General features: G+C 40.3%; 1 long non-coding RNA gene across 1 annotated transcript; it reads right to left on the bottom strand.

Annotated features, from left to right (window-relative positions):
* Positions 1 to 46,380: 46,380 nt before the first annotated feature.
* On the bottom strand, positions 46,381 to 47,606 carry LOC143268355 (uncharacterized). The gene is made up of 2 exons (XR_013044209.1): positions 47,421 to 47,606; positions 46,381 to 46,603 (listed from the first exon to the last, which is right to left on the bottom strand). It is a non-coding gene; the product is annotated as an uncharacterized LOC143268355 (long non-coding RNA).
* Positions 47,607 to 72,089: the final 24,483 nt, after the last annotated feature.

Raw genomic sequence — 72,089 nt, 5'->3', positions numbered from 1 at the left:
AAAATGTCTCAGAATCATACATCTGTATATAATACAATAGTTTACAGTGGATCGGCATTCCTAAAAGGAGCAGCTAAGACAACTACATGCAGAACAGAACAGAACAAAAAACCAGCAAATGACTTTTGCTTGGGAACACTGGAGAAATTTCAAGGCAAATAGGACTCAAAGGCCAGTATCCTGCAGAGACAGACAGCTCACAAAGAAGAGCTAGCATTTTGCAGCTTTTCTTTTCTTGGGGGCATTTAGCAATTCTTAGTATGAATTCAAGCAGAGGTTCCAGTGAGGGGGCAGAGAAGTCAGCAAAAACTTTGGCAAACACAGTTGGCTGGAGAAATAGAAATTAGGGATGCAGCCAAAGCAGCTGTGTAGGGTACCGAACTCTAGTAGAAGGGATGCATAGGGCAGAAATGAGGCAGGATAGAAAGATGGGGAAATTATGACGTGGGAAGAAAAGCCTGGGCAAACAAAATGGCTTCAGGTTAACCATGGAAATGATATATGCTTCCCAAAGGGCAGGACCAGCATCACATGTGTTTTCTCAAAGACACCAATGATGTCAAAGACATCTGTGCTTACTTAGTGGCCAAATGATGTGTATATAGCCTTAAAATTTTAGCATTCTCTTCTCATTCCTAAGGCTGAGCAATATCATCCCTCATTAAGCCACCTTACAACTTTGCTTACCAAAAAAACTATTTAAATTTTAAACTTCGTCATAACTACATTCTTAAAGAGATGGGAGGGGTAATGTTTAGATATGGGAGCTTGAGAGCCAACTATGTGTGTGTGTGTGTGTGTGTGTGTGTGTGTATGTATATATGTGTATGTATAAATGTGTATATGTATGTATGTCTGTATGTGTGTATATATGTGTATGTCTGTATGTGTGTGTATATGTGTATGTCTGTATGTGTGTATATATATATATGTATGTATGTATGTATGTGCGTGTATGTGTGTATATATGTATGTGTGTGTGTATGTGTAGGTATGTATATGTGTGTATATATGTGTATGCATGTATAGGTATGTGTATGTGTGTATGTGTGTTTATTTATATATGTCTGTGTGTGTATGTGTGTATGTATATATGTGTATGTGTATTTGTTTTTACTTTTCCTTGGGAGACATAAACAAGCATCTATACATACTAGATAAGGCAAAAATGATAGGATGAGTCAAACAACATTGTCTCTCCCAAGTCGTTTTGATGAATCAATGAGCTCATGGGGTTCTTTATAGAAGTGTGAGACAGGATTCACTTTCAGGAGCAGCAACAGGAACAGCAACAGCAGCAGCAACATCACGTCTTCATCACACCTACCATGATGGTTAATTCTCATGTATCAACTTATCTGGGGATATCATAACCAGTTGCTTGGTCAAAGACCTGTCTAGACGTTGCTGTGAAGGTGTTCTTAGATGTGATTAATATTTGAACTGGTAAGGGTTGAATTAAACAAATTACCCTCCATTATGTGTGTGAGCCTCTCCATTCAGCTGAAAATTTTAATGTGCAAACACTGAAGATTCTTGCAAAGGGGGAGACTGTGGAAACAGAGATGGATCAGCATCTAAGAGTACCAGCTGCTCTTGCAGGAGTTCAGTCCCCAGTGCCTTCATGGCTGCTCACAATCTTCTATAACTTCAGTTCCAGGGGATCCAATGCCCTTCGCTGACCTCTGTAGGCACTGGCACACATGTGATACACATACGTCAACATAGACAAAACATACATATTCATAGAACAAAATAAATAAATCTAAAAATAACTTTAAAAGGAGAAACTACAACAGAGACTTCTCACCTGGGTTTCCAGGCTATGGTTTTCACACTTAACCCTGAAACCCCAGTTCTTGCCTGAGAGCTTGCTAGGCTGTACTGCTCTGGGGAGTCCAGACCTACTTTGGCCCTTGGGCTGTTCTCTTTGTCAACTTTTTTGGATTAACAGATAACCAAGACCGGTGGCAGCCGCTGTCTTTAGGAGAAGACGTGTGGGGTGCCTGTGGAAGATGCCGACCTTAAAAGTGGGTGACACTGTTACAACAGGCTGATGGCCTGGGTAACTGGGATTTGGGGAAAGGAGGTGTCCCCCTGCATCAGCTTCTTCCCCCCAAGTGCTCCTGGGAGTATGACACCAGCAGCAGACCTTTCACTGTAGACCCATGAAACTGTCCAAGGAGCTTCCAGGCTTTCCAATCTATCCTGGAGCTGCTGAGGCATCCAGTATCTCAAACAGACCAGCTCCCCACTGTTTTCCCTCTCCAGTATGTGGAGGGCCATTGTTGGATAGTCAAGCCCCTACCCTGTAATCCAATCCAGCAATAAATCACTATATCACACACTCACACACACACACACACACACACACACACACACACACACATACACACACAACACACTCACAACATACACACTCACACACACACACACACACACACACATCATACCATTCTATTGCTTCTGTTACTGTAGAGAAGCCTACCTATTACATTCCCCAAACATGTAAATATATTCAGTTCCATGCTCCATGTCTCTGGAGGATCTTGACATAGTTCCATCCACTGACTCACAAGGAGGAGAAGAAATTTTAAATTTAAAGCTGAACTTGATTAAATAGCTCTGAATCAGATTCTAATTCATATGATTAAATATAAATTACTGTGGATACTTGGTAATTCTCCTAAATCGACACCACAGGATACTTTAGGAAACTGATTCTCCAATTTATAAACCCTAATATGGTCTCCTTTTTGTGAAAAGTCAGTACCAAGGAAAAGCCATTCTGGGTATCCATCACATTTTCAAAATTACATTTGCATCTTTCTTAATATCTCGTATTAAATATGATTTCTCCAGGAATAATGTACAGAAGGTTTCCTGCGGCTCATGTGATTAGCATGTGATTACAGTAACGGTAGGATGATCCTAGTGTCTCTCAGATTAGTAATGGAATTCAAATAAGCATAAATGTGCTCCCCTACTTTAATAAAATCACCACCAATCTACAAAACAATGGCATCTGACGTCTGTCAAGATAACATAAAGTCTAATTTTTTTTTGGAATATACATACAGGTGAGATTCATTTTTCAGAGTGTTTACTAGATGAACAAACCAATAAGTCACAAAACTTCACACACAAAAAGAAGCATTTGTAGTCATCAAATGCACAACCTGCACACAGATCAACAGGGACATACCTGTGAGCTCTGCCCCTCCCCAGTTTAAAGAAATGAGCACACAATTAACTTTCTACGATTGTAAATACTAGGAAAGTAGTTTTAAAGGTGTTAAATTATAATCCTCTTCTGAATAATGAAATCCCCGGAGATACCAACTTTCATATGTTACCAATTATTTTTATGCCGCCCTAGTGTTAAAGTTCATTACATCTAACTAAAGATGTCCCTGGCTAGAGTTGGGCTTCTGTTAAACTTACAAATTAGCCATGTTAATGGTCTGTAGAATGGTTGGAAGAGACATAATTAAACCCTTATTGCTATGTTCTAAATTAAAAACTTTGTCAGTTTTAAGGAACTCAAGTGACAGCAGCCTTTACCCTGCCACAGCAACCATGTTACAGTCTGTCACTTTGTCTCGCTGCACTGTAATGTCACATGTAAAGTCCCTGCACCTGAGCTGAACGATTGGAGTAAGTCCCACCAAGTCACTCAGCACCCAGTTATGCCTTGCCAATCCAGCCTTCCCTCCTAGTGAGGTGATTTGCTTCCACCAAATTCAGAGAGCCACGTGACATTTGTTTCCTGATCCACGCCCGTGAGGTAAACTCTTTAGGACAGAATAAGAAGCCCCTGAAAGCTGCTCCTGAGCTTGAGGCCAGACAGAACTATGGTGAGAATTATGGGGCATGGAAAGAGAAGGGAGCCTTTTACTCCAAAGTCTGGTTAAAACTTCTCAACAGCTGGAAATCAGGAATTCCAGGGCAATCAGCAACTCTTGCTGTGAAGATTGCCTTTCACATAGAAATACCTTCAAAAACAAGATCAAAATAGCAAAAACTGGGCATAAGTTTGAACACGTATGACCCAGTGACCTCCAGTGTGGCCTTGCTGCTTTCCCAGATGTTTTCTGGAATTTCACAAAGTCTACTAACTTTTGTGCCAGAGAATGAGTGATGAGTTCCTCCACCGCTATGATTGAAGGTGTCCTTGATCCATTGCAATCCTAACTGTTGCCCCGCGAGGACCACCTCATGTGGCTGAAGTGATGGCTCCTCTCAGAGAGGACTCATGTTCAGTTAGCTACCAGCGCCCACATGGCAGCTCATAAACTCCTGTAATTCCAGCTCCAGAGCATCTGATGCCCTTTTCTTCCCTCTTGCCTGCCTCTGTAGGCATGAGGCCCCAATATGGTATACATACATACATGCAAGAAAACACTCATACACATAAAATGATTTTTTTAAAGTAACTATCCTGTGACTTCACTGAAGCTGATAACCAGAACATACCCAAAGCATGTATATGACTGTTACAAAGAAACTGAAATGTGACTCTCTCATATCCATATATGTGTCTTATCTTTTCCAAGTATCTCAATCTCAAACCTCATGCTTAAATTTATGTGGAATCTCTTCTAATAAACTAAAATTCTAATTCATTCTGCAACAACCTGAAACTCTTTTCTGTATTTGTCAAGAATTCAGATTTACTTGCATGGTCTTCTCTGTAAGAACTCCTCAAGCTGCATTAAGGAACATCCTAAAGCCTTATGGAGACATCCTAGAGCCTAAGGAACATCCTAGATCCAGATGGAGACATCCTAGAGCCTGAGGGATGTCCTAGAGCCTGAGGAACATCCTAGATCCTGATGGAGACATCCTAGAGCCCGAGGGACATCTTAGAGCCTGGTGGAGACATCCTAGAGCCTGAGGGACATCCTAGGGCCTGATGGAAACATCCTAAATCCTGATGGAGACATCCTGACTCCATCCCTCTCACTGCTGACAGGGCTTGCTTTGCATACATTTGCCATTCCCCAACACTTTCTTATCCAGAACTACGGAGGCCTTTCTCCAAACATGCCAAGCTTCTCTATCCTTTGCATATGGTATTCCCTTGCTCCTCAAACTCTTCATCATCCTCCCTGGTGGGAGGCATTATCCATACTTACAAAGAAAAACATTGTTCACACTCAGTCCCCCAGCATCTTGTCACCTTGTCTTTTTCATGCCCACATTGCCTATATTTCCATCACTCTGACAGTATTTCTAGCACTTACCAGGCTGCACCATAATTAAGCATACAGTACCTGTTTCCATCATATGACACTGAGTTGCTGATGAGGGGTGGCACTATTTCTCTTTGCTCTAACCACCAGTGGTAACCACAGTAGTAGCTAACATCCACCATCTAGGAATTGTCGAAAAATACTTTTGTGAAGTAAGTCAGTGGTTTCCTCATTCAAAGAATTGTTTTAGGGGAATGGCTTAATGGATCATTTCAGGCTAATCACTATTTGAAGACTTCAAATTGTTCCTGATTAGCTTCAGTCATACAAAAAACAAAAAGCAACCTATCACTGCATTAAAGATATGATAGAGGAGGGACTATTATCTCTGATGAACTTTGAAAAAATTAAAATTAAACAAAGGAAAGTCCTCAGTTGTCATGAATAACTATGCTTCCTGAACTAGCTCATTTCCTACTTGATGATGTCTATTTGTAGGAAGTAAACCTAATCTACAGAATTGAATTTTCCATTGTAACTCTATATGATTACTATAAAAAAAAGCTGCAGGGAACCTAAAATGTAATTCACAGTAAACATAAAGACCTCTATAGAAATAGGGAGCTCTCAAATACTTTCCTATGAACCAGAAGTTGTCTTCACTGATAGCACATGCTATATTTCTATAAAATCATTATTTGTTTCTCATTTCCATTATAGACAGGATACTGCCACAAGAGGCATATTCAGAAAACTACGCCTACACTGGTGCATTCATATGTGATTACTATTATGATTTTGATTATGATTGCTATTGTTGCTAAAGGCAGTCCTCGAGTTGGTAGGAAGGTAAAAATTATGCACAATGCCTCCACCTTTTTCCTGTTAATGTAGATATTTTCTTACAGTATCTTCTGTTTGCCTAATGTATATCCCTGTGGCTCCTGAATTTGTTGTGTGTGTAAACAAAATTCAATCTGTGGTTAATTATCTCTGCTCAGCCACATACCTTATTCCTTGACCATGGACAAAGCTTTTGAGAACCTCATTTCTTAGTTTCCTTTTTAGGGAATGAATAAATGACCTCTACTACAATATTTACAAAATTAGTAACAAGAATATAGTATTATGAAATAGATGATGTGTAAAGATATGATAAAATGTTAAACTAATAAGGATAAGTGAGAGTAGGTTACTATTACACTTGCTTCCCAGCATCCTTGCTTAATTTATGCAATTATTACAAGTATTAAAGAAATTACTTTTGATGACTGTTTTTTGAAGATGAGTGTTTCAAACTTGATTAATGTGCCACGGGCTCATTTACATTTTAAAAAAGCCTTTTAGGGGGTCAAAAATGACAACTCAATTAAAGCTAATTTGGCTTCCTCCCACCTGAATTGCCCGACCTACAAAGCCAAGACTACCATAACCCCCAAAGGAGCATTCCTTCCATCATAGTGAAAGAACTCTGATGAGGCTACACTGGGAGAGCAACAGCTGGTGGCCTTAGAGTGGCTCATTAATCTGTGACGCAGTTGGCAGAAGTAAGTGGGCGCTCCTGAGGATGTCTTCATTCGGAAAACCAAAACACCCAACAGGTCTGTGAACGTCAGGTGTCAAATACATGTTTATGATAATCACATGCTGCCTTCCATGAGTCATGCTCCAGAATGTTCCTCCTTTTCATTTGGTTTGTTTTTATTTATTTATTCACTTATTTAGGGTTTTTCTGAAACAGGGTCTTGCCACGTAGCCCAACTTGTGTAGAACATGTCTGTCTCCTGGGTCCTAGGGTTGCAGGCAATCCTGTTCAAAGTGCTGGGAATCAGTGGCTCTAAGTGCTCAGCCACAGGGCATCTATATCATGGCCCTCAGACGCACATGGGGAAGAAAGAATGTAAGAGCCATGAGGTAAAGGGGAGTTCTGTGAAACGCTGTCCTCTGGAGATTGCACAGCTACTGCACTCACCTACACAAGACCTGCATAAGATCAAGCCAGTTAAAATTTCCACCATGGAAGGGAGAGGGTTCACAAAGTCACACCCAGAGCTGAGGGACTATTGGCAGCTGGTGGCTGATGAAGGAGACTCACTTTTCTTCAGGAGTGTGTCCACTGGTAGGTTCTCCATGCTCTAGTACATGACCTCATACCCATGTGTTTATGGATTGGACTAACCTGACTCACTGGGTTAAGATCAATCAAAATGGAAGACATGAAATTGGGAAGGGGATGAGATGGGGAGATCTGGGGAGGGTTTAGGAGAGGAGCAGATATGATCAAGATACACTCGGATACATGTATGAAATTTTCAAAAACTAAATGTTAGGTTATTTAGAATCCCCTTTCCTCTTAAACCATCTACTTTCCATGGAGGTTCTTTTCCTAATCTCCAGGGTACTTTTTAAGACACTCAGTGAGACATAATGCTTCATAATATGCAAATAAATGTTTTACAACTTCTAGTCATTGCCCGTGCCTCTAGATATTTATTTATTTATTTATTTATTTATTTATTTATTTATTTATTTATTTATTTGGTTTTTTGAGACAGGGTTTCTCTATGTAGCTTTGTGCCTTTCCTGGAACTCACTTGGTAGCCCAGGCTGGCCTCGAACTCACAGAGATCTGCCTGCCTCTGTCTCCCGAGTGCTGGGATTAAAGGCATGTGTCACCACCACCCGGTGATCTTCGTTTATTATCATGGCTTAAAAGACAAAGCCAAGTGCTGCCTACATTGTTGTCTTTACACCAATGTCTGGATACCAGGTGGACATTGCTTTAGAAACAGCAAGTGTAAGAGGGTTTGTTTCAACTTCGCTGTCCAGACTGAACCACTTGATTCATACTTCCTACTCTGATGAAACTAATGATGATAGATTAATTTGGTCTTGAGGCTTTAAGAGCAAAAAATACATTTTAAATGTCACACCAATAGTTATTTGTAAATCAAAGCTCATGCCTGTTTCAGTGTGGTGACTGTCTTGGCAGTCATTAGTAATAGCTGCTATTTTGTATATGGATATCGGAGTACAGCCATTTGTCTTTATGAAATCTGAAAGCATTTTCATGAATATTTATGAGAAAGTAGTCTTGAGAGGCCATGATGTTAGAGCTGGGGTACTTCATTTGGTCTATATTATAAAACCTTATGATTTCATTCTTTTTGCAAGAATATGAACAGTGATTTGCAGCATTTTTAATTCTGAATTCAGGATGCTCTTCCAATGGAGGCATTGGGTTCAGGACCTGCAGCTGGCATATGCCTCAGGGGTCCTGACATCATGACCTGTATAATGTCTTTCTAAGTGCTGTGTATCGAGGATTAGATGATAACATTTCACCAAGAAACTCACACAAGTGATTAAATGGTAAAAATATTCTGGAAGTCAATGAACAAATACCCAAGGAGAACACTGCTGACCACAATTGGAGTAAGCAACATGCACTCCTCACAGTCAAGGGCAAAGACTGGAAATCAGTACAGATTCCCTGTGCTATCTTTGATTACCTAAATGCAAATGTGTGAAAGTTTACTTTACTTGTTCATTATGCAAGAGGTGTGTGTGTGTGTGTGTGTGTGTGTGTGTGTGTGTGTGTGTGTATGTTAAATCCTCTAGACAAAAACATCTTTTTAATTATAAGTAATTGTAGATCACTTTTCTCACCTTATCTCTTCTGATAAGACTTTTAATGTGTGTAAAGAACTGTTAGAAATGTTCAACATCTTTAGCCATCAGGGAAATGCAAATCAAAACAATTCTGAGATTCCATCTTACACCTGTCAGAATGGCTAAGATCAAAAGCAACTGGAATCTGGGGGCATCTCTGGGATGAGCTAGAAACCTAGTGCAATGGAAACTCCCAGGAATCTATGAGGATGATCCCAGATAAGACTCCTAGAAATGGGGGATAGGGAACCTGAACTGGCCATCTCCTATAAATAGGCAAAACCTCCATTGGGGGGTTTGGAATCCCAACCCAGCCACAAAACCTTTGACTTACAATTTGCCCTGCCTACAAGATGTGCTGATATAAAGGTGGTGCAGAAATTATGGGGGTAACCATCCAATGACTGATCTAGCTTGGGACACATAGCATGAGAAGGAACTCAGCCCTGACACTTCCTGGATTCACAGGACCCAGAGGCTGGACAGCCCAGAGACCTAGGATAGAACCAAACATGACTGCTATTTTTAAAAAAAAAAAAAAAAGTAAATGAAATGATCCCTGATGATATTCTACTATACTCATAGATTGTTACCTAGCCCAGTTGTCATCAGAGAGGCTTCACCCAGCAACTGATGGAAACAGATACAGAGACCCACAGCCAAACAGCCAGGCAGAGCTGGATGAATCTTTCAGAAGAGGGGGAGGAAAGATTGTGGGAGCTAGAGGGGTCAAGGAAACCACAAGAAAAGCCACAGAACCAACAAACCTGGGCTCATAGGGGTTCGCTAAGACTGAACCACCAACCAGAGAGCTTGCATGGGACATGCCTAGGCTCTCTGCACATATGTTACAGTTGTGTAGCTTAGTCTTCTTGTGGGGCTCCTAACAGTGGGTGCAGGGGACTGTCTCTGACTCTGTTACCTGCTCTTGGGACCCTTTCCTCCTACTGGGTTGCCTCAGCTAGACTTGATAGGAGAGGAGGTGCCTAGTCTCACTGCAACTTGATAGACCATGGCTGGCTGATATCCATGGGAGGCCTGCCCTTTTCTGAAGAGACTGGAAGGGGAGTGGATGAGGGGGGAAAGGGGAGTTTGGGGGAGGGGCTGGGAAAAGAGGAGGGAGGGAGGTGAAAATGTGACTGGGCTTGGAAATAATTAATTAATTTTTAAAAAGAGCTGTTAATTGCTATGGTGATGGGAAAAACAGGAGAAAATGTTTAAAATGTTTTAATAGATTGCTGGTGTATAACCTCCTTATCCAGATCATTCTATTGGCCCCTCAAAACCTCCCATGGTCTATGTGATTTTTCCATCTTTTCTTACTGTTGTGTTTCAAATATAGACAATTGTAAAAAAAAAAAAAAAAAGATACTGCCTTAACAGAAAGAAGAAAGTCACCAAGATGGAAATGCTTAATGTTATTTCATTACCCATTTGTTATTACATACATATATAATGTCATTACATTATTTACAAGGAGTTCAAAATATAAGTGATATATTTACCTAGTGGGAACTATAAATAGTTGACATAGTATTATGGTGGGGTTAATCACCTGAGCTCAGCGATCACCCCTCAAGAAGCCAGAAATAAGCCCACAAAGATAGAATAAATTGATTCAGCAAGGCAGTTAAGAGCACACATTATGGAAAGAATGGCATTCTTCAACAAATGGTACTGGGGGAGAAATGAAATCTGACTTTATCTTACAGAATATCCAAAAAATCAACACAGTAGGTACGTGCATAAACATAAGATCCAGAATTATAAAACTGTTAGAAGAAAACAGAAAAGAAAAGCAAGCTGCATGCCCTCAGTCTTAGCAATGATTTTCTGAGTATGATTCCCCAAAACACAGGCAATAAAGCAAAACCAGCAAATGAAAGCAAGGCAAATGAAAAGGCATCCATACCAGAAAGGAAATAGTGAAAAAGGCAATTCACAGAGCAGCAGAGAAATATTTCCAAATCATATGCAAGGGATGCTAATGGTTTAATGTCCAAATATGTAAGAAATTCCTACAGTATAAATGGCAAATAATCCATATAATTTGGCTTTTTTTCAGGTCAAAGAACTTGAATAATGATTCTCTGAAAAAGATGTACAAGTGATAACAAATAGATGAGAAGATACTCAACATCACTAATCTCTAGGAAAACATGATGCTCAGAAAATTTTAGAGTATTTGCTGCAGGGAAAGATTAATGAAGGCAGAAAGTGAATGTGTCCTTTTTACTTTTAACTTTGGCTAGTTTTCTTTTGCACTTGCCCATCAACTTGGTGGCTAAAAACAACACTGTCTGATCAGTTTACAGTTTTGTGGGTCAAAAGTCTGGACATGGTGTGAACAAGTTCTCCGCAATTCACACTGGGTGAAAGTCAGAGGGTTTTGACCAAGCTGTGGCTCACATACAAATGGGTTCCTCTTCCAAGTACACCATTGGCTTTAATAATAGATCTTTTCATATGGGAGAGACAAAGATCCTTGCTAGCTGTCAATTAAGTCTACTCTGATCTTCTAGACAGCACTTGCTCTCCTGGTCACATACCCTTCATCTTCAAACCAGAACATTAACTCCTTCTTGTACTTTTGAAATCCCAGGAATTTTTCTTTTTCAAATGGCTTGTTTGGTTTTCTTAGGCCCATCAGGCATGTGTAATTTTGTCATCTAAATTAAGGCAATCATGGGAATAATATCTTAGGCTAGAGATGATGAGAATCCACCAAATTTCTGTCCCTCAGAAAGTCTTTTGGTATTATTTATGATGCTTGGTATATATTTATGGCATATTGTATATATTCATGACACTGATAACAAAAATTAATCAAAAAAAGAAATCAAAAGAAAATTAATTAGACATATCAAAAATTCATATTATAAAAATGCTATGAGAGCCAATTATCCCTGGATACCAGATGCCACAGAGTAGATGGTTTTACTCCAGAACAATATCCCTCTCAGTGACTAACAAATCATTTGTTTAATTTCTTTTAATAGAATCCACCTTTGTTGGCTTGGTCAGAATCTCTGCCTCTTAGGTAAGGAGGTTGGAGAAAGGACTAGTTCCTCATTAATTGGCACGAAAAGTCAAAAAGTTTTAAATGATCTTGCTAGAAAAAATTAATGCTCAGTTTTACCTGGCCGTGGACCCTGTGAGCTATAGTAATAACCTTCCTGGCAAGACATAACCACTGATACAATAGTGGTGGGACTGGCCTGCGGTAACCAACCACTTTTGATTAGATTTAAGGTCCCTCTGCTAGATGAAACCCAAACCTGACACCATTATCAGGCCCAAGAACCTGTGGCTAGACAGGTCACAAGCCTCAAGAGAGAAACTGCTATCATTATTCTGCTAAATGTACATAGTGTTAAAATGACTCCTAATGACCTGTGGCTATACCCATTGATGAGTGCATCTCTCAGTTCTCATCAGATAAGAGTTTTTGTTGTTTTGTTTTTGATTGCAGTAGATAGAAATTAATATGAAGACCCACAGCTGGTTAAAGTGAAGAGAATAAAGGACTACAGAATGTTCAGCTCTAAATGGAATGTCTGTATCACACATCCTCCTCCCAAATGAAGGCTGAGGAATTGTTATGGAAGAAGGGCCAGAAAGATTGTAAGAGCAAGAAGCAATGAATGACTTCAAGGGAGCACCGTTTTTAGACCATAACAGAGCAAGTTTACACACGAACTCAATGGTTGTAGCCACATGCACAAGACCTGCACAGGCTCAAGTCAGACTAAATCTCAGAATGGAAAGGGGAGCTAGGCTCAACATCCCACACCTAGCTTAGAAGCTATGGGCAACTGATAACTACTGAGAGATATAGAATCAGTTTTCTTAAAGGGTGTGGCCCCTGGTAGGTCAACCATACTCCAGTGAATGACCACACAGTCAAAAGTGTGTGGGTAACACAAACTAGACTTGGTGGATTTAAAACACAAATAGAGGATACAAAGATGGGTGGATAGGAAAGGAGGTAGATCTGGGAAGAGTTGGAAAATGGGGTGAATAAGATCAAAATAGATTATATGAAATTCTTATAGAATTAATAATCATTATTGACTAAAATTTTTAATTATCTAATTAATAAATGAAGTTGTAGAATCTTAAAATGGGAAGTTATGGCTGAAATGATGATGACAAGGGTTCTCACTGGAGACAGTCACGGTGATAAGATCAAGTGTGATCATGACCATGAAATGCAGTCATAGATGCAGCTCACTGAGGTCAAGGAAGTCAAGAGTAGGTCATTGATTCAACCATCAAAGCTAGGAAAGAACATATAGAGGAAAGGAGGGTACAATAGGAGACAGGGAAGAGAGGTGTGTGTGTGTGTGTGTGTGTGTGTGTGTGTGTGTGTGTGTAAAAGGAAGATGAGCATCATCGGTGCTTTCGTTCACATTCTTTCAACTCTGAGGTAGGAAATGCACCAAGGTATCCTTTATAATCTTACAAATGAAAACACAATGGTAGAGACCTTAAATAATCTCACTAAGTATTTATTACTGATGGGCTGATGGGCACTTTTGCTTGAAAAACTCCATTTTTATGTGGGATGGCTTTTTGTCCCAAATAAGAACACAAGCAAAGGAGGAAAAGGGAAGATTCCTTTCCAAAAACACAAGAAAAACAAACCATTCTCACAAAAAATATTGAGACCCAGGAGTTTGTCTTCTAATTGGAAGTCATCTCCATTCACGCTTTTCTAATGAGGTGCAATAGTGGCGGGCCTGAAATAACTGTGGTAATGAGACAACTCCCATTAATCTACTTATGAAAGAGTCTGTTCATTAATTAGGCTGGACAGCACAAAAGCAGAAACAGTGACACTCCTGTCTCAGAGTGTCAGCCAGAGTCTAATTAGAAAATGAGGGGCCTGAAAGGACTCAAATATTTCCGCTGACATTGACACTGGCCCAAAGCACTGAGATATGATCGTAAATCATTTCACCGGGAGACAGTTTCACAGGGTGCTGGATAGGTGGCGGACTATACATCAAGGTCACTGTCAACTTTCCAACAGCCTCCCTCAAAGAGTGGGAAATAAAGAAGGCTGTGTCACTTGTCTCTGTTCCCCCACACACACACCTCTCATCTGTCTTTCCTAGAGATGTGTATAATCCATATAGGTTGTGGGTTATAGTCTGGTTGCTTACATTTGTTGGTTTGTTTTTGTTTGCTTGTTTGTTTGTTTGTTTTTTGAGACAGGGTTTCTCTGTGTAGTTTTGGTGCCTGCCCTGGAACTCACTCTGTAGACCAGGCTGGCCTCGAACTCACAGAGATCTACCTGGCTCTGCCTCTCAAGAGCTGGGATTAAAGGCGTGCACCACCGCCGCCCCGAGCTTGCTTACATTTTTTTTTTTTTTTTTTGGTTTTTCGAGACAGGGTTTCTCTGTGTAGCTTTGCACCTTTCCTGGAACTCACTTGGTAGCCCAGGCTGGCCTTGAACTCACAAAGATCCGCCTGCCTCTGCCTCCCAAGTGCTGGGATTAAAGGCGTGCGCCACCACCGCCCGGCTCTTGCTTACATTTTTAACTTACATATGAGTCATTCCTTCTAATAGAGTTGGTTAGATAATTGCTATATGCTTTTTCCTTGCCCACTACACAAGAAAAGCTCATCAATGACATTTCATTCTCTTAGAACTTTGAGAGAGAGAGAGAGAGAAAGCCTCCTCAGAGGCAGGGAGTAACTGTAGGGGTTACTATACTGAGACCCACTGAGTCCAGTCATATTTCATACTAAAACTCAGAGGAAATATCATTTCAGTATAACCACTTCTCTAAATGTTTCCTTTAATTTCTTTTCTTGTAAATGGTCTCCTTAATATGACATTGCTTTTCTGTTCTCTGTTTTTGTAACATATTGCTTCACACTCCCTTCTCAACACTGTTTATTACAGCACTTTTCTTTGGTCAGTCTCTCAGTCTCAGATTTTTACTGGAAACCCCATGGTGATAAGCCAGCATTCTAACTCAGATCCCACTAAGAGTTTGTAATTGGCTTAGGTAGATGCTCTGGAAAGGAAAGGAGTTATGCCACAAAAATCTTGCTATTCCCAAAGAAATACTGCACCTGAAGTAGCTAATATACAAGATGAATATTTACTGAGTGTCTAAAATAATTAAATTGAGGTTCCCATTCCTTGACATATAACTGAAATTCAACTACCTAGAAGAATAAAATATCTACTGACAGTCATTCTCTTTCCTTCTTTCCTTCCTTCCTTTCTTCCTGCCTGCCTATCTGCTTGCTTGCTTGCTTTTTCTTTCTTTTTGGATTTTGAGACAGGGTCTTTCCCCAAAACTCTCCATCTAGCCTTGAACTTCTCACCTTGAACTTCTTAACTCCATCTCCTGAACACTGGGACTTCAGACTTGTACTTCCATGTCCAATCTATTTTGTGCTAATGATTAAACTTTCTTTTATTTAAATAACATTTTTTCATTTATTTTACATACCTACCACAGTTTCCGCTCCTTCCTCTCCTGCTAGTTTCCCACCCCAGTAACCCTCACCCCACCCCATCCCACCTCACGTCCCAACTACCCCCTCCCCTTCCATTCTTCCTCCATCTCCATCCAGAAAGGGGGAGACCCCTCATGGGCTTGAACAAAGCATGGCACATCAAGTTGACATTGGATCGAGCTCCTTTTGCATCAAGGCTGGAGAGATAAACTAGCATGGAGAACAGGTTCCCAAAAGCCAGGTAAGCACCAGGGACAGGTCCTGATCTCACTGCTGAGAGCCTTACAAAGAGACCAACCTACACACCAGTCACACACATGCAGAGGACCTAGGTGAGGCCCACAGAGGCACTCTAACTGTTGGGCTAGTGTTCATAAGCTCCCACAAACTCAGGCCAGGTGTGTCTGTGGTGATTAAATTTAGGGTCTTGTGTGACCAAGGCAAGCACATTATCAGATCTCTAGTTATCATTTTCTACCATTACCCTGGGCTCAGCTTCTTCTTCTTCACCTAAAAAGCTGGATGCTGTCTGTTGTGGGCAGTGGCCAGAGAAGAGAAGGAACAGGGTAGGGAAGGAAGAAGACTGTGACTGTCAAGATGCGACAATCAATGCTGAGGAATTGTTCAGAAAAGAAGTAAAAGAGAGCAAGCAGCAGGTGGGGCTCATAGACGAGTGGTAGGGTACTTGCTCAGCATGTGTGCAGACGTAGGTCTGATCCCAAGAACAGAGAGAAAAAAAGACAGAGACCTAGACCACGTGAAGCAAAAACTGCTAACAGCAATATTTTAGATTAAAAAAAAATGTAGTTAGGGTAGGTGACACAATCCTTTAAACACAGCATTGGGGAATCTGAGACAGGTGGATCTCTGTGAGTATGATACCAGTTTAGTAAACATGTTGAATTCCAGGCAATCCAGACGTGTCTCAAAAACACAAAAATAAATCTTGGTAAAGGTTAAAATGTTAGATATTATTTTGAAGTTTTAAAAGTTGTAATTGATAATTTACCTTTCCTGTCCTTAAATTCATAGAAAAAAAATGTAGCTTGATGATGATTATTTATTGATTTATATTCTTGGACTTGCCATATATTTGTAGGTGGGCAGTGTTAGAGCCACAGGAAGCCATATAATGACATCTGTCTACCATTGAGTTAAAATGATATTTAGAGGATCATAACACTAGACAACAATGTGTTGATTGCAACTCTAACGCATTACCAATGGGGAATTGAAATTATTAAGTAAATAATTACTCATTAATGTTGTGGATATCATTATGTATAAATAAAACACTGATTGGCCAGTGGCCAGGAAGGAAATATAGGCGGGACAAGGAGAGAGGAGAATTCTGGGAAGTGAAAGGCTGAATCAGGAAGACACTGCCAGCCACCACCATGACAAACAACATGTAAAGATGCTAGTAAGCCATGAGCCACATGGCAAGATATAGATTTATAGAAATGGGTTAATTTAAGATATAAGAACAGTTAACAAGAAGCCTGCCAAGGCCATACAGTTTGTAAATAATATAAGCGTCTGTGTGTTTATTTTATAAGTGGGCTGTTGAAAAAAAAAAAGAAAAAAATAGAGAGACAAAATCAAATACAAAAACACAGCAAATAGCAGACAAAAATCAAATCGCACTAGTAATTACTTGAATGATAATGGATTAAATAATAAAATCAAAATGAAAATAGATAAACCTTTCAAAATATTGCCTATAAAAGACATGCTGTGGTGGTATTCTAATTGTACTAAAATGTGATTTTAATTGTATGTTAATAAACAAAGTTGCCCAGGGGTCAGAGCTATTAGAGCCATACACAGAGTGTGGCGGTGGTGGCCCACACCTTTAATCCTATAGATCTCTGTGTGTTCAGGGATACAGCCAGCATTGGAGACATATGCCTTTAAGACCTGGGGGACTGTACATACAGACAGTGACGAGGCAGTCATGTGTTTGGGTTTACAACCAATGAGAAGGCAGAACAAAAGACTATGAAAAGACAGACAGACAGGAAATAGGTCTCTTTCGGGAAGCTAGGAGCTCGCAGGAGGAAGGGTAAGATTTTAGCTCTGACCTCTGACCTCTCAGCTTTCTCTTTTACATTGGTTCTGTGTTTCTTAATAAGACGGTTGGATACATCTACAACATGCTTTAAATCCAAAGGTACAAATGGTTTGTAAATAATATTTTTAAAAAGTATACACCATAAAAGGATGGCAGTAGCAACTTTAAAGCAAAACTTGTCAATTTAGGAATAGATTTTATAATGATAAAAATTTAACCCATTGAATGTAATAATTATTGAGGAATATATTCATTTAACAGTATGAGTGAAAAATATACAAAGCAAATCTCATAGAATTAAAGAGAAAAATAAACAATTCAAAAGGAGGAGGAGAGGTCCCGGGAATCTTTTAGAGTAGAAAGCATTAAAAAAAAATCTATTTCTTCTTCCAAATAACAATTACAATTAAAAAAATCTAACTGACCCAGCTATCTTAGGACTCTGGTAAAGTGTGAACTATAGCACAAATTCTAATTGGTCTTAATAATTAAAACCTGGAGTCAGATATCGGGGTTAATGCTGAAAGATCAGAGAAGTAAAGAACAACCAAAGTCACCTCTGACCTCCAGGACTTCTCAGGCTGAAGAGGGCTGAGCTCCTGTCTCTGCCCCATCTTATCACTTCCTCTCTCTGCCTCCCAAGTGCTGAGATGAAAGATGTGAGCCTCCCAAGGGCTGAGATTAAAGGTGTGAACCACCACAGCCTGGCCCCCATGGTTTAACTTGTGGCTAGCTCCACCCTCTGATCTCCAGGCAAGTTTTATTTCTTAGAACACAAAGTGTCACACAACACTCTGGGGTCCACTGAAAGCTGAAAACTTCTACAGGAAGGCTTAGTAAATCATGGAGGGAGAGAGAGGCAAAGGCATGGAGGCAGGAGAAGTGGGAGAGAATGATTGGTTGGAAAGGACGTGAGAAAGTGGAACATGTATGTATTATTAGTTAAAATTGCAAAATATAGAAGCTTCTATTAAAAGCAGAACTACTGCATGACCAGTGATTGCTCTTTTTGATATTCAAAAGAATTGAAATCGGGGTTTATTGTTCTAGTGTTTGTTTATAGTAGCCAATAAGTAGACATGGATACCCATTAACAGATGAGTCGAGTTAAAAAAAAAATGTGGATAAACAGAGGTAGTGGGATTTCCATAATTTTGACGTCATTTCCACGTCTGCCAGGGCTGCATAGCAAGACTCTTTCTGAAAGGGCTAAAAAGCAAATAAAGAATATACATATGGTCCATATAAAGGAGAGAAATCCTGTCATAAGCACCATTATGGATAGAAGCTGCAGACAGTACACCAAACAAAAGAAGCTGAGCAGTAGAACAAACTGTAATTCAATTTACTTACATGAAGCTATTCTGTATCCTAAATCGAGTACAATTGTGGTTTACAAGGACTAAAATTATTGAGCATACGTAGCTGTTGATTAGTGTAAACAGGGTTTCAGTTTTGCAAGATAAAAATGTTTTATAGGTAGATGGCATTGAAGGTTCTATGACAGTTTGAAAGTATTTAATAGTACTGACTTGAAAAATGGTAATGCAACATCAACTCAGGTCTGTTGCCTTTTTTAATTTGGGGAATTTGTTTTGTCATTTAGTTGTATGAGTGGTTTATAAATTTTTGGTGTTAACCATTATTAGACATACAATTTGCAAGTATTTCTTTACCAACCTCATTCTGTTTATTATTCCTTTTGCTTTGCATAAGTTCTTACATTTGATGATGAGAAGTTATTTTTCTTTGTTACCTGAGATTTTGGTGAGGTTCCAAAATATAATTACCAACTCCAACATCAACGAATTCCCCTTACGCTGTTTTCTAGTTTATGCTTCTAATGCTACTGTGTTAGTTAGTTAGTTAGTTAGTTAGTTAGTTAGTTAGTTAGTTAGTTTTTTCCAGACAGGGTTTCTCTGTGTAGTTTGGTGCCTGTCCTGGATCTCACTCTGCAGACCAGGCTGGCCTCGAACTCACAGAGATCCACCTGGCTCTACCTCTTGAGTGCTGGGATTAAAGGTGTGCGGCTTAATGCTGCTGTTTTAAATCAAGTCATTTTAGGTTTGTTTTTAATGTATATTTTTAAGATGAAATTTCATTTTTCTTATATGCAAATCTCATCTTGCTCAGTACCATTACTGAAGAAGCTCTTCTCTCTCCTTTCTGTCTCCACTGTGTGCTTGTCAAGTTAGCTGACCATGTAAGTTCAGACTCACTTCTGGGCATGTATCCCACCTTACCATTCCATGTCTACTGTGTGCCAGTACTATACCAAACTATAGTTTTGTAATACAATTTTCTGTCAGGAAGCGTGAAGGCTACCATTTCTATTCTCTTTCTCAGAATTTCTTCATCTACAGACATTTTTAACACTATTATTTTTTCTGATGCTTGAGCACAGGCTATTTTTCCATCCACATGTATCTGTTGCAACTTCCTGAACCAATATTTTATAATTTCCAGTGCACCACAGCCTTTCAATGGATAGGTCTTTCTTTTGTGTGCTACACAGCCAAAAAAATGATTTGATGAGTCTATGTGATATGATTGCTCTTTTTTCTCTTGGCTTGTCCCATAATGTCATATAGTATATCCTAAATATTAAAAAAAAATTGCTCTTTGAATAAAAAGTTGTTGGGGTTGGAGAGATTACTTGGAAATCAAGAACACTTGTTGATCTTGCAGAGGACTAGAATTTGATTCCCAGCCCCCACATGGCAGCTCATGTATAACTGTAACCCAGGCTCCAGGGGACTTGATGATCCCTCGCGGCTTCTGAAGGCTCTAGGCTTACATGTGGTACACAGACATGCAAGGAGAGCATCCAAACACATAAAATGAAAATAATAATAGTTTTTGCTGTAAGTGGGCTGGAGAGATAATTATTCAGTTTGTAAAGGGCTTGTTATGAAAGTGTGAAATCATGATTCAAGTTGGATATGAAGATGCATGTCTGTAATCCCACACTCCTCAGGGGAAGTGGAGTCAGGAAGATTCCCAGAACTCATGGGCTAGCCTTCCTGTCTGAATCACAGGTCCCAGTGAAAGAGGAATGAAGGTCAGGTTGGTCTCTGACCTTCACATTCACACAGACACACATGCAAATCAATGGTTATGTAGGGCTGGTTGGGGAATGGGCAGGATAGAGAATGGCTACTTAATGGATATGAACATATTTTATAGTGATAAAGTGTTCTGAAAACCATTTAATCATAAACTCTGGAATTATAAATTTCACCATATGTGGATTGTACCTCAACTTTAAAGTAATCATGTCTTTATAAACAAACATCACTAATTAAATTTTGGATGTTTAAAATTGCTGCACAGAGCCATGCATGGCTATACTGAAATGCTAGTATGTTCCTCACATTCCATGACCATTCTCTCCTACATTCCCAACATTAGCACTCTTGAATAAGCAAGCTGGCATTCCAAGAGGTGTAGTGGGTAGCCATTCCAGCTTTGATCTGGAGGTTCCAACCCCCATTGAGGCTTTGGTAACTGTCACGCCTACAAGGTGGGGCCAAGAGAGGGCCCTGAAGACCCGAGATCTGGATGAGCCACCCACTCTTGTTTCCTGGACCCTGGATACTAGAGGTAGACCAAGCAGAGTTCTCTAGAGAACACTGCCGGACTGCACTACGTCTTCCCCAGACCCTGTAACCTACCTATCCCTTCATTTGTAAGTTATGCCACTAATAAGCCTCCCTTTTAACTATGTGGAGTGGCCTTAATAATTTCACCAATAAAGAGGTAAGCTGCCCCACATCACATCATTAACACACGAAAATACACATTTACTCAGCTTTCTGATAAGAGTTTCCTATTGTATGCTACTCCAAAACGTGTGAGGCTACCAAAAAGCAAAGATACTGAGTCCTCTTTAAGATGGTGACCAAAGGTCTGTGATGTGATTTGAGACTTGTGAAGACTGAAGTCGAGAAACTTCAGACAGCAAATAAGTAGCAACTCCAGAGGGGAAAACCATCACCTGCCTGGATTTGCATCTTTTATTCAGGCTGATGGTAGATTAGGAAGAAAGGTGAGATTTGCAGCTCATTCCACAGGAGAAAATAAATGCCTGCTCTGTAAACTCAGTCAAAAGCCCCAGGCAAAGGCCCAAGCCAAAGCCCCAGGCAAAGGCCTATGAAGGAAATGATGACATGGGACCAACCTGCATTCTAAATTTATCTTTATACTTATAGACAAATGGGCTTCCTACTCATCAGAGTATGCAGTAAATATTTACATTAAGTAGCAGTGACTGAAGAGACTCGTGGCTTCTCAAGATGTTTCAAATAAGGTGTGGTCAAATGCTTGTCCCTAAACAGGATGTTTTTGCTGCCCCCTCTAAGGCTCAGGGAGCATTGCAGAGAATGGAATTATTCAGAGTGTAAAAACAAGAAGACAGGGAGAGGGCTATGGAGTGCTATCCTTGGAGCATTACAGACATGCTCTCACAGACACTGCAATGACCTGTACCGGGCCTGCCTAAGACCAAGCCTATTGACAGCCAATCATGAATTGGGGAAGAGACTGAAGGACTCTAACCCTCCATGATAAATTATTGATTTCTAGTGGATTCTGGGGGAAGGCACAGTCATGGTTGTGAAGTTGACTGTGATTCTGCTAGACTCTGAAAAAGAAATAGTTCTAAACCAGTGAGTCAAATGGAGGAGCTAGAGGAAAGAGATGGGAGTACATAGTCATATTTCATTGTATACATAAATAAAATTCTCAAGAATAGAAATAATTTAAACATCACATAAACCCAGTTTTAAATCATTATCACATTTTAAATTTTTAATTAATTTACTTATTTTTATTACTTAAAAGTTTTCATTTATTTTACATCCTGATTGCGGTTTCCCCTCCCTCCTTTTCTCCAACGCCCCCCCCAACCTCCCCTCTACACCCCCATTCACTCCTCCTCAGTCTCTTTTCAGAAAGGGGCAGGCCTCCCACGGGAGTCAACAAAGCAAGCTCCTCCCACTGCATCAAAGCTAGGTGAGGCAACCCAGCATGGGGAATAGGTTCAGAAAAGCCAGTGTAAGTGCCAGAGACAGCTCCTGATCCCACTGCTAGGAGCCCCACAAGCAGACCAAGCTACACAAACACATTTTTTAATGAATTATTAGTAATAGCTGTGTGTTCCTATTTACCAGATGCTATCCATGAAACTGAAGCCTAGCTTACCCCATCACATGATGCTATATGCCAGGCAGAGTCTCCCACAGCCTTGACCATTGAAAAGACCTCATCACCACTGACAACAGTGTTCATCAGAGTGTCCCCCACCTCTTCTCCTCTGTCCTCCCCTCTCTTCTCTCTTTGACCTTGTTGCCTCTTCTGTTACTGCCGGCATTAAAGCAGTAAATTAGTGGAGTTAAATAAATTATTTCCTTAGCAAATAAAAAAAAATTGCTTCCAGTGAAAAGATTCTATGTTTGACATTTCTCAAGGAAACTATGTGGAGATTGTTTTTGTGCGTAATTATCCTAAAGATTTCTTTGGATGTACAAAAGCAGGCAAATCCTAGAAATATTCAATATGTTGACCTCTAGAAACCAGTGCAAATGTTCTGAAAGTTAAAATATTCAATGCTTTGGATTTTTTTTGAAAAACAAATGCCATTTACATGACTTATTAAATAAGACATGCATTCAACAACAAAATTATGAGCATTTAAGTGTGATTCAATATCTCTAAATCCTGCCCCTTTAGAAAATCTTGAGGTAAAATTACATCTGGTGTTGGATAATGCTAGTCCTTAAGAGATGGAATGAACATCTACTAACCCCATGCAGGAAACCAACAATAGACCTAAGTGACAATATTGTCAACGCCCAGTCTGGTGAAGTAATGAATTTGGAGGATCTCTGACAGTAGCATGAACCGCTCAGAAGCAGCTGCATCACCAAAGCCCAGCCCAGCATAGCTTTTTGGAGCCCAGTGCCTATGGTGGGACACCTTGTGCAGCCTTGGCACAGGGGGGAGGGGCTAGGACTCGCCTCAACTGAATGTGCCAGGCTCTGCTGACTCCCTATGGAAGACCTTGCCTTGGAGGAGGTGGGCAGGGGGGTTGGGTTGGGAGGGGGGGAGGCTGGGGGGCAGGAGGAGGGAGGAGAGGGGGATCTGTGGTTGGTATGTAAAATGAATAGGAAATGTCATAATAATAATAATAAAAGAAAACGCATAAAAGCTGGAACCCTGGATCTCTCTGTACAATTTGTAGGCAGTTCAACAGGTTGGAGAATATCCTCTCCTCAACAACCTTTACTGCTATATCCTCAGGGAAGGAATGTGGTAGGTTTTAGGAACTTCCTCAGACATCTGAGTTGTTTAACTTCCTGAGCCTTAATAAACCTTGCTTAGAACTCCTAAGCCTTAAGGAGCCTCTGTGAAGGCTTGCAATGTTTCAATTCAGAGGAAATTGCAACACAGCATCTAGTGAATGGGGAAATGCTTGAAGACTGATGTCTTAGTTAGGGTTTCTATTGCTGCAATGAAACATTGTGACCAATGAGCAACTTGGGGAGGGAAGGGAAGCACTGTCCATCATTGAAGGAAGTCAGGAAAAAAACTCAAACAGGGCAGGATCTTGGAGGCAGGAGCTGACGCAAAAGGCTTGGAGGGTTGTTGTTACTTGCTTGCTCAGCCTGCTTTGATGTAAAACCCAGGACCACCAGCCTAGGGATGGCACCACCCACAGTGGGCTGGGCCCTCCCCCATTAATCACTAATTAAGAAAATGTCTCACAGGCTTGCCTACAGCCCAATCCTACGGAGAAATCTTCTTAACTGAGATTCCCTTCTCTCATATGATGTTAGCTTGTGTCAAGTTGACATAAATCTAGCCAGCACAAGTGAATTTCCCTATGCTCAGCTTTTTTCCAAAATAACATTTGAATATACAGATGCTCTGTGACTTATAATGCTGTTAAGTTCCACTAAATCTATTGTAAGTTGAAAATATCTTAACTTGGAAATGTGTTTACTATAGCTAGTCTGCTAAACATCACAGCCTGTTATTATGCACTTTAAGTATGCTCAGAGGACTTAAATTAGCTTGTGGCTAGACAAAATCATTCATGAAAGTCTGTTTTATACACACACACACACACACACACACACACACACACACAGAGTCCAAATATGCATGCTCTTTGGGAAATAAAAGGGAATCAGTTCAAACTATCTGAATTTTTTTGGTCATATTTTTTAGTCTTTTAGTTGTGTATTGTTATCAGATATACATTAAGTTATTTCCATGTCTCATATGTCAGTATATTTGTTGAGTTAAAATAAAGTTGTCAGCTGGAGAACATTTAACACAAACAGTATCAGAAGTAGAATGACCAAGGACTTCGTAAAACAATCTCTGGGTGAATCAGTGGGGAGAAGAGCTCGCTGGCAGCTGCTGCCTTTGACCTTGACATTCATAGGCAGAAGTCCCAAAGGTGTTCCACTCTTCAAAGTGCTGTGTAGCCAAAGTAAACCATGGCTTTCATTATTAATAAAGTTATTAGTCACACTACAGATATATCTTGGAGAAATGAATTTTTAAGTGGTAAGCCCTGATTCCTACAAACTTTGTGTGTTTATATGATTTAAGAACATAATAGGTCTGTCCCATGGTTATTTCCTTCTAGGCTGAGATGCCAAAAAACAAGGGACACTTTGTCATGTCAACAAAGGAAGCTTTTCTATTTTACCTGCTCACTCTCACTCTCACTGGCAAACTCATCCATCCTGCTCCTGAGGCACCCCGTCACTGTGGTTAGAACCTATTTCTTTGGGATTCCAGTATAGTCTAAAGACCAGCTGAGACATCCTGCCTCCTGTACTAAAAATGACTGAATTCTTGGCCTTTCTGTTGGGAGGTAGACATTGTTGGACTTGCTAGATCACAACCTGTCAGTCACTCTAATATATGTATATTATATATATATTATATATGCATTCCATCAGTTCTGTATCTTTTGAGAGCCCTAAGTCAGAACATATAAGAAATAAGTTTATACAGGGTGAAATAGAAGAGTAAATATAACTTCTCCCCAGGTAGTAATGTCTCTAAATAGTTCATGATTACTAGTTCAGTAAATTAACTGTAAGATTTGTAGAAGACACAAATGTATATACATATGCATCAGAACTAGCTGGAGGAGCAGATTTTTTTGACTTAGTTTTGGAAACTGGATAGTGGTGAATGATAATTGATTTGCGGACGTCATCAGCCTCCAAAAGCTAGGACACAATATAGGAACAGAATGCTTCTGTATACACATAACTCCAAACAAGCCTCACCACCCCCACTTCCAGCCAAACTGTCTCTAAATAGCTTCTAAGTAGCTATTCCAGAGCTACTATTGTCATCTTAGTAACCCCAGAATATAATTTGTCATGTTCTAACATCATGTTCACTGTGAAGGGCTTGCAAAGTACCAATTATACCAGAGAATAGGGGAGAGTCAAGTCTTGTCTCTGATTAACGAATTTTGAAATCCCATCAGAATATTCAGGGACCAAACACAGCTGGAGCTTCAATCTGACCAACATAGAGTTCAAAAATATTTCCTAAATTGGAACCTTTTTTCAGTTTGATGATGTCATACATTGTTCCCCCAGAATTCTCCTCTGTTGTTCTTTTTTCATAGTCTCTTTCCACCTAAATTGTAGAAAATTATCTCTTGGCATTTCTCCACACTTCAAATAATCCTTTTGGAAAATTCTTAACTATTATCATCAGCAGCCTCCATTGCAGCTGCTTGATTTAAGAGAGAGAGAGAGAGAGAGAGAGAGAGAGAGAGAGAGAGAGAGAGAGAGCGCGAGCGAGCTTGAATTTTACCAGTGGAAAACAACAGAGAGGAAATATCAAATTTATAAAAAATATTTGAAATAGTGACATGTAACATTTGTGGGATGTTTCTTATGTGCCAGGTAATAAGCTTAGTATTTTATCCTAGCAGGGGTAAGTTTTTCTAGGAAGAGAGAGATGGGAAAGCATGGGGTGGATCATCCCAACAAGCAACAATGTAACTGCAAGGTTTTAGTGGCTTCAACTCTTACATCACACCTGACCGCACGAGTGATTTCATATTTCTACAGTGCACTGATTTCTATATAGTATTGCAGGCATATGGATGACATATACATGGTCTTGCATATGCATAAAATATATTTGAGAAGATTAAAAGAAAGTGAGCCCTGGTTTACCTGGGGGAAACACGCTGTTATTTTGAGATAGGAGACTAGGTTTGTGTCATTCAATATTTGATCATACATTTTTTTTTCAGAAAAGTAATAATAAAAGAATCTAATGAGATATTTCTAGGAAAGGGAAGGGATTATGCACTGAATAAAATGGGAACAAGCTAAGTATGGGAAGATGTCTAAGGGTGACAGGAAGGGAGTGACTAGGAAGATGACCTATAACTTCTGTCCATACTGAGTTCTCTCTAGGCTTATTTGTGCAAAGAGGGTTGGCTTATGTTTTGTTTTGTTTTTGTTGTTGTTGCTTGTTGGGTTGTTTTTTTTTTCTTTCTGTATAAGTGACTGGAAACCTCATGAACAACCTGGTAAGCAAGTGGTTTCTAAGCAAACTCACTGGATATAGGTCCAGAACGAAGACACAGCTTACAGAGCCAGGAAAAGAGACACAGCAACCAAGTGAGGAGATTCTATCGATTAAGGAAGGGAAGGCAAGGGAAGAATTCTGAACAGGATGAGTAAAAACTAGATTCTAAAGATGACAAAGTATAAAGATGCTGTGCAATTAAAGAGGGGAAGAGCTAGCAACAGAGACATGGTCAACAAGAAATGAAGTTCAATATTTAAGCAAAGGACCAGGATATGGCTTCAGAAAATCAAACAGCATGAAGGCAAAATGCAGTAGAATTAACTGGTAGAAGGGACTTTGGTTCTAAAGGGCCAATTGAGTGTGATTGGGTATATGACTAACCTAGACGGATGGAAAACTTAGGACTCTAAAGAGGTATGCTTCGCATTGACCTGAAACGCATTCCCCTGTGACTGGGAAGACCCAGAGAAAGTTTGAATGTGTGGTTTGATGGAGGCACCAAAGCAGAATGTCAGGTTCTTTCATGCAGCACAAATGAATATAGGATGCTAGGAGGGCTTTTCAAAGAGATGGTGTGTGATGCAGATCGCTTTGAGGAGACATTCAACTGCAAAGAATGTGGCTGACAGAAGAAGCATTTCAACCTGAGCTAATTGTAGATGTGGATACTGGGCTTCTGTTCCAGAGCCTTGAGTCAATTTGCTCAAAATCTGTCTTCTGAAAGATGCTATTTCCATTCAATCCATGAGCTATTTTTCCATACGTATTTTTATCCAAGCCAATCCCCTTCCCCTTCCTCTATGTATGGCATATTAATGTAAATAATTGGGCACTTGTGATATGTGTTTGTTTCATGTTATGATTACTTATATTTGTTTTCTCTCATGAGAGAGACAATAGCCCAGACTAACAATTCTTAGGAGAAATGCCATACAGTGGCTTCAAATTATATAATGAGTATATTATAAATACAACAAAGGGTTAGAATTTGAGTTAATATTCCTCTTTGAAATGCCATATTAAAGAAGTTCCTATAGAACTTGGGTGATCAAGTTGTTCAAATGTCCCTGGGGTGAGATTTTATACTATATAATTCAAAAGAAACTGCTGGGTAGACTTGGGGTCCTGCTGCTAAGTTGGCAGGCCAAAATAATTAGTAATCGCCACTTCTAGAAAGTATATAAATCAAAGAAATCACAGGGAGCTTAGCACTCCTGTTCCAGTATGAGGGAATATGAAATATCTGCTGAGAACAATGTTTAAATGCCAGCTGGGCATAGAATTGTTAGTCATTCCATTTCACAGCTAAAGCCGTTGGCACCATGTACTCATAAGCAAATACACTCCTACACCTCATAATGTTTTAGTCAATGTGGTAGCTCGTATGTGACAGCAGACCCATAGATTAGAGTGGAGCTGATTAATTCCTGCCATCCTGTACATATCATAATATGGTGCAATGCATTTTGTGTTCATAATGATGCATGGTGATGCACTGCTAGGTATATAAAAGATGACACATGCAATTATTTACAGTAACAAATGCTTGCAAATCATAATAAATGGCCATGCTACCATATTGCACTTTTTGCCATTATTTTAAGAGTATACGCCTACTTCTAAAAAATTAAGTACAAAACCGCAGCAGGTAGATTCTTTGAGATTATTATAGAAGGAGGCCTTGTCTGGCTTGTAAATGATAACCCCAAATGTATGATGTCCCTGAAGACCTTCTAGAGCAGTGGTTCTCAACCTTCCTAAATCTGTGGCTCTTTAACACAGTTCCTCATGCTGTGGTGACCCCCAACCATAAAATGATGTTTGTTGCTCAGAACTCTAAATTAGCTGCTGTCATGAAGTGTAATATGAATGTTTTTGAAGATAGAGGCTTACCAAAGGGGTTGCTACTGTTCTAGAGGGACAGATGTGGTGGAGGAAGGTGATGTTGATGGTCTTGACCTGGCCCAGTGTGGGCAGAGGCTGATTTTTTTTTTCTATCTTAGCTTTTTTAGGTAAAGAGTTCAAAAAGTAAAACAAAAACAAAACAAAACTTAAACATTTAAATGAGCTGAACAGTGTAACCAAGATGTGCCCCAGACTAAATGACTTAGGTTTATTATGTAAGAACATTCTATGTCATTTACACAATAATAAAATCATATGACATTGTTAAATGACCCTTGACTACACATCAGTTAAACATCTAGCTTGCTCTGTCTTTGTCTTTCAACCCTTAAGCAATAACTTAATGAGAAGACAAATGCATCAAACATTCTTTGTCACTTCAAACAACATAAATTGTCTCTTATTAGCTGTTCCAGTTTCGTTCCACTGCAGGGATAAACATCATGACCAAGTGCAACTTAGGGATGAAAGGATTCATTTCATTTTATACTTCGAGGCCACAGACTTTCCCTGAGATGAGTCAGGGTAAGACTCAGGCCAGATCCTGAAGGGAAGAACTAGGGAAAATTCTACTTGCCAGCTCCTTCTCTGGCTTGCTCAGCTGACTTTCTTACACAGCCTTGATCCACTGCTTAGAGATGGTGCAGCCCACTGTGTGCTCAGCCCTCCCACATGAATCAAACAAAATAGTCTCCTCACACATAGGCCACAGCCCAATGTGATCTGGGCAGGTTCCTCAGTTCAAGTTCCCTCATCTCAGGTGATTCCAGGTTGTGTCAAGCTGACAACAAACACTAGTTGGCAGAGTAGCCAATTAGAGCCCACTTTGAAATACTATCAGTGCTCCGGACCATTTGTGAACATCAATTTCCTACAGCTAAAGCTATGTTACTTCATCAGCCTGTCCTTTGTTTCTCATCCCCTGATATCCTCCAAGGCAACAAGAGAAAAGAAAGCACACAAATCAGGTCCCTGACTCAGTGAACTAGAGACAGAACCAGGAGAAGATAAGTATGAACTAGATAGACAGAGAGTAAGACAGGCGTGCAAGCAAGGAGGAAGGATTTCAGGTCCAATGACGAAGATTAGAAAAGGCTTGTGGGAGGAAAGGTCCACAGGGTTAAATGGAAGAAAGGTGTTTTCAGCAGAAGAAAGGGGGGAGGAGCTATCTCAGCATTAAAACAAAGGACAGCTTTGTTTTAAGGATTGAGGCTTAAAACTGTAGGCGATATTTTCAAAATAACGGATTTACAAACTCAGTCTGAGACTGTGTGTAAGAAAAGAATAATAGCGGGCTGGATATTGTCAAGCACATGGCATGCTTTTTGAAAATGCCATAGTGAAACCTATCAACTTGTACAATGAAAATACACAGAAAGTTTTTTAAAAACAACAACAACAAAAGATTATTGAACTTTAGTTTGACCACCTATCAGGAAAGCACTTTTGAGTGGCTATCTAAGGAATGTTGTAGACTTTAGGTGTGACTGCCCTAAATTAACTACAAAAACCCAGAGTGCAAAGTGAAGGCTCATTCAGCAGCCAGTTTCTTATTGTCTGTGTGAATGCTTGTGTTTATGATTTAGAAGGTGATTTGGGTCAAGAAGAACCAGACCTACAAACAAATTGAATGTCCCAATAACTGTCTGTACCAAGCAGCTTCCTGGGTGTCTTACAGGGTTTTAAAGGTGGTTGTAAAGCAGGGCATGCTTAAGATAATTCACTGAGACAAGCTCCATATTGACATTTTATATGTGAGTTTTTAAATTTTTTTTCTTCTAGGAAGAATTATGACTTAATAAAATCTGTGGCTTCTCTCTATAATGAATGGGGGGAGGGGACTACCCTTCCTAAGTATTTACTGGAAATCAATCACTACCAGGAAGGAGGGACAGTCATTTTCTTCTGTGGTGTAGCTACTGGTTAGTTGCTCATGCTCCGAACAATAATCCACACTATGGTCATGCAAGCATTCCATACTAAACTCTGCAGAGTGGGTCACACACAGAAATAACTTGAAAGTAGGAAACAAGCTGGACAGGAAGAAGAGGGGGTCAGTGGGCACGAGAGGGGGGTCAAAGAAGGTAACAGGGGTTTATGATCAAAATTTACTATATATGTGTGGAATTGTCAAGCACAAATAATAACGTGCATATCTGTATTAATCCTCAATTTTTTTTGCTTTTTAGAACTTTATTTCAATGTAACTATATGTATAAGAAATACATTCATATTGGTTAATAGAATGCAATTATGTTTAACTTATCCTACACAATCTTGACCAGAAACTTGGTACATGGTTTAAATTTTCAGAAAAAGAAAAAGAAAAACTGCAATCTGGTTTATTTCTATCTATTACAAATGTATAAAAGATCCTCCATCAATGCTGCTGATAGAAGCAGAACCTTGAGAAATATACCTTTGGTTCGCCTCAGAAAAGGAACACATATTGCACTGTAAAGTTTATAAAATTGGCGCAAAACATTGTGATAATGTTACAATACCAGTTTTAAGAGTTCAGTAACTAATGGGGAGCTCAATTTTTAAAGCATACATTATTTATCGTTTCTATATAGCCTATTTTTATGCTGTGAAAACTAAAACTGAGGGGTGGGTTACGTTAGCATGCAAACTCCTGATGCCACAACAAAGCAGGAGAGCAAGAGAAAAGCACAAGAATTTTTAGCATCCAGTCAGCTAAACAAAAGAACTGGTTTTCTGAAGAGCTGAGCTGTTTGAGAGGCTTGCTATTCCCAGACCTCTGAGAAGCATGTCACTTTCTTGCTTGCTGAAGGATGTTTATTTTCTCTAATTCCAGAACTGCTTAAGAGTCTGTTTGTTCTGTTCTATTTTGTCTTTTTTCAATTCTTCAAGAAACTTGGAAATTTGAGGATCTTATAATGTACATCGGTAATGACAAGTCACTTCCCACTTCCTGGGTTTGTATGGCTGTCCTCATTCTGACTGATGAGGACGGCTGCTTAGCTCAACCATTCTTTCCAGATACAAGAGTTCAGACTTCCTATTTTTGCCTGCATTCTGTATTTCAAAAATTATACTGTATATAAATTGCATACCATTGTACTAGTGTTTCCAACTGTAATTGTGATTGTCTAGACCCACACATTTTTAACAAGCCCATTCACTTTTTTTAAGTTATTGATTCTTGATTTGATGGCATAGTGGTAAGATAATGTGCACTATGTGATATTAGTCCTTTGAGATAATCTCTACCTGCAAGGTTACAGTATTTGGAGGTAAAGTTGTTGAGAGGTAATTAAATCATAAGGCAGATCACTTGTGCCATATAAAAGGAAGTATAAATTCTTTCCACAATTAGGATGCAACATCTTTAAAAAAGAGAATCAGCCTTCATCAGAAGCCTAAGCCTAGATCTTGACTCTCCAAGTTCTAGGACCATTGTGAGAAATTCAAATCTGTATTTATAAATGTACTTATAAAAGACATAACTCAAGATGTAGACTTAGAACAACCAGAGTGAGTTTAACTGGTAAGTCTACTGATTTGGCACAGAATTTGAGTCTAAGAGCCATGGGAAGAAGCATTGTGTAAAATATTGGGCAAGAGAATATCACAATTTCTAAAAATTATCCCCATTCTTTACCTTTTGCCACATTGAACTGGACCCAGAGGAGCAGTAGACTTCCCTGTAAAATACAACTGTACAAGTTCTGGTTAAGACATCACCTAAGACATTGCAACACACACACACACACACACACACACACACACACACACACACACACACACACACACACACACAAACAGCTACACTGAAGCCACCCAAGGACTTTTCAGAGCTTCTAAAAGGTCCAGAATTCCAGGCTTCTCTTCTTCAGGTTTCTGACTCAGAGATCTGAGGTTGACCTCCTGATTCTATAACTTAAAATTCTCCCCCTTTTTTTCCTGACATATCCAGCTTTAAAAACAAAACAACAACAACAACAAAAAAAACACTTCACCTAAACCATGTTATTGGAAAACAAAATTGAGAAATTTCTTTCTTTACTCATTTATTTATTTAAATGCACTATCTCTTTTACCCAAAGGCTAACCTCACACTCACTTTGTAGCCAAGGAGGATTGCTGTAGGATATCTTTTTGTACACTGTGAATATGTGTTGTTCTGATTGGTTGATACATAAAGCTGTTTGGCCAATGGTGAGGCAGAATAAGGTTAGGCAGTACATGAGAGAGACAGAGAGAGACAGAGACAGAGACAGAGAGAGAGAAAAGAAGAAGAAGAAGGAGGAGGAGGAGGAGGAGGAAGAGGAGGAGGAGAAGGAGAAGGAGAAGGAGAAGGAGAAGGAGAAAAAGGAGAAGGAGAAGGAGAAGAAAGGAAAGTGGGACAGATGCTGTGAGCCCCGGCCAGGAGAAGCAAGATGTGAAAGTAATGAAGCCATGAAGCCACGTGGCAATGCATAGATTAATAGAAATGAGCTGAGTTAAGTTGTAAGAGCTAGCTAGGGAGAAGCCTGACCCATAGGCCATACAGTTTGTAAATAATATAAGCTTCTGTTTGTTTACTCGGGACCAAGCTGCTGCGGGACATGGGTGGGAGAGATTTGCCCTGACTGCAGGGCCGGGCAGGACCAGGCAGAAACTTCTGGCTACAGAGGATCTTAATTTCTGATCCTCTTGCCTCCACTTCCTAAGTGCTGAGATTACAGGCATGCACTTCCATAACTTGCCACAGACCGAGTTGAGACTAGTGCTACGTGCATGCTAAGTAAACACTCTACTGCTGAACCATATTTCCAGCCCCCTAAAAATATTTAAATGCAAAATAAATTTTCAACATGTAAGAAAACTGTACAGTGGAGGGAGACACTTTAAACAGGAGCTTCTCATGGTCATTTTTCCACAATGCTCAGAGGCAAGGCATCAGCACTATTTTCAGATGAGTACACAAACACTAATATTCCCTGTACTATCCCTTCAACTAAATGATCTGCTCAGTGCTCTCTATTACCAAATGTAGTTTTTCTTAATCTTAACACCAGCCAACAGATTTCCTGGCTGGCACTCACAATCCATACAGGGCCATTCCAGACAGTTCAAGTTCATATTCGTCTCTGACCTGATGTGCAATCTCAATGTTCCTTCAATTCCTGACAAATTTTGTGTCCCCTTGCTTTATGGGGTCCTTTAGGACATCCACTCTGGCCTTGGTTACTATAGCAGCTAATAACTTTGCTGCTCCTCTAATTAATTCTGAAGCACAGCCCTGGGATTTGCGCAGTGTGGCTGAGCTGGTAAGTTGTGCTTAACGTGTTCTCCTCTGTGATAGACTCGGTAATGAAGCTGTGAACTCACAGCCACCTAACCTACATTTACTATCCACATGGATCAGTGTGTTAGGGAAACTGAAAGGATTTAGGGCAAAGACTATAGCCACATGGGCATCTTCTCAATTTGTCATTTCCGCTGAGCCCAAGTAGCAACTCTGTTTATCCCTTCAAAAGTCATAAGGCAAAATTATTTTTCAGTGTCACAAAGGCAGAAAACCGATGTGACAGCACACTTCTCATTCGTGTCCTCACTCCAGTTCCCCTGGCACATTCCCTTTCCTAAAATTTCAGAGCTTTGTGCTGTTTTTTCAACAAGCAGGGTCTCCCACTTTTTCATATTGGCACGGTTTATAAGATCTTTCCAGCCAGTAGATCAGCTGTGTGAGCAGTGGGTGCCTCACCAACTCAGTGGCACACTGATGACCACCTCTCCATTCATACTGTAGCTGAGCAAGTCAGCAGAAAGAGATTAATTTGCTTCATTGTTTCATGGCAATAACCCTGATCCCATCACCCCAGTTCTGAAATAATAATCTTTGTATCCATAGGAAATGTCTTGGTCTTCAGTTTACTACAAACAGTTGGGTATTCACAGTTCCCAGCATGCTCAAAAGTATGGACAAATGTTGCCTGCTTCTGTCTAGCATCCCTAAAAGCAAGAGAGAGTGGCAGAGTGCTGTGCTTCTCCTGGAGTGGTGCCACCCCCTAATGGAGATTTGTAAGATGTACAGAGTGTTATTTGATAACCACTGGAGTATTATCAGTATTTAATAATGAATATGAGGTGGGAGTATGGCTGCATCCAAGCATGCTCTGTGGACTACACTGTTAATAACACATTTACTCTCCTGGGCCAGACTAAACAATTAGTACACATGAAATATGTAAGTATCTCAACCCAGATCTAGAGTCAGAGTACAGTTTACATTTCAAAGTAATGTGCCTTTTTGCACAGTTTAAAAACTGGAAACCAAATCCCAAGATCAAGCAACAAGGTTGTTTTTGTTTTTTAAGTTATTTTGATTTGCTGGAAACCTTACCAGGAATTCTCACTATTTTAGAAAACGTCACTTAGGATGACTGAAGCAGCTCTATCAGTCTTGCTTTTAGGGGGTGCCGTGTTTGGGGACTGTGTATATGGGTCTTATCATCAAGTCCCTTCACTAAACTGTATAAAGAAAGATGCCTATGCATTTTCATATAAAATACTATAATGTATAGCTTCTATGCATTGTGGTGATTTAAATGAGGTGTTTCCCATAGTCTCAGGCATTTGGATACTTAGAGCCTTCAGTATGTCATAGGGGGTGGGCTTTGAGGATTCAAACACTAGAGTCATTGCCGGTATGTTCTCTGCTTCCTGCTTATGTTAAAATGTGAGCTCTCAGCTTGCTGTTCCAAATATTCTGCCTGTTGCCACCCTTCCCTACCATTACATTGATACATTTTTTTATCCTTCTGTAACCATAAGACCAAATCAACCATTTCCTCTATCAATTGTCTTGGGCATGGTGTTTTTATCACAATAGAAAAGTAACTAATATAGGTATTTTCATCTTACATTGTATTGCAATATTATATTAATTAATATTAATTTCCACATATATTTTAGATATGGATAAACTATATTCTCTATGAATTTTATTTCAGGAAGATAAAAGGTTAAGCTACAAAATATTTGCATTGAGGAGGCCTTGTCTAACGGGGTTGGGAACCACTTCCTAAGTGTAATCTTCTCTTCTAGTAGAGATGATGCATCCCCAAGAAAGGTCATATGACAAAGTCAGACACAGAAAGAAAAACACTGGACAGTCTACTTCACATGTGGAAGCTTAAAATCTGAGTAATATATTGTGATACTTGTATTGTCAATTTGACAAGATCCTGGATGACTAACGAGACAAGTAACTAAGCACATCTGTGAGGGATTATCTTAAATTAAGTGAGGTGGGAACAAATCCACCCAAACACAGGCAGCATCGCTCTATGGACTGTGGTTCAGGACCACAGAATAAGAAGAAAGTGAGCCAAGTGCTAGCCTCATCTACCTCTGGCCTGACTGTGGACACAAGGTGGCCAGCCAGCTCACACTACTGCTATGCCTTCCTCTCTGTGGTGGACTGTGCGTTAGGACTGTAAGCCAAAATAAACCTTTCCTCTGGGATGTTCTCATTAGGCATTCGGTCACAGTGAAGTGAAAATTGACTAATACCGAAAGCTGGTGCTAAGAGGCGGGGTCATTGTTGTCATAAATGTGATCATGTTGTTCTTAGGCCTTTGAAACTTTGGTTTGGAAGAATATGTTAACTTGGGCCACAAGGGCCCTAAAATGCTGTAAGCAGAGTACAATAGACCATGCCAGTAGGGGGTTTGAAGATCAGAATGCCAAAAGAAGTGCAAACAATAGAAGCCTAGCTCAGGAGGTTTCTGAAGGAAGCAAAGATGCTATAAGATTTGTGCTAGAGGTCATTATGGTTATATCTTGGCAAAGGATCTGGCTGCATTCTTTCCATTCCCTGAGAACTTGTATGAGGCTGAAATAAAAAGTATAGTGGTATTGCTCTGCCATGACCATGGGTTATAGGGCCTGAAGGAAGCAGTGCTTCCTGTGATTGTACCTGATCTCTTAAAAGCAGAGAGAAAAGGGTCACATGCCCCTGCTCCCTGTCCCTGCCTGTGAGGTGGATTTGCTCCCAGTCAGATCATAGGACGACTTCAGCTGTCTACTCTGTTCTGTATTCATGAGTGTATTTCCTCAATTTATATCTTGATAAATCCCTACTACCCATTACATAGCCTCAAGTGGATTGACCTTAATAAAAATGTAGTGGACTAATTTGCTTGGTAGAGGAAATTTTAAGATACCATAGAATTCAGCAGTGGTGTGATTATGATGCACTTTGTATTCAGAGCTACAGGGTGGGAGCAGAAAGATGAAAAGAATGAATGTGAATGAAATTGGCAATGAAAGGAATGTGAGCAAATTTAAAGCTGTAGACAACAGGAGGGGGGGACAAGTCCCCACCCACAGGAAGTCCTGCCTATCAAAATCCAAATTCATTTGACAAGAGAGAGTCTAAACTGAGAATGCCACTGAAGGAATTTGCAGCTCAAAAACAATAGCCCAGGGAAGTGTGCCCAGGGTTTCCCAGCCTAGAAGTCATGTGAAAGCCAGTTCAACTCTGATGAAAGAGGCGGAGCTGCATGTCAAGTGGTTAGCAGAGCTTGGCAGTACTGACTTTGCAGGCATAATATATGCAAGATTGAATGGGTTGTGGAGCTCTCCCCCATGCTTTCAAAGAGTAACTGAAGCCAGGCAATGTTTAGAAGGGTAAGAATCTGGGGTGGAGTAAGACTCCACTGTTTGAAGCTGTGAAGATAAAACCCATGTTGCAATGGAGACTCCAGGATATTGAGTTGCTAGGACCACAGGAAGTCCATCAAGGAAAGAAGCAGGCATGCCTTAGAGTTGGCTCAAGAGAGAGGGGCTGTCTATACTGCTCATAGAAAAGCTGAATGGATGGAGCTACAAGTCCTTTGGAGCCCACATGATTCTATCATGAGACCCTGACACTGGTCACAGAGCTGCAGGATTTGAGGCTTGCTTGCTGGGTTCGGGTCTTGCTTTCATCCGATGATTCCTTGTGCCCCTATTATTTCCTTTTCAAGTGGGAATGCTTTCCCTGTGCCACAGTTTTTTTAGAAGCATATCACTTGCTTTTTAAAATTTTTATTTTAGAAAAACTCAGTTAAGAGACTCCACTGTAGCCCAGCAGTGGTGGCTCACACCTTTAATCCCAACACCTGGGAGGCAGAGGCAGGTGGATCTCTGTGAGTTCAAGGCCAGCCTGGTCTACAGAGCAAGTTCCAGGACAGGCTCCAAGGCTAGCCAGAGAAATCCTATCTCAGACAGAGAGAGAGAGAGAGAGAGAGAGAGAGAGAGAGAGAGAGAGAGAGAGAGACTCCATTGAGGAGCTGGAGAGATGGTTCAGTTGTTAAGAGTACTTGTTCTTGCAGAGGACACAGGTTTAGTTCCCAGCACCAAGATGGTGGCTCATAACTACCTGTTACTCCAGTTCCAAGGAATCCATCACCGTCTTTTGAACTCCATGGGCACCAGGCACCCATGTTATGCACATACATACATTCAGACAGGACATTCATACACATAAAAGAAAAGGAGTAAATCCTAGAGAGAGATTACTTTGACTCTCGGATAAAAATTGGACTCTTGACTCCCCTCCACCTTTTACTGAAAGTAGATTCTTTTCTCCTACACTATGAGAATAAGCCATGCCTGCATGTTTCCTGGATGGACTTCCTGTGGTCCTAGCAACTACAATATCCTGATTAGTTTCCCCTCCCACTACTCCTCCCAGTTCCTCTCCACCTCCCATGCAATCTGGATCCACTCCCTTTCTGTCTCTCATTAGAAAAGAACAGGCTTCCAAGAGAGAGCAAAACATAACAGAATGAAATATAATGAGATAAATCAAAGATTGAAGTTGGACAAGGCAAATCAACAGAAGGAGAACACCTCCAAGAGAAGGCATGAGAATCAGAGATCCACTCATTCACATATTCAGGAGTCCCATAAAAGTTTTAAACTGAAAGCTATAATATGTATGCAGAAGACCTGATGTAGATCTGTGCAGGCCCTGTGCTTGCTGCTTCAGTCTCTGTGAGTTCATATGAGCTTTGCTTAGTTGATTCAGAGGACCTTGTTCTCTTGGTATCCTCCATTCCCTTTGGCTCTTATATTCTTTCTGCCTACTCTTCTTCAGGGTTCTCTGAGCTCAGAGGGAAGGGATTTAATGGAGGCATCCCATTTAGAGCTGTGTTTCATGGTCTCTGTCCATCTTCATAGTATCTGGCTATGCATCTCTGTATCTGTTCCCATCTACTACAGAATGAAGCTTCTCTGATGATTGCTGAATAAGGCACTGATCTGTGAGTATAGCAGAATATCATTAGAAGCTATTTTATCATTACTTTTATTTTAAGACCAGTTTTACCCTGGGTCTCTGGGCTATCTAGTCTCTGATTCTTCATCCCCCAGTGTTGGGTATGAATTATAGCTCATGGACTAGGCCTTAAGTCAAATCAGATGTTGGTTGGTTACTCCCATAAGTTTTGTGCCACTATTGCCTTAGCATATTTTACAGGCAGGAAAGCATTGTAGATCAAAGTTTCTGAGGCTCTGTTTGCATTTACATTTCTCTTTTGGTAGGTTTCCCATGCCAAAGACCCGAGAAGATAGGTGTGAAGGTTTTATGTAGGCACCAGCTCAACCTCTCCATGTTCAATGAATTATATGGGTTTTATCTTCAGCAATGGGGCTTTGCTGTCAGTCTGTGGAGAGCAACCTAATGTCATGGCAATATCCTGGGTTATTTGATGATTTCCATGGGACCCCTTTGGCCAACAACTCAATTGGCTATAACTCAATCTGGATACTAGAAGCTTTGTTTGGTGACAAGAAATGGCCAGTTGGGACTCTGTCTCCCTCATTATTTTAAGACTTCACTAGGATTTCTTCACATATTTTAGAAAGTTTCCACTGCACTAGGTTTCCATATCATCCCTCCAATGTCCCTCAATTCTAGCTTTCTCTCCCTACATTCCATCCCTCAAACCCTTTGCCCCTCCCCCTCCCCACTGATCCTTCCCCCACACACACCAATTCCTCTCCCTGAGCACTCTCCAGTCCATGCATAAAATCTATTCTATTCCCCCCTCCTGGGGAGATCCATGTGTCTCCCCAAGTCCCTTCTTCTGTACCTAACCTTTCTGTGTCTACAGTTTGTAGCTTGGTTATCATTTATTTAACAGTTAATATCCACAGAGAAATGGGACTTAGGACTTTTAAATAATGTTGGAAACATAAAAGACTATGGAAGGGTTTGACATTTAACAGAATGCATGGTGTAGAGATAAAGGGTGAAAGTCATGGCTTCAAAGGGAGACGTTTGAGGTGTCAAGTTGACAAGAGTTAGATTTGGGATGACTGCTAGTATTACCAACTTGAGAGGCTCTAGATGACCAACGGGATGAGTTTCTGAGAATGTCTATGAGAGATTATGTATAAATTAATTGAGGTATGAAGACTCACACTAAGTGTAGACAGCACAATCCCATGAGCAGAGGCCCTGGGCAGAAGAGAGACATCGTGAGGCAAATGCTGTGATACACCTCTCTCTGCTTCTAATTGTAGGTGCGCTGTGTCCATCAGCTCATGTTCCTATTGCTCTGCCTTCTCTTCCCTGACATGGTAGAATCTACCTCCACATTGTCAGCCAGAATAAACTCTTATTACTTGCACTATTCTGTCAGGCATTTGTCAGAGGAGGGGGTAGATGAAGGAAAGTTTAACCTGATCAGGGCAAGTTGTATGCACATGTGGGAATATCACCCTGAATTCCACTAATATATGTAATTAGTATATATTAATCAAAAATAAAGTTTACTTTTAAAAAAGAGTAGAGAATGCTGTGTAAATAATTTTATATAGGTTACATGCTATGATGTGTTTGGTGATAATGAGTTAAATATGTTATTAAAATTAATTTTGTGATTTTAACATTTTAGTGTGTTTTCTGGGTTTTACTTATGTGAATATGGGTCACATTATATTGCTACTGGATAGAGCTAACACAGATCTCATTCCTGTGGTTTGGTCTTTCTTCTGCAAACATAAAGTTCTAAGAACTTGAAATGTTCAATAGCCTCCTCCTGAACTGGCCATTCAGTCCTCTGGTAGCAACGTGAGAGAATATGGAGGGTGCGTGTTGAAGGTCAGTGGGTATTTCTGCACGTCTTGTCGTGTTTGAGTGACACAAAGTATGGGAACCACGTGGTCTTCCCCATTTATAGCCATTACTCCTGTCCCACATGTCTCACAACTGCTGCCACATAGGTGCAGCAGGTACAATCTGGAACAGAGCCGTGTTTGAAGATACGTGTAAGGGAAAATCAACATATTTAATATGTTGCCCAAATATAGTGTTCCTATTTACTGATTGGGGAAGAAGAAAACAGTAGGTTGGTAGGTCTGACAAAACCCAATCAAGTCATATCAGCACATCATACATGTAAAACCTTAGGAGCAGTTTAAACTCATTTGAGGTGGTGAAGTAAGGTCTGACACGTGTCCAAATTAACCTTCCTCATAATTGAGGCCCCACCTTACACGTTGTGATTCAATGTAGAGGAGGGGGGAAGCAGAAAGAAACTGAATTCACTGTGGTTGCATAGAGATAAGTAGCAGTAATTTTACCTTATACCTGTCAAATGATCTAAATGTCCAAAAAAAAAAAGGAAAAAAAAAAACCTTAGAGACTATTTGTGTGACTGTTACAGTGGCATTGAAGACCCATTAAGAAAAGCTATTTCCTTCTAGACAAAACAAATGTTTGAGTCTGGTTGTCTAAAAAAACAGCATACTCTGCTCATCTAAGATATAAATATGATTTCCCATGTTTTCATTATTTCCTGCATAGCCCAGATGTAATTTTATCTCCCATTGTTTCTGTATCAAACCCTATCAACTCAGCTTCAGATGGATTGGCTTTGGGTTTTACCAAGAAACATTCTAGGTTATGTGTCTCCATAGGAAAATGTTTGTGGGAATATACGTATGTTAGAAGAACAAAGTGAGGAGAGAGAGCACGAGAAAGAGAAAGATTGCTCACTGTGCAAGCATCTTAGTATGGACCCATTGCACCCACCAAAGACCTGCGCACAGCTGTGCACACCCATAACCCTAGTACTGAGAGAAATGTAGGTGGATCACATGGTTTATGACCCTCAGCATGGCATGCCTTGGTTCTGTGTGTGATTGAGAAGTAAGAATTCTGTCAATTTTGGATAGAATCCTCCAAAAATGCCAATTAGGTGTGTATTTTGAGCACTGTTCACGTCATTGACTTTGTCTGTTTTGTGTCTACTTGTTCTTAATTGTATATTTGCCTTTCTTTCGATTTTTTTTCAGTTCTCTCTGGTGTCCCCCTGTAGCCTCTGTATACATGCATGACTACATGCAATAAAAATTACCATATTGGATTCAAACTGATGATGTGATTATATGCTATTTAGAAGAGATCAAGTTTTAAACTCATAGTCATAGATAAAGAGTAAAAGAGAGTGGGGGAAGAAAGCCGAAGTGACTGTGTCATTATCAGAAGAAATGGATTTCAAGAGGAAAATTGCTGCAGTGGATGAAAGGGGCATTACAGCAGTCATAACATGAATTAGAAAATATTTTGAATGAAAGGAAAATTAAAACACCACATGTGGAAATATAACTGAAGCATTGCTTAGAGGAAAATTTACAGCAATAAATTTTTCGTTAACAGAGAAAGGCAAATCATCTGATTCTCTAATTTGAGAAGATAAATAAAATTAGGAGATAATGACACCCGAAGCAACTGGAAGGAAGGAAAGAATAAGTATGGGAACATAACTTAAATCAGTAAAATTCATACACACACACACACACACACACACAACACCACCACCACCACCATCACCACCATCACCACAACTACCACCAACAACAGCAAAATAACATGGATCAACAAACATTGGTCATTGATATCACTCAATAACAAAGGTCTCAATTCCCCAATTAAAAAATAACAACACAGATTAACAAAATGGATTAAAAAAACAGGATCCATCCTTCTGCCACATCCAAAAACTATACCTCAACATCAAGGATAGACATCACCTCAGGGTAAAAGATTGGAAAAAGATATTCCAAGCAAATGGACCTAAGAAGCAAACTTATATAGCAATTTTAAAATATAACAAAAATAGACTTCAAAACACAACTAATCAAAGGAGATGAGGAAGAATACTACATACTCATAAAAGGAAAAATCGACCAAGATGACATTTCAATTCTTAATATCTATACCCAAAAACACAAGGACACCCAGGTGTATGAAAGAAATACTACTACAGCTTAAATCACATGTTGATCATCACACACTGATGGTGGGAGACTTCAGTAACCTACTCTCACCAATGGACAAAAACTAAACAGAGAAATGCTGGAGCTAACTGATGTTATAAATCAAGTGAATCTAACAGATATTTACAGAACATTTCACCCAAACAAAAAAGGATATATCTTCTCAATATAAGGGTATTTGCCTTGTCTAATTGTATTTTGTTTGGCTATGTTTGGACATTGTCTCTGGGAGGCCTGCTCTTTTCTGAAGGAAGATGGAGGTAAAGTGGATCTTAGAGGGAAGGGAGGTGTGTACATGTGTGGTGGCGGGGCAGAATCTGGGAAGTGTGGAGGGAGGGAAAACTGGTCAGGATGTATTGTATGAGAGAATAATCTATTTCCAATTTTAAAAATCAGTAAAATTGAAAATAAGCACAAAAAGAGGAAGAAGAAAGATTGAAGAATTAAACACATGGACCACTTTTGAATCAATAAAACTGGAACTTCTGAAGATAGCCTGGCCACAAGAGAACATAGGCAAATGCCACTCATATCAAGAATAAAGAAAGAACAGACCTGTGTATTGAAAGAGTTTAAAGGATTAAAAGAATTCATACAATAAGTAATTCTTTGTTATGTTTTCTTTTCCTCAGTACCTCTAGGGTAGGCTTCACCCAAGAGTGTGGTATTTGGCAACAGTTAAGTCACTATGATAGAATTATGTTACAGTGAAACTATGTCATAATGTGTACACTTATAAGCTGCATAGCTTTGTTTTCAATTGGGAGGTTCTGGGGTTGTATCAACCTGATGATTATGTCCTTAGGACAGCTAGGGGTATACCCAAGACTGGAATTTCTTGGTTTGCTGTACACCTGTCATAGACATGCCAAGTGGCTTTCAAAAGTGACTGTGGATTACCCTTCAACCATAGTTCATTCATAAGCACTGTGTTTGTCTGCTCCGTGTTACATGTAGTACAGCACATGCTCTTTGAGTAATAATGGTTCCTTTGAATATCCTCTAGCAGTTATTAAGGTGAAAAGAAGCCATTTCTTTACTTTAAAGGAGAGAATCCATAACATGGACACACAAGCATGCACACACACACACATACACACACATACACACACACACACAAACTACATACAAACACACACTTTTGTTCTATTTTCATAATATACATCTTAAAATGTGTTGGTTCTAAACAAAATTAGGCCTGCCAACATTCAGTTATGGAGGAAGGAAGGCTCAGGGCCCTACCATCTCTGAGGAATTTATGAGCAGTTAGTGGTTGATGGGGTGAAGGGGAGACATTTTCTTCAGTGGTGTAGCTACACATAAGGTACCCATGCTCCTGGGAACAAAAATCTCACCATGCTCTTGTAACCAACCCTAATGAAACTCAATGTACCCCTCCTCCCTCTCATCTCTGTCTTCCCCTGCTGTGTCTCTGTCTGCCTCTGTCTCTGTCTATCTCTGTTCCCCCCTAACACACACATACACACACACACACACACACACACACACACACACACACACACACACGAGAGAGAGAGAGAGAGAGAGAGAGGGGGGGGTAGAAGGGCACGATTGGGAAGATAAAATTATCAAAATGAACAATGAAGTCCACTATTGTATATAATTAATATATGCTCACAAAAGTCTTAAAATACTGTCTTAACCATTTTAAGACTCAATTCGCAGGCATTAATCAATGCTGTATAACCACTTCTAATAACTTCTAATAACTTTTTCTTCAAAGTCCCTGTGTGCATCAAACAATTACTTCCTACCAGCCCCACCCTGGTAACTACCAGTCTACATTCATTGTGTGTATATGGTAATGGCTCAGACAAAACTTTAAAATTAAAATGGCAGTTCATGAAGAATAACCATGGTGAATCATGCTTTTCCCTTTATCCTCACTGCATCTCTAACTGTATTTTTAAGCTGTCCTTCTCAAAAGCAATAAAATATCTCTTGGCTAGATCTCCATTCATTTTGTTTGCCATAATGCAGCTGATGAATGACCTTTCTAAATGTGCTTTGACAAGTTAGGCAGCAGAATGTTTCCAAATTTGAGAAATGTGATTTTCATGTATCTACCCTACATCTATTGGACTGGGCTAGGGAATGCCATCCATAACCCAGCATTCCATAAACATAGCATCCTGTGAAAGGATGTTGCTGTGCATTTGCATATCGCTTGAAAGCTCCTCCAAAAATCTGAAGATAATGTGTAGTGAAGTGTTAGAAACTTGTTATGGTGACACAGGGATGAATTGCTCACAAATTATGGCCTGTTACCTGTAACAGGTTCCTTTGAGATACCTTCTTATGAGCAAAACAAATTTGTCAACTCCTAAGTGACACTCAACCTGAAGTACGTCCCTTCATGCCCGTAGAATGCAGCATTGCATGAGGAAGTATACAGAGCTACTAACTAATCTTTCAAAGGGTGCTGCCATTTCACATTGCTGGCACCATGTATTTATCCCAAATCAGTAGTAACACGGTAGAAAGGGCCTTGGGCGATCTTTAATCTGTCATCATTATTTCAGGGAAACTGTCCAAAATGGCAGTAGGGACACCTCTCTAGCACAGAATAGCACACAGCAACTGCCCTGAAAGAGCTCAGATGGTTCCACAGACCATCAATTATCTTCCCCAAAGGGCAGGTTGCCATCACCTCCAGAAGAGAGTTGGTGCAGCAGAGGAAGAACTTCCTTGACAAAAATTCTATCCTCTTAGGCTCATTATCAGAGCTGAGGGATTTTTTTTCATTAAGTGTTCTAGAAGCTGTAAGCTCTCCCACATCTATAGTATTCAGCTTAGCCATTGGCGTGCAAAAGCAGCCATAGACAATGTGAAAACTAAGGCTGTAAGCGTCTGGTGACAAGAAAACTGAATCCACATCACAGCTAAACTTTACTTATGAAAGCCGAAGAATGGGTGAAATTTAGCTAATCACCTATGACTTATCAGTGCATTAAACATTATTCTTTGGAGGCTGGAGAGGTGGTTCGGAGGTTAAGACCCCTTCCTGCTCTTGAGGAGGCCCTGAGTTCAGTTCCCAATACTCAGGTCAGGAAGTTCACAATACCTATAACTCAGACTCCAGAGAATCTGATAACTCTGGCTTCCGTGAGCAACAGACTCATACGAACATATCCCCACAAAGATATACATACTTATGGATAGTTTAGAATAAAATAAATCTTTAATAATTAAAAACTGCCCTTTACATTGAAATGTGGCTGTGTCTATGAGGGGTCACACATGAACCCCAGTATGTCCCAGTTGACTCTACCCATGGCCCATCTTCCAGGTTCTTCTGTAGGCCCTTCACTTGCTAGTAGATGGATAACATTCCACTTTCAGTACCTGATTCTCCGTCTTCTCTGCATTAGGACCTTCTGAACAGCTGAAAACATAAATACAAGGACATTAATCCCTGCGGGACAACTTCAACAACTGAAGAGAAGAGGCAGAGGATAATGAGTCTCCTTCTCCCCACCATGATTTTTTTTATTTTTTAAAAAATTTATTCATCTTATACACCAACCACAGATCCCCCTCCCATCCCTCCTCCTGCTCCCTCATCCCTTCCTTCAAGAGGGTAAGGCTTCCCATGGGGAGTCAGCAAAGCCTGGTACACTCAGCTGAGGCAGGACCAAGCCCCTCTCCCTGCATCAAGACTGAGCAGAGTATCCCACCATAGGTAATGGGCTCCAGAAAGCCAGCTCATGCACCAGGGATAGATCCTGATCCCACTGCCAGGGGTCCCTCAAACAGACCAAGCTACACAACTATCTCCCACATGCAGAGGGCCTAGTCTGGTCCCATGCAGGTTCCACAGCTGTTGGTCTCAAGTTCATGAGTTCCTAGGAGCTTGATTCAGTTGTATCTCTAAGTTTCTCCATCATGATCTTGACCCCCTCCCACTTTGCTCATATAATCCCTCTTCTCTCTCTTCGACTGGACTCCTAGAGCTCAGCCTGGTACTTGGCTCCCACAAGGATTCTTTTGCTTTTAGTTTTGTATTAGCGTAATACAATAATGATGAGTTCCATTATGACATCTTTATAAATTTAAATTTTGTATTTGGACCATATTTAACCCCCTAGACTCTTACCTTTCCCTCTCCTGCTCCTTATGCAACCCTTCTCTTTCCAACCAACCCCCTTCCAGTCTCATGCTTTCTCATTTTTTCATTTGTTTTTTTTTTCTTTGTTACCCACCGTGTTTAATTTATGTGACTTATAGGAGCATGGATGAGGGGTTACCTACATGATCATTGGCTCTGACCAGTGGGTATACCAGTGAAGAAAATGTCTTTTCTCTTTCTTCACAACCACCAACGGCCTTTACATTCTCAGAAAGGGACAGAGCTTCATGATCTCCATGTTCAGTGGGAAAATGTTGACTGGCCCAGTCTTGTTTAGGATCTGTGCAGGTAACCATAGCTACTTAGAATTCAAGAGTACAACAGTCAAATCATGCTTAAGAGACAGGTGTTCCACCACACTGTGCTCTCCTCCAGTTCTGGTCTTCTCTTTACCCCTTTTTCCATTGTGTTCCTTGAATTTTAGAGGGGGTTATTATAGATGACTCACTTAAGACAGCTTTGTCAGTCATTGTCTTAGTTATTTTTAAATGGCTGTGATAAAATACCATGATCAAGCCAACTTATAGAAAAAAGCCCGTGTATTGAAGGCTTACAGTTCAGAGGGTGAGACCATGACCATCAGGGCAGAGAACACGGCGGCAGACAGGCAGGCATGATGCAGGAGCTGAGCGCTTACACATTGAGATAATAACCATAAGGCAGAAAGAGGACTGAGAACGGCCTGGGCTTTTGAAACCTCAAAACCCACCCCTCCTCCAACAAGACCACCCTTCCTAATCCTTCTCAAACTGCCCCACCAGTTAGAGACTAAGCGTTCAAATATATGCGTTTATGGGGGCGGGGGGTCTTATTCCCATTCAAACCACCCCAGCATTCTCGGCACTCTGATGAGTTACGAGTCTCTGCAGTAGCCACTGCCAAGGCCAAACGGAGCTTCTCTAAGCAGGCGTGATCAATGGGAACAAACAAAAGCAGCAAGAAGGCAATTAGACAGAAATATCATATCCAGGATCAAACTAACAGCAGTAGCTTTCCCACGAGACGGCAGAACCTCCCCAGCTATGGCAGAGATGAGTCTGAGATGTGGAGGGTGGAACTTGGCTACAGTTGTCCAGGGTGGGGCCTGCGTGTTTCACACAGTTCATTTGCAGGTTTCCTTTTCCTGTTTCGCTTTCCATATGCTTCCAGGAATTGCTTTACAAATCGACTTCTTGCATTTGTACTCTGGTATTAAACATTGCTTTTGAGGAAGCCCCAATCACAATAACTGGATTCATAGTTTCTGCTGCAACTCTGGGACAGAAGGGTCCAGAATATTTGAGCACACAGGTAGCCCTGTATGGAAGAAGGGAAAGAAATTCTGAAAGTGGGTAGAAAGCACCAGACTGAATGTAGCACATGGTGTGAGGTAGTGACATGTCATTTGTTCAAAAACAGAAATAAAAACCCAGATCTGATTCACAGATCTCCATGGACCATTCAAGTACACGATACTGGAAAAGTTCCTGTCACTTTTTCCCATATGAAATACAGAACAGTTGCCTCCTGCATAAATGGTTTTTTTTTCAATTCTAATAATTTATTGAAGTTCTTTCCCTATATAAGAAATGTGTGCTGCCTCTTACTTTTAAACATTTTTTTTATTCCTTAAGAATTTCATACACATATACACATATTTTAATAATATCTCTGGTGGCTAATCTTGGTTGTTTGAGTTGACCATCTCTGTAACCAACTAAAACTCATGCAGCTCAGGAAACCTGCATGGAAATTGTTTTTGAGTAGATCATTTGAAGCAGGAGACCTACCATGAATCTGGGCCACACCTTCTGGCGGAAGCCCAGGTAAAGAACAAGGAAGAAGGAATCTTTTGCTTTTTGCCTGTTTCCCCTCATTCTTGCTGGCAAGTTCATCTATCCTGCTGCTGAGGCATTCTTTTACTGGTGTTAGAACCTACTTCTTTGGGATTCTATCACTGACTGAAGACCAAATGAGACATTCAGCCTTGTGGACCGAACAACTACAGGATTCTTGGCATTGTTGGACTAGCCATACTATAGACTGTATGTTTATATGTGATTTATGATTTATGAGAGAGAGAGAGAGAGAGAGAGAGAGAGAGAGAGAGAGAGAGAGAGAGAGAGTTTCATTCTTTCATTCTATCAGTTCTGTTCCCCTAGAGGACCTTGACTAATACAATGTCCTTCCCCAGTACTCCCTCCAGGTTCCCCAGACATCTCTCACTAACATGTCTTCCTACCAGCATCCTCTCTTACTTCTTTTACTTTTTAATAACTCACTGACCCCAATGACTGTTACCTCTATGCATACTGGTGTGGAACCATCTCCTGGAGCACGGACAACCAACCAGTGACCACATTCCCAAAGGAAAGTGGCTTCCTCCTTTAGCAGCCATAAACTGCCAATAAATAGGTCTTTACCTAGGGGGATGGTTCATGAGCCTCACCCTCCTCCATTTATACTAGAATTTTAGCTGGCTTCATCTCTTGTAGGTCTAGCACAGGAAACCACAGCTGCTGTTGAGATGATGTGTTCAAGGCATTTCACCACACTCTTCCCTGTTGTCAAGCTCAAAGATTCTAGCCCCTCTTCATGATGTCCCCCAAGACTTGGAAGAGGGAGGTTGATATAGATGTCTTATTCATGGCCCACGGGCATGTAGTCTCAGTACTTTGGTCAGTCATGAATCCCTGCTTTTTGCCCATTGCAAAAAGAAGCTTTTCTGGCCTGGGTTCAGAGTGGTCATATTTGGCAAGCAGTTTAACAGTGTGGCCATCAAAATGTTTTCCAATAAAGATTTTATAAACAGTTTTAGATACATAGGTAAAAAGTAAAGATAATTTCCATATACCCTATACTTAATTTTCCTTATTGCTAGTATTTTACATTAATAGAATAACAAACCAACATTGGTACCTTATAATTAACTGACCTCCACTCTTCATTCAGATTGCCTTGGCTCCAGAATCCCATCTAAGGTGTCATGTTACACTTATTTCACACATCTCCCTAGCCTGCTCTTGGCTGTGGCAGCACCACTGATTTGTCATGACCTTCTCTGCTTTGAGGAGTACTGGTCAGGTGTGTGGTTGAATATTACTCAACTGAAACTTGTTAGCCATTTTCCTCATGTTTAGACTGGGGTTATAGTATTTTAGAAGGGAGGTCACAGAGATCATTTTTTTTATCCCCTCACTCTATCCATAGATAGAAACAATAGCATTGTCAATGTTTGTGCTGTTCTTAATCACCTGGTTGGTGAAGGTAACATGTGTCAGCTTTCCATCCAGTAAGGATGAACTTATCCCCCATCCTCCATACTGTCCTCATCATAAGGAAGTACTTACATACAGTCCATGCTTCAGGACTGGAGTCTTATGGTCTACTTCCTTGAGGATGCAGAACATACAGGAACTGTTTGGAAATTTTACTCTGTGACATCTGCTTCTTCTATATACTTATTAATTCAATCATGTATTTGTATCAATCAAGACTCATGGAAAATTACAAGTTGGGCAATAGTCTTGGTTCTTCTGTCCGTTTGACCCAGCCCCATCAAAGTAAGGTCGTTTTTTTTTTTTGTTTGTTTGTTTGTTTGTTTGTTTTATTTCTGGCAGTAAAAAACAAGGATTTGAATCACTTGTTTCTATGACAGTGTTACGCTCACCAAGATATTGGTGCTAAGTTTGTTCACTATAATGTTTTAAGTCCGTAAGTTAAAAATAAATGAATCTCAACATGATTCTCACAGGAGCTGTCCAAGAAAATGTAAGTTAAATATGAATTCTGCCTCCTTCTAGCCTTGAATAAAATATTCACTGTATTTTTTTTTATTCTTGTGGGTTTTTGTTTTGTTTCACAATGTTAGGGATTGAAGCCAGGACCTTGTACATGGTAGGTAAGTGTGTTACCAGTAAGCCACATTTTCAGCCCTTGGTTTCCTGAGATAAGATCATTATATAAGCCAAACTGGTCTTGAACTTGCCACCTTCTTGCCTGTATCTTCTAAAATGTTGGGATTACCAGCAAGTTCTACCACAGCTGTTCTCTTTGTTCCCTCAGTAGGAGGTGGAGATGATAAGGCCTCCTTTATCTTTATGAAGATAAATTCTATAAAGCATTTAAGTATTGGGCATAGCAACCACATTTACAGTTTAGAAGTCATCTACAAAGACCTAATACATGGTTAAAAGACATGTGATGCATGCAGTTTTTTACATGGTCCTCGTTCTCCATTGTTGTGGAGAGGTTCTGGGCCCCCAGTCTGTGTACAGAACAGAGAGCACCTTCAGTATGCCAAGAACACAGAGCTTCTGACGTGAAGCACAACTAACCAAAGCTCTGCTGAACACTGTCACTTCTAGATGTTAAAACATCGTGGGCTTTCCATTTTAAAAACCCTGCCCCAGTGTTGTATGCTCACATTCACGAGAGTATCCTGTCTCACTTTCACTGAGGTTGGATTAATAATACATTAGGATGGCGTCTGTTTGCTATTGTCCTCGTTCCTCACAGCAGATTTCTTGCTATATATCCAGATTCCCCAGAGGCTGAGGTTGAAGCAAGCGGTGTTTCTTTTTTCTACCTTCTACATTCTCATGCATAATTGCATAAAACTTGAGTAATGCCAGGCGTAAGGAATAAGCTGTGTGCTGAATTATTGCAATGCGTAAAGTCTGTTATGCAGTCAGCCTAGTCACCCCGAAGGGCATTCTGACATTGCTCACATGTCCACAATTATTATGTTTCTTCCCCTTTCATAGCAGAGGTTGGAGTTGTAATTTCCTGTCCTTAAAAACATATAAAGTTTGAGCTGGAGAGCTGACTCAGTGTTTTAAGAGCACCTGTTGTTCTTGCAGATGTCCCAGGTTCAATTTCCAGCAACCACATGCAGGCTCACAACCTTCTGTGACTCTAGTCCCTAGAGACTTAAAACCCTCTTCTGACTTCAGTGGACACCAGGCAGGCATGTGATGCACATACATCTATGTGGGTAAAACATCCATATGCATTCTGTAGTTCTTCCCACGGAGAGGTAACATCCTTGTTGCTTCACCCATCAGCCCCTCTGCCTTTGGTTCCTAGACTCCCATGGTTTTGTGACCCAGCTCCACAGTGATGAAGTAAACACAGGGTAGCAGGGAGTAATCATGGTAGAGTACACACCAATGTTAACGTCAGATCTCGAGAGGCTGGGAGCCCTCTCTTCATTAAACCTGTCCATATTAATTCTATCTTCCAAAAGATAGAGCTTTATTTAACTTAGTAGAATCGAGAAAAAAGCAACTGCTGGATATGTGGAAACTCAGTTCTGTTGTTGTATGAAAATGTCTTTTACGTTTTTGCAATAACTAAACCGGGTTTTAAAAACCAGAAATGAGGCTCCAATGATAAGATGTCACCAAAATACATACACGTTATTAATCTAATAAAGATTCCTTTTGAACAAAGATCTGCTTCTGGGGATTAAGGGTGGGGAAGAAAAATAGGTAATACATTATGTTGAAAAATAGCCTTTACTAAATTATGGGCCTGGAAGCTTCATTTAATAATGTAGCAAGTCGCTTAAAAGTAGGGGCCTCCTTCTGTGACTCATCAGTGAGGTGATATGTGTAGATTGCTTCATCTTTCTGAGTCCTAGTCATCAGTCAACCAGATAGAAATTGTGAGAGCAGTATGTGTCCCCTCCAGTCACGTGAAGATTGAGTGTCCTATTCAATGATGTGTTTTAACACTGGGGATAGGTTCTGAGAAAGCATCGTTCCACTACTTTGTTTTTGTGTCAGCATCACAGTGTGTACTTAAACAAGCCTAAATAGGCATGATCAATCAATCTATGTGGTCTCCTGATATAATTAAGAAGACATAAACACAGTAAACAGGAGGCTGCTGCCCACATAACATGGCAAACTGCTTTTAATAAACACTTTTATAATTAAGAAAACTTCTAAATTAATGATAAAATCATAGTTTAGTAAGCATTGTCATCAAGTAGTATATGGCATACATATTTTATATGCTGTACTTTCATTTGACAGTTCGCAGGTTTCTTTAGACCAGTATTCACACGCACAAGCATGCTGCACTATGATGTTACAAAAGCTATAGTGTGACTAGTCAATAGGAATTTTCAGTTCCACTTAATATTATGTAGAGCTGTTACCAACCGTAGAGTGTTTTACATGCTAAGCAACTGCTCTACCCAAACCCTCCATTATAATCTTATAGGACCACCGGCAGACACATGATCCATCATCAATCAAAACATGTATTAAACCAGCATAATCCCTAACTACATTCTAAACATTTGTCCTCACACCCACAGATACCCTTCATAAAGGAAACTTCTCTTTGCAACAGATGAGGACAACTCCACAAAACCACAACCAATAGAAATGCAAAGTTGTGGAGCACCGTCTCAATGGATGCATCTACAAAACACTCCCACACCTAAGGCTCAGGGAACATTGCAGAAGAGGGGGTGGTGGAGAGATTGTAAGAGCCAGAGGATCAGGGAGTTTGCTGTGAGGCTGTGTCTCCTGGAAATGTCAGAAGTTACACCTGTAAAATCCTGCCAGTGTGACTGCCCAGATGTGAGACAAACAAAGACAAAGGCAATAGACACACCAAAGCAGAGAGGAAAAGCCCACAAGGCTTCAATCTGACATAAAGAACTACAAGTAACTAAGGAATGCTGGGAGTGAGAGAAATAGTTTTCTCCAAGGAAGAGAACATTAATTGGTCATCCAATGCCAAATGGTCAGCTCCGAAAACACACACATAGGTAACATTATACAGACTGAACAGGTGATATTTAGGACTATATATGTATATGTATGCAATAACAATCAATGAAAAAGGAGGCCAAGGATTTTTAAAGAGAGTAAAGAGGGGCATAGGGAAGGGTTTAAAAGGAGGAAAGGGAAGGGGGGAATGATGTAATTGTAAAAGCAAAAGAAAAAAATGTAAGTGTGCCATACAAGAGTGTAATTGATTAAAAGATAAAATGCAGCCTTACATGAGATTCACACACCCCTCCTCCCCCACTTTTAAAAGAAAGTGGTGCTTGTACGTCTCTCTTGTTTCCTTGCCTTGCCTTGCTTTTCATTCTTCTCTGGAGGAAGTCTATCCTCTGTCCTCTGTTCCCAGGCTTTTGTCATACATAATCAGAGTAAGTTTGGGAGCAGGTGTGTGCAGAGTCATAATGGCATAGAAAAGTAAAAAGGAAAATATGCACTGCTTTCAAGAAGTCAGAGGAAGTTACAGGCTCCAGAGCAGAAGGAATATTGGACACTTTGTGAGAGAAAGACATTCTGAAATGCATAGAGATTACATTGCTGTGTTATGCATTGAATAATGATATTCAAGAGATGCAAATAAATATTCATATTACCTTTGGATAATTTTTAGTTCTGGATGATGTTTCTTTGAATATGATTCTACACAAAGATTAGAGAAGACCCCAGCTTATTTTAGTCAATACCATAGTGATTATAATAGCAGTAACAATTGTCATCAGAATTGTATGGTCTTCTTATATACAAACGAGGGGAGTTATTGTCACCAATATTATTGGGAACACATATAATCATTTTTGGTTAAAATATATCAAAGAAGTTAACACCCATTCCAAATGGAAAATTAGCACTTTGTCAATGAGGGTTCACTTGCAAAATTTTAAGAAACTTTCAGCTATATTCACTTTAATAATTTCTCTAAAGTCCACAAACTCAAGAAAGGTAGAAGTTCCTCAGAAATTTTAGTAAACAACCATGTGTTACTTAATGACAAGGGCACATTCAGAAAAATGTGTGCTAAGCAATCACACCACTGTGTAAATGTCACAGACTGTGCTCAGGCAAGCTAATGCAGCTATGATGTCACAGGATAGGATAACCATGGGAACTCCATTACATTCTAGAGCAGTTTTAGATAGCACATAATTGTATAAGAAAACATGACGGAAATGGAGAATAAAAAAAGCCCAAAATTAGATCAATCAGTGACATACAATAATTAACATTTAACAAGAAAAGAAAACTTTGTATCCCTATTTCATGCTTGAAAAATAAAATCAGTAGGAAAGATCATGTTATGTTCCAAGAAGCATTAAACAGAAATGATCTATGAGGCGAAACAGTGATGTCAAGGGGAACTGAGCTGTCGGAGTCCTGAGGGAGCCACGCCAGCTCCTGCTAGAAAACAACTGTCATGTTGTGTACTGACGGAGTATAAAATTATATTCACAATTGTTTTTAAAAGAATTATTTGGTTAGAGTGTTTTAAATATTAAAGCAGTAGTCTACTCCCTGCTAGTTCTAAAGCGCTCCCAGATCTACGTGTTTAATGGCAACAGTAGTTTACATTATGATCTATGCAATTGCATGGAATTTGTGCATCACCCACAGTGTGCTCATCACATCATTTTACTAAAAAGAGGGGTGGGGGTGCATTTTATAGGAAAGGCCATTTTAAACAAATTATTTATTCAACCCTAGATTCTCAAAAGAGAAAAGCAAAACCCACCTAACGAAATCCATAGACAGGGTGGAGGAGAATGACTGTGACGAAGGTGAAGTCCTCGGCAAGGTGCCCGGGGGAGAGTGGTCAGTCTTGCATATTTGCTAAATGAAAATACAAGATAATCAGCAATTCGGGAGACAGAGAGGTTCGGCAATTAGTGAGTCAAGAGTGGGATAATTGCAGTGGTTGTGTCTGAGAGAGAAGTTCAGGAAGGGGGAAAAGAAAACAGCACAAGCATCCAATCTCTTCACGGCTAAATGAAATAGCAACTCAAATACATACAATTAGAAATTAAATCGGCAAGTGGCATGGACGTCATTTCTGAATTATCACGGCCCTTACAGTTCTGTGTGTGCCAGTTTTTACTGTGTACACAGTGCTCTGTATGTCACTAGCTCTTAGGAGTTAAAACAGGAAAGTAGGAAACAGCTGTCATCGAATTTGAATCAAAAAGAAAATATAGTGGATAACATCTCAAGTGAGGTGATGTTTTCATGCCAAATAGAAAACCTAACAATGTGTGGAACATTCGACCTCCATTTCACTGTATTATTTTGTTTCCACTTTTTGTACATTAAATTACTTTATAACACAACAAGTGATTTGTTCTGATAGTCTGATATACATATAATATATGTTTTAATTATTGCTATCAGTACGATTTTTCCATTTATAAACTATGAAAATGTATGTAATCAGTGTTTCGCTCACAGTGGATAATATATACATAATCATAGACACACATACACTTCTGTAAAAATAAGTCAAATTCTGTACTGTATACTTATAAATTAATTTAAGTTCCAGATAATGCCAAAGCAATCAGAGGAAAAAATGCAGTTCTGAGGAACCCATTTCATTGATTTCCTTGAGCCCCTTTGATTGACAGTTTTAAAAAACATGTGGCATTCTTCACTTCTACCTCTGAGAAGATTACTCAGCTGAATCAAACAGAACTTACATTCACTTTGCAGTGCTTGGTTCTGATCCTAGTGATATTAATTCCTCCTAACAATAATCACCACAGAGCCTGCCTGGCCAGAGTGAATGATCTGACAGAATCTAATTTGAGACCAGCAGCTCAAGATCCATAGTCACTGCTCCAGAGGTCAGTGCTTCATACTCATATCCAAGATGGCCAAATTGCATGCCCTGAGCTCTTCAGCAAATGCAAGGTCATAGCTATAGCCATATGATGCCATTTTTCTCCCCAAATTTTCTCTAATGTCCACTCCCAAGTCCTAAGCAGGAGGCATGACAGCATAGCCCTGTGCTCCTTTCTCCTCGAGACTCTACCGTAGCTCAGCCAAACCCTTCCTTTGAACTTGGCAGGTAAATTCAGGCTGTACTTCCAAGAATGGAGAACACTGCTCCAGGATGTGGACATAACACAAACACCATCCTCCAGTCCTCATTAGCAGCGGGAAATGCAAAGAACTGCAAATTGTCATTTATTCTGGAAGAGAAGTGACAGGTCCCAGATCTCTTGGCCAATAAAAAATTCAATAATACGCTAAGCTCCTAAATCTTTGCTGGGCTACTTCCCCCACAGTGTGGAAAGAAAGCCATCCAAAGTACTCAACACTTATTGTTAATCTGATAGGACACTTCCTCCTATGATGTCATCAGCAAAGGATTCTGTTAATGTCTGGTCTAGGTCTTCCCAGACTATATACAGCATACAGGAGAATCACCACATCTCTGAGCAAGATCATAAATATGTACTGTTACCCACATTATTTGAATGTGAAAAGGATGTATTTTCCAGATGAATGGCCACTATTTCTGATGGAAATCAGAAAATAGTGACTCAAAGGATGACGATTTGATATGAGGGACATCAGAAAAGCCTCTGAAACAGTCACTTCTGACCATGCTCTGTTCTTTCTCCTGCTCCCCATTCTCCTCCAGAGCAAGGCTTGCAAACTAAGAACTGTACTTCCCAGGCAGGACATAGAAATGGACCCTCTCTTCCATGATGCTAGAGACTTTTCATCAGCTTTTTCCTGTAAAAGCTGACCATGAAAGCATTCTATGACTGCCTTGTCTTAAAGTAAATGACAAAACCCTCATTCCAAAAGGAGACCTTTCCCATACCCAGGAAAAAGATACATGTCACAGAAACACCAAAGAGAACCAAGCGTACAGGCCTTGTTGGGTCCATCTCTTAGCCTATCAATGTAGTTTATATCTATTCTTCACCAAATGAAATATGGCTCCATGGTGTAATGGTTATGGCTCTAGACTCTGAGTTATAATAATTGAGCTCTTGGAAAAATAAAGTACATGGAAGAATGGGCATAGGTTATAGCAAATAGTATATAATTTTATATGAGGGACTTGAGAATCCTCAAAGTTTGATAGTCATAGGGTGTCTAGAAACCAATTCTTGTGGGTACAAAAGGATAGCTTGATAACATCAGCATAATTGAATCTATTATCTCCTTCATATAACAGCATAGTCAGTGTGAGCTTCTCCCACAGACCTGAGGGAGAACAGATACTGTCTTCCAGAGAAAGAGACAGATCACACGCAGAACTCACAAAGGTATAGGGAATAATTCATAAGATTCATCTCTCCCAACAGTTGATTAGCTTGAACTGTTTAGGAGGCCCCCAGGCAGTGGGACCGGGACCTGTTCTTGGTACATGAGCTGGCTTTTTGGAACCTAGGGCCTATGGTGAGACTCTTTGCTCAGCCTTGGTACAGGGAGGAAGGGACTGGACCTGCCTCAACTGAATGTACCAGGCTGGGCTAAAACTCAGGGGAGACCTTGCCTTGGAGGAGGTGGGAATGGGGAGGAAGGCTGGGGGTGGGGGTGGGAGGAGGGAGGACAGAGAAATCTGTGGCTGATATGTAAAATGACTAGAAAATCTCTTATATAAAATTTTTAAAAAAAGGAAAAAAAAAGATTCATTTCTCCCCCACATGGACTATGTCAAAAAGAAATGTTTGGGACTCAGAGAGATGACTCAGCAGTTAATAGCGCTTGCTGCTCTTACAGAGGACCCAAGTTCTGTTGCCAGCACCCACATGGTTACTCACAACCACCTATAACTCCAGTTCCAAAGAATCTGAGAACTCCGGCCTCTATAGGCACCACACTTGTGGGCATATACCCACATAGACACATATACATGCAATTGAAATCATAAAAATAACTCATTTTAATTAAGTTTTAATACTAAAGATGTTGGGTTGTTTTATTCATTTTTGTGAGCCTGAGACAGTGTGACTTTGAGAAGAATTCTACCCCAAAGAGTAAAAAAAAATAAAATGGGCACATTTCCTCTTCCCTGAAGGCCAGAGACAGGGCTCTAAAGTTTTCCTAAGTCAGTAGCCACGGTCATCTACCAGGAAAATTCAAAATATAAAAGATAGGTGTTGATTACACACACAAACACACACACACACACACACACACACACACACACACACACATCACTGCTTTGTGTCTCATACCATATCAAACCAGTTTTTCAGGGCAAAGAGTGTGTGTTTGGGGAAGAATGGAGTGAGCCCTCATAGGATAAGAGTAGTTCACTCTTGTGCAGGAGGATTGTCTGCCTTGGCCTTGAACATCTACCAAGTGCCTATATGCTGATGCTTGACCCTAAAACAGCCACCACATAGCTTCATTTTTTCCTTGACTTTCTCATTGCATGAATTCCTGATGCAGCAGGAGCAAGTGCAGAAAGGTAGGAGAGAGAAACTGATGCAGTCCTCTAGCCAATCAGAGACCTTATTGCACATGTGCCAAGTCTGCTATAGGAAAAGGGTCACCTTAAATGGTGGGTCTCTTTGTGAATATCCTTGATTTGAGGCTGTGAGAGACTACCATGCCCAGTAAATAGACCTGAGACTGAATTGTGGACAAAAAGAATGGTAACAGAGAGAACCAAAAATAAAACTGTGTATTACAGGAAGTATTTGCTTATCAGGTGTTGTGAAATCCAAAGGAAAGAAATTTTATTCTTGAAAAGGGATGGAGATTAAATTAAGATATACATCGGGTTTCACAATGCTCTCTCAGCATATAAACAAAAGTGAAGATAAGCAAGCATTTGCTAGACGAGCGAAAACAACCATGGAAAACAGATCGGTCAGTTTGCACAAGCTCATATCCGTGAGACATTAGTTCTGAACCCATAAGAAAAACATGGTATGAATAAACCAGCAAGAAAATTAACTGGCATTGTGGTTGTCTTTACCTAAGAAAACCTGGTAAATGGAGACACTATGCCAGATCTCATGTTTGTGGACACAGCAGTGAAAAAAAGTAACATTGTGCATCTCATGTCCTTGGGCAAATATTTTAGCAAAATAACCCTGAGCAAGACAATAAGAAAAGCAAAATGAAGGCACATCAGAGGAAATATGCTTTTGTTAGATTGGATCTGTGTAAGCTAGAGCAAAGCTAGTTTTCTGCTTGGTAATATCTTCAGTAGTGTGTCCAGCTTTGTTTACACATGGATAATGGAATGTTCTCATTTCCCACATTATAAAAACTTGGAACCATGGCTATGGTATGAATTCACTGGGCTCACAGTAAGAGCTGTGCAGTGCCACACTTTATGTTTCTGATTTGAAGTTTCTTCCTTTCACTTAAGAGATTAAGAGTGTGAAGAAGGACTCATTCATGTACAGTATGGAGATAAATACAGAAGGAGAGAGGAGGGTATGTCTGAAAAAGTCTAAGGAATCAAAGTATTAACTATCTACCTGAAAATACCTATAACACACACAAGTCAGTATATAAATATGAATATACAGTTTAAATGAATACAGCCCATCTAGACTGACAATGCTATCCTCCTCCCAAGAACCATAGATCATCTAACAAAAAACTCTAGCACCAGGCACAAGAAAATTCTCTTTTGAGTTCTTAGTCCTGGTTGTGCTAGAGAGTCCCAAAACATTATATGTCACTGCTATTGCCCTTGATTGCTGCCACCCCCAGAGGTAGAAGTTAAGTCCCTATTGCTGAAGACAGAATTTGCATTCAACACAGGGATCAGAGGCCCCTGAGCTAGAGTTGACCTAAATGCCTTTCTCCTGGGGACTAAGTTTCATGGTACCAGAAGGTGCCGTTCAAATGTCCAGAGAAGAAAGCAACCAACAGTCTTTCCTCTTCAGCTATGACACCTATGAACTACCACAACAACAACAACCAGCACTGCATGATAACCCTAAGGGTGCGGCAGTTGCAAGTATACCTTTGTGGTAACCAAAAGCTCTCTAATTGGATTTAAGCCTAGCACAAGAGGAAAAGTATGCTTGGTACTAGAACCCTAGCCAATGACTCAGGGAAAGTAAAGTCATGGGTCTTGGAGGAGAACCTGTAACTGCCACTTTACCAAACCAACATAATCCCTGACTACATCCTAAATACTTGTAGTTATACCCAAAGATAAGTGCAGTTCTCACGTTTCATCAAGGAATCTTTGCTTCACAACAGAGACCACTGTAGAAAAATCACAATCCATCAAAATGCAGAGTTTCAGAACACAGTCCTGACTGATAGATCTATAAGACAACTACCATACCTAAGGCTCAGGGAATATTCTGAAGAACAGGTGGAAAGATTGTAAGAGCCAGAGGAACAGGGAGTTGGCTGTGAGATTGTGCTTCCTAGGGATGTCAGAAGCTCCACCCGTGAATTCTCATGAACATGACTGTCTGAACGTGAGATGAACAAGCACGACACCAACAGACATCTTTACATAAACGGGCCACAGCTCGAGAGGCTGCAAGCCTAGACAAAGAACTGTGGACAACCAAAGAATGCTGAGCACGAAAACAAATCATCTTTGTTGGAGAAGTACACACCAAATACTTGTCCAAGACCAAATGCTCAAACCTGAAAAAACACACACAAGCAACATCCTACAGACCAAGTATTTATGTATTTAAGAATATATATGTGTATATATATATATATATATATATATATATATATATATATAGTGTGTGTGTGTGTGTGTGTGTGTGTGTGTGTGTGTGTGTGTAACATCAATTCCTAAATGGTCTTTTAATAAAAACCTGGGGCCAGATATTAGGGTAAATACTGAAAGATCAGAGAGACAAAAGAACAAGCCACAGCCACCACCTCTTACCTCACCAACTCCTCAGCCTGAAAAACCCTCTAGTTCCCATCTCCTCACGACTTATATACCTTCCTCCACCCAGCCATCGCTTCCTGGGATTAAAGGCATGTGTGCTTCCCAAGCAAAGGCATGAGATCTCAAGTGCTGGGATTAAAGGCATGTGATTCCCAAGTACTGGGATTAGAGGTGTGTGCCACCACTGCCTGGCTCTGTTTCTCTCCTAGACTGAGTCAATCTCATGTAGTCCAGGGTGGCTTTGAACTCACAGAGATCCAGATGGATCTCTGCCTCCTGAGTGCTAGGATTCAAGGTGTGTACCACTGCCTGATATCTATGTTTAATCTAGTGGCTTGTTCTGTTATCTGATCTTAAGGCAAATTTTATTAGGGTACACAATATATCACTATATATATATATATATATATATATATATATATATATATATATATATATATATATATGTGTGTGTGTGTCTATGTGTCTATGTGTCTATGTATATGTATATGTGTGTGAACAATTAATGAAAAATGCATTGAATTTGAAATACAGCAAGAGGGAACATGGAGTGGGGGCAGGTTGAAGAGAGAAAGGGGAAGGGGAAAATGATATAATTGTATTACAATCTCAAAAAAAAAACCATAAAACACTTCCTAGATGGCAGTTCCCCTGCCTAAATGCCATGAATGGAGCAGTATCTTAGCACATGATCATCTGTGGGCAAATGAACATGAAAACTGAAGACATGACAGGGGTGTGCCACCCACCCAAGGAGGGTCATCCCTGTAAAGATACCTAGATCCAGTCACCACGTGCCCACAGGGCTGCTTTTCTCCCTTCCCAGTGACACTCCATGCTTAGGTTGAAGTTCCTTTCTCTGGTGGTGTTTAGGAAGGCTGACTTACACTTACAAAAAAACCTGACTGAGATTTACATGAGAACAGACAGGTGCCCAGGTAACCCTTTTAAATTATCAAATAGGAAAGCTCTATGTGCTTAATCTGTGTGACATCTATTAACTTCTGATATTTGATTATTAACTTAGAATGACATTAAATAGCATTTAATCTTTGCTTGAGTTACCATGACTAACAACAGACTGCTGTGGGATGTTCTGTATGTCCTGTGGGAGCCCTTCTTGGGTTCTTTGTGGCATTACCCAGCAGGTCCGCATAGAGGATGATTAGGACCATGGGCCTGAGTGCAGGTGTCTGAGATGGTCTGCACTTGGCTGTGCTGGGGGATGGTCTGTATGTCAAGTTGTTCTGATTGATCAATAAATAAAACCTGATCGGCTGTGGCTAGGCAGGAAGGATAGGCGGGACTAACAGAGAGGAGAAATAAAAGGACAGGAAGGCAGAAGGACTGGCTGCAGCCGCCGCCATGACCAGCAGCATGTGAAGATGCCAGTAAGCCACCAGCCACGTGGCAAGGTATAGATTTATGGAAATGGACTAATTTAAGCTATAAGCACAGTTAGCAAGAAGCCAGCCACGGCCATACAGTTTGTAAGCAACATAAGTCTCTGTGTTTACTTGGTTGGGTCAGAGCGGCTGTGGGACTGGCGGGTGACAGAGATTTGTCCTGACTGTGGGCAAGGCAGGAAAACTCAAGCTACAACAGACCCTTGGCTTAACTGTCCTAAGTTGTGAGCACATGTCTGTGTGTGCTTGTGAACATGCTGGCAATCACACAAACATGCACTTGTTTCCAATATGCAGATATTCGGCAGGAATCAACGTTCATAGGGAAGACTCCTTTCAGTCAAGACATTCTCACAATGCTGCCGCCACTAGAGTGCAGTGACAGGTGCAGTAGCATTGTGAATCGGCCTATGCAAGCTGGTGGTCTCCTGCTGTGGAATATTTGTGTACCCTGTGAAGATACATCTTCTTTGCCAGGGTGGCTTCTGATTGGTTTATAAAGAGCTAAATGGCCAATAGCTAGGCAGGAGAGAATAGGCGGGAATTCCAGGGAGAGAGAGGAAGAGGAATCTAGGCATGCAGGAGTCCTGAGTCAGATGTGGAAGAAGCAGGATGGACAGTGCTGAGATGAGGTAACAGGCCTTGTGGAAGAATGTAGATTTAAAAAAAAAAGTGGGTTAGTTTAAGTTATAAGAACTAGTTAGGAACATGCCTAAACTAAGACAGAGCTTTTGTACTTAATTATGTCTCCATGTCATTATTTGTGGGCTAGTCGTCCTGATGAAAATGTTTGAGTGCAAATGGCATCCAATGTGCGGCAAGCACACAGAACCCACTGATAGCAGCATGGAGACGCGACTCTTTTCAGAGGCCCTGCTATACAACAGAGCACTTGCGGGAAACTAGACAGAAATGCCTGCCACAGCGCAGACACAGCAGCTCCCCAGATCTGGGATGGTTAGGTGCAGCTGGCATGGTTAGGTAGACCTGAGGGGGGTGGAGCCAGCCATGGAGAGCCTAGCAGGTCAAGGCTTGTCTCACACAGCCAGAGAAGGCTGCAGACACACAAAGTCAGGTCCAGACCAAGAAAACCTCTGAATAGATACAGTATTTTTAAAAATATGCTTAGATGCTGAAGGAAAAAAAAGAAAATGGGTATAGGAGGTCATGAAAAATAAAGTTTAAAAATAATAAAGTTTTTATAGAGAGAGTAAAGTAATAAAAAAAAATAAGCCACGTAAGGTTGAGAAACACTGTTAACACAGGGAGTTTGGGCCTTATATGGTACTTTGTTAATTTTTAAAGTTTTGAATGCTATGGAACAGAGAATGGCAGATGCTGAGAGGCATTGGATTGTGGAAGGAACTACTGAATTAAACCAGCCTAGATACTTTAGAATGTCTTGGCTTCAAAATGGAAGTCAGGAAGTGTGTTGAGTTTGGGGAAGAGGTTGTGCTTTTGTTTCCATGGGATTGAAAAGTTATGGATTCCTCCAAAATTAATAAAGATCGGATTTGATTGTGGGAGACCTTCTGAAAAATCTTGACTACAGACCTGAAGGAAAAAATAAACCTACAAGACAGGTTATGTTTAAGCTGATCCCTCGGCAGGGGAATAGCTCTGAGAATGGATGAGACATAATACATCTTGTTGGCTACAGAAACCTCATGACTTATTATTACATGCCATCCTTTCATGTAGCATGGATAGAGATTTATATTACAGTTTGGTTATGCAGTACAAATGGACTTATAAAGTTAACAGATGTCTTTTACCTGCTCAAACATAAAACAAAAAAAATCATCGTTAGCTGACTTGTACACACTGCACATTCCATTCTTGAGATAATGCAGATATGTATGTCACCTTTAAAAGTTTGTGTGTTTTCAAAACAAAAAGACCAGACACCAATGAAGACAAGTAGCCCAGATGATCCAGCCTATCAGGATGCTTCTGAACTTCAAAGCTGCTTGCTGGGATGGTGCAGCCTCACAGACTATTCCATCCAGGACTTCGGATAAGCTCTACAAGTTCTCATCACACAGAGACTAAACCAAAAATGATACAGCTAGCTCTCCCAGGATTTGACCATTGTCCCAATTTTCTCAGGGTCCCCTTAAGATGCCATCACCCCTAGACAACAGGAAACAGTCTAGAGAACATGATGCCCACAATCCCAAGAGTTGGGGTGGGTGGTTTCTAGTCATTCCATGGCTGTTTGTCATCATTTGGGGGTTGATTACAAGTTGTTACTGATCATGGTCAGGGAGGAAACTAAGCAAAGGAAACTAGATTCATGGATCTCATTCTGAAAAGAAAAAGGGGGTATAGAAATGATAAGATAAAAGGATAGATTATTGAATCTACTTTCAAACTAAAAAAGCAACTATTAGTATCAATTATTTTACATTGGTATGGATTTTTGTATGTTGATACAAACTTAAAATTATTTTTGTTATACTGTATATATGTTTCTACTCTTGCTTAAGGTATTGGTACCTATGTACCTCATTTAACAATATAATGTAAAGTTCTAGTCCTTGAAAGCTAGTTAGGGTAATAAAGAATTACAGGTTAATAGTCATCTATAACAATCAAACTTACAATCATGTTGGGTATGTTTTCAAGGTCAAACAGATATATTTTAAATAGATAGATGGTTTTCAAACACTTCAGAGACCTACAGAATATGGTATTTAAGATGTGTTAGTAACATAAGGCAAATTTTCATGGCAATGAAATATGTCTGCTCCTGGTAGCACCAATTTACTTCAAAAAAAATGATGATGGTCATCAAAGTATCTCCATATGAAGTTTGCTTTCAATGTGGCAAAGCTAGTCATTTGGGCAAGAAACTGCTCTTGCCTGGACTGCTGATGGTATGCTATCCAAACTGGACAAGCAGGGCACAAAGGAAGGTAAGTGCCAAACTTTGCCAAGACAAGGTAGGAGAGGTCTTCAAAATTCCTGCTTCATAGAAAAGTCTGTCGGATATTCCAGGCCTATAGGTTGAAGATGGATGCTCAATGTTGCAAAGGAACCTTGGGTGACTGTCCAGACAGCCAGATATTTCTGTCATTTCTATAGTTTTGGAAGTTGCTTGCTTTGTACCTCCTGATTACTCAAGTAATATTATATCCTTCTCAGGTCTTTGATGGGGTTGAAGACTAGGTAGTTAGAGTTTTCAAATTTGTTACCAAATTCAGAAAAGAAACTCACACAAAAGATGTAAAATGTATAAGGTTAAGAGAAATAAAAGCTTAAGTTGTTCATCTAAGAAAATGTCTTAAGGTCTAAAAGATATTTTAGGATGGTAATCTAAGTTATGATAAAAAGTAGTTTAGGCATAAAATTTTGGACTCACCAAGATAGGATAGATAATAGTGTACTTTCTCTGAAATTGCCAAATACAAATGGACTGGACATTGTGCATGTAATTCTTACCTGAAAATTGTTCTTACTATATATAGTTTTACTGTATTAGAATTAAACTCTTTTTTATTTAGACAAAAGGGGGAGATGTTGCAGAGTATTTGTGTACACTGTGAAGATGTGTCTTTGCCAAGGTACCTTCTAATTTGTTTAATAAATAGCTGAATGTCCAGTGGCTAGGCAGGACAGGATAGGCAGTACTTCCAGGAAGAGAGGAAGAGGTATCTAGAGTAGTGAGCCAGATGTGGAAGAAGCAGGATGTACAGTATTGAGATAAGTACCGAGTCTTGTGGAAGAACACAGATTAAAAATATGGGTTAATTTAAGTTTTAAGAACTAGTTAGGAACAAGCCTAAGCCAAAGCTGAGCTTTTATAATTAATAATAAGTCTCTGTGTCATTATTTGCAGGTGGGCAGTCCTGATAAAAAGGTATTACTATAGTCTCCGGCTCTCAGTGGCCACTGTGGATAATGAAATCAGGAGGCAATAGTTCAGCACAGTCCACTACAGCCCCAACTCCTGGGTTCAAATGATGCTGATACTTCAGCTTTGTGGGTAACTGGGACTACACATGTGAACCACCATCCTGAGCTAGCCCTCTCCGTCCTGAGTTGGGAGAAACAGCAGCTTCCAGGGAGCAAATCCATGCTCTCCTGGCATCTGTGTTAACTTATTCTGTCTTCTAATTGTAATACATATTAACTGTACAAATAAGCGCATTTCACTATGGCATTTCCATAATTAGTTATACTTTAAATACATATAACTTTCAAAGAAAAAAGGACCTCAGTAAAATAGAATTTAGAGGATATAATGGTCTAGTCACCTGAATTATTTAGTCTCCCACCTTCAGCATAATTCTCTTATTTTCTTTCTTCCTGCTTCATGTGTCAAAAAGAAGCATGAATTCCTCAAATAAATAGAGCTGTCTAAAATATAAATCTCTCACATAAAAAAACATTAATCTGTTTTGAGATTCTTCTGTAATTTCTAAGGGCAGAGGTATACTAAATGTTAATAGAATTTGGCTTTCCTTGACATAAATTTAGACAGCCAGCACCACACTGACTGACAGAATGAAGTATACACGCAGACAGGCAACTTTCATCCATCCTCTGTTTGAAGCGGTGTCTTCACAGAAACTCTTGATAATGTATCTTCAGTCACATTAATCAGCTTCTCAAAATGTTCCCCTCCAGAATGTAGAAGACTAACTGCACCTGGAAATTACTCACCAAAGTCAGAGCATCTAACAGTGTCAGTGACTGGTGTGTAGAAGGGAGGTTAGCAGAGACCATGAGAACTGCCACCCATCTATTCTATCTGCTCATTCAGGCTGTGCAGCTTCTGCATAAACTGAGTGTTTATCAACCTATGTATTCTAGAACCTCCCAGGAGGCTGCTGAGGCCAAGTGCAATACAGTGACCCACCCCATCCTATCCTTTGAAGAAAGACTGTCAGCAGTCAGCAAGCCCTGTTAGGATGGGCTTGTACAAGCAAGAATGATGATATGATGAATATGACAGCTGTTTTACCCAGAAGGGTAAGATCTACACTTGAAGAGATTGGAAGAACCAATTCCCTAACAATAATTCCTAGTGGAGAAAAGTATCCCTGAAAGGGAAAAGTCATAGGAAGTAAAACTTGCTCTCCTGGACCAGACTTTCTGTATATGGCCATGAGATAGAACTGCCTAGAAACGTGACTGAGTCTGGTTAAATGCAGGAAATGGAGGAGGCAATACTCCATTGTGTTCACAGGCCAGAGAATCAAGTTACCACCGTTTAGAGACTGGAAGCAGGATGCCCTCCTGGTACGTGGGGACAGCCCCGATGTTAGAAGACATCAACTCTAATTACAAAGGCTGTCCTTGCAGTGCAGCAAACAATGGGCACACCATGCTGGCAGTACCATGAGGAACTCATAAAATACAATCACAAGACCCCACCCAGAATGCCTGAATCAGAATCTTCATTTTAGTAAGTCTGTCTGTGAATTGTATGCATGTTAAAAGATTGAGAACCAGCTTCCTAAAAGCTCCTAAGAGCATCTCATGTTGAGGATTTTAATACTCATCCATGAGCATGTACTCATGTGTTCTCTCTCTCTCTCTTTCTTCTCTTCTCTCTCTCTCTCTCTTTCTCTCTCTCTCTCTCTCTTCCCCCTCAGGTAGAAACTAGAGGGTTAAGGTCAAAAAGACAAAGACTGATTGAAAAAATATAATTAATTACAACAGCTACAAGTGAACTGGGGTTATGTACAGATATGACCTGTGGTTGCTGTGCCTCTATGTACTTACATGAACACAAGCAGAGGGTACAGTAGAGGGCTGTGGGTTGGCTGCTGCTATTCATCATGTACAGTTAGCTGATGGGCCAAGATCAAACCAGGACTGAAAGAAGAAAGCCAAGAGAATACTTTCCCCACTGTTCTTCCCCAAACACTTGAGTGTCCAGCAGAGTGGACAATGATAATAGACCCCACTTTCTGGGTCCCCAGAATCTCTAGACCTGTCTCTGAGATAAGGACCTATCTTAAATTAATAGACAAATATAAATCCTAAATTTACATTTGGGGTAGACCAGAGTTGTGTATAACCAAGTACGAACCTCTAGTTAGAACTTCCTGTTTTTAACTTTTAAAAGTATTGCTGGTTAAGTTACATCTCAACCTCTTGCTTTCTTATTGAATAACTTTTGGTCAGTTTGTATCAATCATTCAAAGAGTGAATTCAATTATTTCTGAATGAAATCTATTTTGTTTCCCAAATGTATTTCCCTTCTTAATCTTCTTCTGAAATTGGAGGCTGGCTGGCTGGCTCCCACTTCGTTGGCAAACTGCCCAGTTCGACCGATTTCAGAAAAAAAAGCAAGAACTAATAATTTTGACCCTGAGTGAATGGCTCCGCATATCATGTAACATCCAAGAGAAAAGCAAACTTGGAAATCTTTTCTGGGAATGTTCAGACTCAGGCCAGATTCTTGACAGTTGAAAGGCGGAGCTAGGGTGGAAGACAGACAGACAACAGAATAGCACTGCTCACCTGACCATCCAGAACTCAAGTCCAAAGCTTTAAAGTGGCTTTGAAGACCTCTTCATCAGGGTGTTAAGAATACAGATGGTCATTTCACTTAGAAGGTTACCAGCCCAGCGCAAGTTAGAATGCTCAGGAATATAGTGTGTGGGCCCCACAGATGTTAGGAGGGAAAATGTTTGCATTGCACCGAATTTCTTCTTATCCTTCTTTCTCAAACATGTCTACATGGGTTCTGAAATATTTAATTAAGCCCATCCAAAGACCCTTCAGGCACCTACACTGTAAAAATTCTCCTTAAGGACTGTGATACTGATGGATTCTTTCACACAGTAAGTCTTCAGTGCCCCTGATAGCAATGGGATTAGGAGTGATTTATACCCCCAACTTGAAGTTTCAGGTGTGCTAGCCCCTCAGATGGTGACAATCAAAGTTAGTTGACCCTATATTGGCACATTCTAGAGTTATCTGGGAAGAGGGATCCTCAGTTGAGAAAATGCCTCCATCATATTGGCTTGTAGACAAGTCTGTGGGGTGTTTTCTTAGTTGATGATTGATGTGGGAGGGCCCAGCTCACTAGGGTTAGTGCTACCCTTGGGCAGGTGGTCCTGGGTTGCATAAGAAAGCAAACTAAGCAAGCCATGGTGAGCAAGCCAGTCAGCAGCATTTCTTACATTCTGGATGCTGGAATGTCCAAGGCCAAGCGTGAACATCTGGAAGGATTTATTTTTGTCTTCCTGGGCAGAAGGGCAGGGATGTGTGAGAGACTAAAACCAAATTCGCTTTTGTAACAAGTCTGCCGTCAAGATCCCACTTACCATAACAATGATTCCACTCTCAGAATAACAACAAGGACCCATTCTTCCATCCTGGCCTACTCACCTACTTATTAGTCCTGTTATAGTGGTAGGTAATTTAGAACATGTCACCCAAGGCATAATGAAGGCAAGCCTCAGATCACATACTCCAATGCTCATTAAACAAACACGTATGCACTTACCGCAAACTCTTATAACATGTACACTCCATGAGAACTACTGCAGGGGATCCAACCACATCTCCAAAATTACATAAGCCAGTTCCTTAATATAAACCACAAGGGTGGGGGTGGGGATGATAGAGCAACAGCTCAGTTATTAGGAGTTGCTTAGTGAAGATCTCAGCTAAGAACCGCTCTTGGAGAGCCCCTGGGTTCAGTTCCCAATCACCACCCAGTGACTTACAATCAACTGAAGTCCCAGGAGATCCAGCACCTTCTTCTGACCTCAGCAGGCACTGCACACACATAGTGCACATACATACATGCAAGCCAACACACATACACATAAAACAAAAATGAATAAAATTTTCAATAATATATAAATCTTAGCACATACACACTCACACACATTGATTCTGTTTCTCTGAAGAACACTAATCTCTAAGCTTTACCCCCAATAATTAACCTGCCCCACGAGATTCCATGTGATTCATGTTGCTTCAATCATTCAACCCCCCAGAACAACCAAGGTAGGAAGCGCTAAGAAGCATGGGCCTTTTTGATCCACCTGCTAAAAACAGCCTACAAACTGTGGAAGTGGTTATTCTTTGAGTAAAATCATGGCTTCCTTGAATGGAGCCCAAAGTGTTTCTCGGAAAAGTATGAAGAGCCCACACTCAGTCACAAATGTCACTTCTTAATACTGTGTCCATTTCAGTTTTAAAATCATGTTGATCACATTGCATCAGAATACAAAACAAATATGAATAGATTTCTATAATGGTTCATCTGAGAAAATAATAACGGTTGGTAGATAACAATAACTAAACCTTTCAAAACCAGATGGCTGATGCCGACGTCAGTCAAAATTTGGGCTAACAAACATGTACAGACATTATGATAAAATAAAACAAAAACTACCAAGGTAAGGGTGGCCCAGATTATGGGAGTGGCTGATCAATGACTGGTCCAGCCTCAGACCCGTGCCATGAAGAGTAAGCCCACCCCAACACTGCCTGGAGTGCCAGGTCCCAGAGGCTGGATGGCCCAAAGACCTAGGATAGAACCAAACATGATTGGAGAAAAAAAATGTCAATGTAATGATGCCTAACGATATTTTCTACACTCATAGATTGGTGACGACCCCACTTGTCATCGGAGAGCCTTCATCCAGTGACTGATGGAGACAGACACAGAGACCCACAGGCAGACATTAGGCCAAGCACAGGGAATCCTGCTGAAGAAAAGGAGGAGGGATTAT

The sequence above is a fragment of the Peromyscus maniculatus genome, chromosome 13 (genome assembly GCF_049852395.1).
Source record: "Peromyscus maniculatus bairdii isolate BWxNUB_F1_BW_parent chromosome 13, HU_Pman_BW_mat_3.1, whole genome shotgun sequence".
Lineage (NCBI taxonomy): Eukaryota > Metazoa > Chordata > Mammalia > Rodentia > Cricetidae > Peromyscus > Peromyscus maniculatus.
This window is presented reverse-complemented; position numbering and strand designations above follow the sequence as displayed.